General features: G+C 45.2%; 1 protein-coding gene across 2 annotated transcripts; it reads left to right on the top strand.

Moving 5' to 3' along the window:
- The first annotated feature begins 26,693 nt into the window (after positions 1-26,693).
- On the top strand, positions 26,694-61,525 carry LOC141114380 (uncharacterized). 2 transcript variants are annotated; one of them, XR_012236903.1, is made up of 2 exons: positions 26,694-26,823; positions 61,218-61,525. XR_012236903.1 is itself a non-coding variant. In XM_073608022.1 (2 exons), the coding sequence occupies exon 2, from the start codon at positions 31,004-31,006 to the stop codon at positions 31,937-31,939; it is 936 nt and encodes a 311-aa protein (XP_073464123.1). In that variant the 5' UTR covers positions 26,700-26,823; positions 30,896-31,003; the 3' UTR covers positions 31,940-31,986. The 2 variants fall into 2 exon arrangements, 1 of the variants encoding a protein (XP_073464123.1); XM_073608022.1 differs by lacking the exon at positions 61,218-61,525 and adding an exon at positions 30,896-31,986 and having other exon boundaries at positions 26,700-26,823.
- Positions 61,526-72,089: the final 10,564 nt, after the last annotated feature.

The following is a 72,089-nucleotide window of genomic DNA, read 5'->3' as shown; positions in this document are numbered from 1 at the left end:
GTGGGGTTTTGTGTTTCTGGCAGCTCGGCAAACACTGGCTAGAGTCTGGACTCTGGAGACAACCGTACCTCAACTTCACTGAGGTTTAGCAAAGGCTAATGGCGACCATGGCCCATGAGAAGCTCTCTTCTATCCTTGAAGACTACCATGCCAAATTCCTAAAGGTCTGTGATCCCTAGATATCCTATAATGCTCATCTGAATATAGACCAAACCTTGCTCTTAGTTTGACACACTTTGACACATCTATTACCCTCCCTTTCCCCTCCTCTCCCTCTTTTCTTTGCCCATCTCAGGCAAACATCTCCATTCCCTTTCTTCCTCCTTTCAGTTCTCTCCTGTCATCCCTCTCCAACTCATTTACGTCTTCTTGCTCCCCAGTCCTGCTCTAGCACTCCTTCATGAAGTATTTGATGCTTCCTCCTTCCAATATTGTAGCGGTGCCCACTATAGCTAACACAGAGCTCCTTTCCGGAACCCTTCTGTTTCCCACTCCCTTAGAATAAGCCTTGGAGATTCTGCCTACTAATGACTCATGATATTCATGTATGTTGTAGCAGGGCATCCCAGAGAGAGCCAGAAAAAGTCCTGTTCAGGGGTTTATACGTCTCCCAGGCTCCTCTCATACACGTTTAGGGATCTCTGATCCACGATCCAGTTCGGATCTTGGTCCTCTCCCCCAGGCCAATTTAAACTCACCTGTGACAGACAGCCTTCGCTCTCTGCCTGGGAAACACAGACAACACTGGTCTGTGAGAGCAAAAGGTGGGTAAAAGCTGTTAAGCTGTATCTGTGGAAGCTGACAAGCTGTAGGCTTGCTCAGCCTGGTAGTTAGGGCCTGTATATATTGTGTAGTTAGTGCCGAGACACGGCTAGGTTTTTGTTTGACTATTTTTGTTCTGTTTGTTTTTTGGAACACTGTACAGCACCTGTATATAGACTTGTATATATCACCAATAAACACCGCGCTTTTCGTCACTACCTCACTGGATTTGGTATCTGTGCCTGAAAGACTGCTTATCCCAGGGAGCTTTGTACCGCCTACCTATCCCCCAGGTTACAATGTATACCGTGGTCTAGTATTCTGGTGGACCCTTTTGCAGATTGCACCTCTGTACTCCCTGACGTTTCTTGTATTGTTCTGGAAAAAAAAAAAAAAAAACAATAAATTCTTAGTGAAACAAACTGATCAGAGCAAGAAGACTGGACCAAGGTGACTTGGATGTGTCTTGATGGTCACCTTGTAAGGGAGCTTGTGATTGGTCCGGTGTTGGCGCCAAACTGTACAAGTCCCCATCCTACTTTTTTGCTCTAGATTTGCAAGGTTTCTGTGACATCCAACCTCACATTGACATATTAACAGAATTATTTGGCGTAGAAGGCCACACACAGAAGTAGACATTCTGAAGTTGTCATTTAGGCTAAGAACGCCAGCAGATAATTTGTAAGCCATCTTCCCTTTGCACCTTCTGCCCTTGGGAGAAGCACAGAGTTGGGGCTACTTCCTCTATGTCCACAGTGTTTAGCCTTCAATTAAGGTGCCCTCATTTTTATGCCTGTCTCTCCCAATGTCCCATATATAGCTCTCCGAGATGGCACACCCACCCCCAAATTAGTACTCACATCAGGGGACTCTGGCCTGGCCTAAAAAAACCTTCTGTAACTCTCTTATGACCCACAGAAAACCGTAAAATTAGTCAGGGCGACTACACGTGTTCCTACTGAGCTCTGAACCACCTCACCTGTTAAGGCCCCTTAGAGAGTTGACTACACCTGGATAGCTCTGGGGTATTTGGCTTCCATGCCCCATCTCACTTGGTTCCTCCCATCCTGGTAATTATATGGGCACTACTCTACCCATTACATCACTAGAGGAAGGTGTTCTCTAAAATGGGCCCAACACCATATTACCACTTTCTCTATACCATAACGTATTGGGAACAGAGCCATCTACTGGTAAGCAAGATAACTGCACCTTCTAACAATCTTGAGCAATGGATGTTAATAGAATTACAATGAAATGCACTAGAAGACATAAATTAAGGCTTAAATAGGGACTACTATCTCCTAACGGCATTAAGAACCCGCTGGTTGGGGCAATTCCATTAGGAGACCAAGTCTCTATCAAGCTTTAATTTAGGTCCTTTTATTCTGATTCTATTAACATCCAAGATGAGCCTCAATAAACATCCAAGAGTTGATTGTCCATTGAATTAGTTGTTTATTGTCATCAGAGTAGGAACCTAGGACTAGGACAAGGCCCAAATACACTATACTTCCAGCTCACATATCTGCTTCTCTAAATGAGAATGCACTCCAAGGTAACGCTACAAGGCCTTCATATTGACCTCTTTGGTTTCTTGCTCATAAACAAATTTACCCTCCAAATGCCTTTGGAATTCTTCCTGTATATTTTCCTTGCCTTAGCAAATTAGCCTTTAAATGAAATCACCTTTCTGAGAAGTAATAATTCCTATCTTGCATTCTCTCTGCAGGCTCGTGATATCTTGACCCAATAAACCTACGTTTATCTTCAAGGTTAGTATGTAACAACACTTTAATGTGTACTTCAGGGGAAAGGGGAAGAAAAGCTATGCAAGAAATTCCTGCCTATCAATAATTAAATTTTTTATAGCTCTGGCCGGGAGCTAACCAAACAGAAAAAACAAGGTCTCCATGGAAAATGTAATCTCTAAACTGAAAGCCAAACAAGAAAAATTAATGCTAATTGCCTGACGTTTTACTGCAAAGCTCATTAGTTAGCTGATTGCATCTGACCATGCTTAAAACAAATCAATATGCTCTTACAGTAGATGTAAACCCTAATTGGATGACATTTCCTTTGCTCTATGAGCTGTGTAGCATAAACAGTTGTCATTTTTTTTTTTTTTATTCTAAATAAATGTTTCCACCTTTATTCCATCATTTGTTACACCTCTATGCAGTACTGGGACAGGGTTGTCCAGCACCCAGGGCAAGGATCCTGAATTGCGCTCCCCACCCCCACTATTAATACATGCCGTACCACCCTGTGCCAATTTCTGCCCATTTTGCTTCACTGTGCCTAGGGCAACTGTCCCTCCTGCCCACCCCTTGTCCCGGCCCCGTCTCTATGCTGCCGATCTCATACAGTCTCTTCGCAGCTACTTCCTGTCTACACTCCAGCAATGCCCGAGGCAACAGTGGACCATGCCCGTGTAATGTGTGGTAAAAGAGAAGTATGGGGTTTGTTAGTTTTTTATTTAATTAAGGACCAGCCTCGTTTTGAGATTTTGGTGTTTACAAGTTTAAAACAGTTTTTTTTTGCTCGAAAACTACTTAGAACCCCCAAACATTATATATTGTTTTTTTTTTTCTACCAAGAGAATAAAATGGCGGTCATTGCAATACTTTTTTTCACACCGTTTTTCGCAGCGGTCTTACAAGAGCACTTTTTTGGGGAAAAAAATCACTTTTTTGAATAAAAAAATAAGACAACAGTAAAGTTAGCCCAATTTTTTTTTTATACTGTGAAAGATAATGTTGTGCCAAGTAAATTGATACCCAACATGTCACGCTTCAAAATTGCGCCTGCTTGTGGAATGGTGTCAAAATTTTACCCTTAAAAATCTCCATAGGGGATGTTTAAAAAATTCTATAGGTTGCATGTTTTGAGTTACAGAGGAAGTCTGGGGCTAGAATTATTGCTCTCGCTGTAATGATTGCGGCGATACCTCACATGTGTGGTTTGACCACCGTTTTCATATGTGGGAGCTACTCACATATGCGTTCGCTTCTGCGCGCGAGCTCGTTGGTACGGGGCGCTTTAAAAAAAATTTTTTTCTTATTTATTTTACTTGATTTTATTTATTTTTTCACAGTTTTCATATGTGGGAGCTACTCACATATGCGTTCGCTTCTGCGCGCGAGCTCGTTGGTACGGGGCGCTTTAAAAAAAAATTTTTTTCTTATTTATTTTACTTGATTTTATTTATTTTTTCACAGTTTTTAAAGAAAAAAAAATTGGGTCACTTTTATTCCTATTACAAGGAATGTAAACATCCCTTGTAATAGAAAAAAGCATGACATGTCCTCTTAAATATGAGATCTGGGGGGTCAAAAAGTCCTCAGATCTCATATTTGGACTAAAATGCAATAAAAAATAAAAAATAAAAAAATTGTCATTTGAAAAAATTACTTTGAAAAAATGTGCCTTTAAGACGTATGGGCGGAAGTGACGTTATGACGTCGCTTCCGCCCTGCTATGGTATGGAGACGGGTGGGGGCCATCTTCCCCTCACTCCTCTCCATACCCGGCCACGGTCAGGTCCCGATCACCTCCGCCGCTGCCGACGGATCCGGTAAGCGGTGGAGGGCGCGGGAGAACGGTGGGAGAAGGGTGGCACCTCTCCCGCTGCCCATAACGGTGATCTCACGGCGAATCCGCCGCAGAGACCACCATTATCGTAAACACGACCGGCTCCTGAAGAAATGGATACCTTGGTTGTACCAGGAGCTGCTGCTGACCTGTGCACAACGAAAAACTGTTGATCTGTTCGTTAAGTTAATAATTTTGTTGCATCATATTCGTTATGTTAGGATGATTAGTTTTCAGAACTAATTTCGTATATGCAGAATCCGTTAGTATAATCAATTCGAATTTCGGAAGATGGTTATAGTTATCCTATCCTATTCTATTCTATGCTATTCTATTTTTTTCTATTCTTATTATCTTATTTCACGTTTATACCTTACTGTGTTCATTGCAATATGTTCCCTTTTATAATTCAAATTAATTTTAGAATTTGAATACATATTTTTCTTTTTCAATTTTTTTTTTAAAATTCAAATTCGTTTTCGAATGTTCCAAATTTGAATTTGTTATTTGATCTAATCGTGATAGATTATCCCATTTTGTTTTTCATTCAACCATTGGGATAAACTAAAAAAAACTGACCCGATTCCCTCATCCATATTTTCAAGGTGAATGGGGGAAATATTTTGCTCATAACCCCAGCCACTGATGCTCAATCCTACGAGCATATAAGTTACAAGTATGGCCAAAGCTTTTTTGTCCATATTTCTCTTCTGGGTCACAGGAGTACACTTACTTTGATCCTCGTGTGACGCAGATTCATCTTAAAGACTGCTGTCAGCTGACATCACAGAGCAGCCCCAGGCTCTGCAAGGATCCTGACTATATTGTCAGGATCCACCCAGGTGCCTGATTGACAACTGGCTCCAGCTCTCAGCACATGGCTAAGAGCCAAAGCCAGTTAACCCGAACCCTCTCCACTCTGGGGCTCCAATGAGTGCTGGAGGGGCAGATTGGAGAGCGGCGATTGACAGTCACTGCTCTCCGTTAAGGGAAGGCCAAGAACTGAGTGATCATCGGTCTTGTGATCACTCAGTTCTTGTGCTTAGTAACCTACAGGCGGGCCCGAACTGGGCGTAGGGCACACTGGGCACTTGCCTGGTGGGCCGGGGTCACCGGGGCGCATATCCTTGTGATGCTTAAGGCGGCTGGGCTGCGTGAGCCTGCGCCACTCACCTGGCATCTCCGTCTCTGGGGGTGAAAACTAGAGGTCAGCTAACCTGTGACCATTAAGAGGGAAGAGCTGGAGGAGACGTCGGACCGGAGGAAAAGTGGGTGCGGCTCCCCGTGCACCTGGATAGGAGGAGCGGTGGGGCGGCTGCATATAGAAGAATCAATCCCTGTATTTTCCTCCTGCAGTCTGTTAAAGCCCACATCTCCTCTTCTCCTTCTCGCAGGCATTCAAAGGCTACAGGAGGAAATTAAAGAGACTGATTCTTCTATATGCAGCAGCCCCCACCGCTTTTCCTATCCAGTTTCTTCCTGCTGCCCCCCCGTGCTCTCTAACCCACCCTGTGCTCTCCAGCCCCCCAGTGCTCTCTAACCCACCCTGTGCTCTTAGGCTCCCCAGTGCTCTCTGGCCTCCCCTGTGCTTTCCACCCCTCAGTGCTCTCCCCCCCCCCCCCGTGCTCTCCAGCCTCCCTGCTCTGCAGCCCCCCCCCCTGTGCTCTCTGACCCTCCCAGTGCTCTCCGCCTTCCCCCCTGTGCTCTCCACCCCCCAGTGCTCTCTGCCCCCCCCCCCCCCCCCCCGTGCTCTCCAGCCTCCCTGCTCTGCAGCCCCCCCCCCCCCCCCTGTGCTCTCTGACCCTCCCAGTGCTCTCCGCCTTCCCCCCTGTGCTCAACACCCCCCAGTGATCTCTGCCCCCCCCCCGTGCTCTCTGCCCCAACCGTGCTCTCCAGCCCCCCAGTGCTCTCATGCCCACCCACCCCCATGCCCCGTGCTCTCAGTGGGGAAGGGGCCCGTACATTAGTCATGGGCTGGCTGCTCAGTCTAAAATGCCCGGGACTATTTTTTGTCCCAGTCCGGGCCTGCCGATGGGGGAAAGCTGCAGCATCGGGCACAGAGGTGAGTGTAGATGTTTGTTTGTTATTTTTAGATACCCCAAACTCCTCCTTTAACAAATCAAGCCCTTTAGTATCATTAATAAATATAAGACCCTCACTGGTTCTCCAGTGCACACAGACTATGCAAATATCCACTATAAATTTTAGAGCAGGATCAACACCCTTTTCCTTCCCATGTCCCATGGGTCACTTCTCAGAATCCAGGCGTTGCATTGTGGACTATAGATCGCGGGTATGCTTGTGCTCCAACTTTTTTTTTTATTTTAAACTGTCTTGAAATAGAGAAGCAATTCTACTCTTTTATTATCGCGGCAATCTGCATGATTTATTGCACGCAGAAAATAAAATAATAAATCTGCTTCCCTTTGCAAAACGCTCGCAATTTGCCGAACCGCAATTTTAGCTTTCCTATATTAGTCATCATGGAAGCCCCCGTAATGTGTAGGTTAATCTGCACAAAAGTGATATTTCTCTTAAAGAGCCAACGATGACATTTATATGTACGAAATGCACTTTAACTAAAACCTGCAATTATGGCAAAAAGACGACTACAATTTTCCTGCTGGGACTTCTCCGAAATTGGAGGAAAATAACAATCCGGTTGTAGAAAATGTGCAATTACAGGAATGGTCCTGAAGGTTTAGATAAAAGGCAAATGTCTAAAAATGTTATTATGAGGCTCTTACAAGTCTCCTCTCATAAACTTCAGTTTATAAACATCAGATGTGTGCCAATCCAAAGCCTTCCTAACCTCAGATTGAGCCTGTCAGCAAGACCCTAAAGAAAAAAAAAAAAAACGTGGCATCGCCTCTCACACCCTTCTGCTAACAATTAAAGAGCAATAAAAGGCTGACAAGGGTGGAAATGGTCCCATAATTTGCATGGCTCTTTTCACTTTGAAACACTAGACTGCTGATGATAACATCACCAATTGCAGTTGGTATCTGTTACCTATTAGGAGCTGATCTCATAGGTAGGGAGCAGATAGTGGTGAAGGGAGGGAGGTGGTCATAAAAACAGACAGAGGAAGTGCTGAAGTTGCACAGAGGTCATAGAAGTACAAAAGTTTATTCAGCGCATGCCGTATGATTATTGTGCGGTTATGTCAAAATAGAGTCTTGACTGAAAAAAAAATGGGTAGCATTAAAGGGGAAACTATAGAATTGTTCATATTTTGAAATATTGTGGTAATCAGAAACCTGGCAAGCTGTCCCATACGGCCCCAAGAGGACCAGCACCTCCCAGCTCTTATCAAAACCATAGACATGCCCCCCCCCCCCCTCCTTGAAGCGCTTCCGGCTTCCCTCCTCTCCTCTCCTGCCAGCAGCTGTGAGCACACAGGGGGTTGTTCAGGATGGAGAGTGGGGAATGGAGCAGTAAATACGTAATTTACCAGCCCCTTCCTTTTCTGAATTAACACAGTGAGGGGTCAGTACCGATCCCTCAGTGTGTTCATTCATAACTAAAGCATGACTGTGTTTGGGTGACAGACCCAACCAGGACAGGGGCTTTTGGAGGGGTCTGCAGGGTAGCCTCTTGCCTACTGACTATGGGCCCTGGCTTTTGAGAGGGCTCTGTTCTTGAGAGGTGTGTGCCTGGGGGACTCATGGAGTGGTTTTGCTTCGTATATGGGTCCATGTCTCCCCAAAACACACAGACTCTGGGAACCTAGGACCTGGATACAGATTTGGGGCCTTTGTGCCCAAACCAGCAATGACTGCTTAAACTGTGAGACTCAGAGCATACAGTGCCTTGCAAAAGTATTCACCCCCTTGGCTTTTTACCTATTTTATTACATTACAGCCTTTTTAGTCCAATGGGTTTTTAATCTGAATTATATGTGATGGATCAGAACACAATAGTCTAAGTTTGTGACGTAAAAAATATATACATAAAACTATTTTTTAGAAATAAAAAAATGATAATTGGCATGTGCGTATGTATTCACCCCCTTTGTTATGAAGCCCATAAAAAGCTCTGGTGCAACCAATTACCTTCAGAAGTCACATAATTAGTGAAATGATGTCCACCTGTGTGCAATCTAAGTGTCACATGATCTGTCATTACATAGACACACCTTTTTGAAAGGTCCCAGAGGCGGCAACACCTAAGCAAGAGGCACCACTAACCAAACACTGCCATGAGGACCAAGGAACTCTCCAAACAAGTAAGAGATAATGTTGCTGAGAAGTACAAGTCAGGGCTAGGTTATAAAAAAAAATCCAAATCTTTGATGATTCCTAGGAGCCCCATCAAATCTATCATAACCAAATGGAAAGAACATGGCACAACAGCAAACCTGCCAAGAGATGAACGCACACTAAAACTCACAGACCGGGCAAGGAGGGGATTAATCAGAGAGGAGCACAGAGACCTAAGGTAACCCCGGAGGAGCTGCAGAGTTCCACAGCAGAGACTGAAGTATCTGTACATAGGACGACAATAAACCGTACGCTCCATAGAGTTGGGCTTTATGGCAGAGTGGCCAGAAGAAAGACATTACTTTCAGCAAAAAACAAAATGGCACATTTTGAGTTTGCGAAAAGGCATGTGGGAGACTCCCAAAATGTATGGAGGAAGGTGCTCTGGTCTGATGAGACTAAAATTGAACTTTTTGGCCATCAAAGAAAACGCTATGTCTGGCGCAAACCCATCACATCACATCACCCAAAGAACACCATCCCCACTGTGAAACATAGTGGTGGCAGCATCATGCTGTAGGGATGTTTTTTCAGGACAGCCAGTCGGGACTGGGAAACTGGTCAGAGTTGAGGGGAAGATGGATGGCGCTAAATACAGGGATATTCTTTAGCAAATCCTGTACCCCTCTGTGTGTTATTTGAGGCTAGGACGGAGGTTCACCTTCCAGCAGGACAATGACCCCAAACACACTACTAAAGCAACACTTGAGTGGTTTAAGGGGAAACATGTAAATGTGTTGGAATGGCCTAGTCAAAGCCCAGACCTCAATCCAATAGAAACTCTGTGGTCAGACTTAAATATAGCTGTTCACAACTGCAAACCATCCAACTTGAAGGAGCTGGAGCAGTTTTGCAAGGGGGAATGGGCAAAAATCCCAGTGGTAAGATGTGGCAAGATCATAGAGACTTATCCATAGTGACGTTGTTCAAACCACACAGTGGTGTAGTGGATAGCACTCTCACCTAGCAGTAAGAAGGGTCACTGGTTCGAATCCCAACCACAACACTACCTGCTTGGAGTTTGCATGTTCTCCCTGTGTCTGTGTGGGTTTCCTCCAGGTACTCCGGTTTCCTCCCACACTCCAAAGACATGCTGGTAGGTTAATTGGATCCTGTCTAAATTGACCCCAGTATGTATGAATGTGAGTTAGGGACCTTAGATTGTAAGCCCCTTGAGGGTAGGGACTGATGTGAATGTACAATGTATATGTAAAGCGCTGCGTAAATTGACGGCGCTATATAAGTACCTGAAATAAATAAAATAATAAATAAACCACACGTGTGAGGTATCACTGCGATCGTTAGAGCGAGAGCAATAATTCTAGCTCTAGACATCCTCTGTAACTCAAAACTGGTAACCTGTAGAAATTTTTAAATGTCGCCTATGGAGATTTTTAAGGGTAAAAGTTTGTCGCCGTTCCACAAGCGGGTGCAATTTTGAAGCGTGACATGTTGGGTATCAATTTACTCGGCATAACATTATCTTTCACAATATAAAAAAAAATTGGGCTAACTTTACTGTTGTCTTATTTTTTAATTAAAAAAGTGTATTTTTTCTAAAAAAAAAAGTGCGCTAGTAAAACCACTGTGCAAATACGGTGTGACAGAAAGTATTGCAACGACCGCCATTTTATTCTCTGGGGTGTTAGGAAAAAAAAATATATATATATATATATATATATATATATATATAAATTGTTTGTATATTTTATATATATATATATATATATATATATATATATATATATATATATATATATATATATATATATATATATATATATATATATATATATATATATATATATATATAAATTGTTTGGGGGCTGTAAGTAATTTTCTAGCAAAATAAAAATGATTTTAACTTGTAAACACCAAATCTCAAAACGAGGCTCGGTCCTTAAGTGGTTAATATATTTTAAAATGTTTGTTTATATTTATTTTAACGCAATTATGGCTGCACATACCTATGACCTATTACCAAAACCCAATTCAAACTAGCAACCTATGTATTGTTAGCCACAAAACAGACTATAGCAAAAGCCTGGAAACAGCAATTTATTTTACTACTTTACTTTACTTTACTTTGCTTTACTGAAATCTGTCAGTGAGTTGATGTGTTCTTCATTAACCAAAACTCACCAGTGTTCTTCTAGACACCAAGAGATTCCTTGCAGCATGGTCTCCTTTCATACAACATGCCCATCCCTTGTCCTCAGTAGCGAGCTCTTCCCTGTAGGTAAAGAGCCCAGGGAAACACGTGTGGCCCCGATGTCCAACCTCCACCCGTTTCCTATATCTGATTTTTCTACCCCTTTCCTCTCACTCCTTCTATTTATTACTACAACTTCCTCCTCTTATACTTTCCTTTAATCTTCTACAAAAGGGGCTTTTTTTATTTTCTAATCCCTTCTTGCTCTTCCAAAGATACTATACCCCCTACTGAATCCAAAATTACATTAACTTGGAAAAGCCAAAAGGAAAAATTCCTTTCCCAGTTTCTGTAGGCCCCTCCTGTCTTTATTGTATTTATTTATTACAGGTACTTATATAGTGCCATTAATTCATGCAGCGCTTTACATATATATATATTATACATTCACATCAGTCCCTGCCCTCAAGGAACTTACAATTTAAGGCCCCTAACTCACATTCATACACACACATACTTGGGGCATTTAACCTCCAAGCATGTCTTTGGAGTGTGGGAGGAAACAAGAGTGCCTGGAGGAAACCCACACAGGAACGGGAGAGAATATGCAAACTCCAGGCATGTAGTGCCGTGGTTCGGATTCAAACCGACAACCCCAGTGCTCCTAGGCAGAGGTGCTAACCACTTAGCCCTTTCCTCTCCTCTTACTTATTCCATCTATTATTACAACTTCCTCCTCTTATACTTACATAGTTACATAGTTACATAGTAGGTGAGGTTGAAAAAAGACACAATTCCATCAAGTCCAACCTATGTGTGTGATTATGTATCTATACTTTTTTCTAATCTTCTACAAAGGGGGTTTTTTTTATTTTCTAATCCCTTCTTCTTCTTTGAAATGGACTATGCCCCCCCACTGGTTCCAACATTTCACTTTGGTCAGTTTCTTACCAGCCAACAGGTTCCTTTCCCAATGTCTGTAGCCCACTCCTGTCTTACTGTCTCATTGGTCTGTAGAGGTGTAGGCCTTTGTTGAGCCTGAATGTGGCCTCATGGCACTGGTTGTTTCAGTCCTGGCAACTAATTATGCATCGCTCACACCTGTATACTCTTCTATACTATTATTTGTCTGTATTTTGACCATCTCTAATAAAAAAACAGATTGAAAGTTAAAATCAGCACCTCTTTATTGTAACTTCTTCCCCCCATTGGTGGGCATCTGTGGCTGTTAGGTAACAGCAGTGGCAGATATACCTGTACTGCAGAAGGACCCTGTGGGACTTAGGGACCTATTTATACTAGGTGTGGGTTGGTTGGGTGCTGGGATCTGACCACTGCTCACTTCTAGGAAAGGTGAGGAGCTGGAGGCACACTTTATTATGGCATAAATGTGCTTCGAGTCTTAACATCTGGCTGGTATTGAGCAGCTACTATTTCCGGCCTTGAGACATGAAGAAGGCTTTTCCCACATTTTCACCATTTGAACTGGAAGATCTATCTATCTATCTATCTATCTATCTATCTATCTATCTATCTATCTATCTATCTATCTATCTATCTATCTATCTATCTATCTATCTATCTATCTATCTATCTATCTATCTATCTATCTATCGTACTGTTTGTACTAAATATTAGAAATTTTGGACAAAAACTGGTCTTGCACATGGGCTCTTTGCTGACTATGTCCATTACTAGTAAACAGGTCTGGTGGCTTTGATACATCAAAGGGCAGGGCAGAATCACTCTCCTAGAGAGCTTTGCAGCATACACTTTGAGGTCATAGTTGGAAATGCTGCAGGGCAGTGTGCTTAAACTGTGTGCAGACCCCCACTAGGAGATGACATTTAAGTCCTTCCATACAGAGTTGCTGGATTGAGCCTTCTGGAATGGCTCTTGCTTTTAAGCAAAGGCCACATCCAAGTGAGGTGTTCTGGTGAGCCATTTGATAACTGACTTCTGCTGTGGCCTATATAAAATCTTCCACGCTCAATTGAAAAAGTGTTTAGCTGGAGATAAGCTATGTTCTTAAGTCATGGCGGGAGCACGCACAAAATCACCTGCTTTCCCGAAACACAGAAACGCGCAGCCCTTTAGCAGGCACGTTAGCAGTATCAGTAATTCTTAATAGCACCCCCACACCATAGCACCATACAGTTCGGTGCAGCATGATTTTGCAAAAGGGTCAGAGAACTCTTTTGCATGTTTTTCGGCCAACCCATTGAAATGAATAGGCTGTCCTACATGCAGAGAGCATGCTCCGTCGCACCTGCATGTTAGCGGGTGACAGCCTGCCTCATTTATGGCCATAGCGGCAGCCGGAGCACCCCTAACTTCTAAATAACTACTTACCTGTTTTATTTATTATTATTATTATACATGATTTTTTTAAGCACCAGCAGTTTTACGCAGCATTTTACAACTTGAGGGTAGACAATAGAAATACAATACACTTTAATACAGTAGGAATCAGAGGGCCCTGCTCATTAGAGCTTACAATATAAGAGGGAAGGTCAAGAGATACAAGAGGTAATAACCAATGGGGATGTGATGATGGACAAAATAAATGTACAGTTGTTAGATGGGGGCCAGGAAGGCTTCTCTGAAGAGATGAGTTTTCAGGGATCGTCGGAAAGTGGACAAAGTAGGAGAAAGTCTCCAGAGCCTCTCCCATTCCAGAAGGCGAGCATGGGATGAGGTGACAAGGGAGTTAGAGAGCAGGAGGTCTTGGGAGGAAGAGAACGAATAGGTTGGTATTTTGAGACTAGGTTAGTGATGTAGCTGGGGGCCAGGTTGTGGATGGCTTTGTAAGTTATTGTTAGTATCTTGAATTTAATTTGTGGGTTGAGTGGCAGCCAATGGAGTGATTGGCAGAGGGGTATAGCAGACGCTCATCAGTTGGTAAGGTGAATGAGCCTGGCAGCAGCGTTCATGATGGACTGAAGTGGGGATAGCTTATTTAGAAGTAAGCCAATGAGGAGGGAGTTGCAGTAGTCAAGGCGAGAGATGAACAGGGAGTGGATTAGAAGCTTTACTAGTGTTAGTCCCTTGCTAGCCATACTAGCCAAAAACTACTCAACAGCATTCCAGGCCAGAAAGGGAACAATTTCAAAGAGTAAAGTGGAAGCCTTTCCTGGATGATTCTGATACCGGTAACCTTCCAGGCATACCAGCCCTCGCTCTGTAACTCTCATTCTCTTCCTCTCGATGTGTGGGTGGAGGCAAGTGACTGGGTCCTCTACCCACCCTCCTGGTTGTGCTGTACACCCTCATTCCCAGGGTATCTAGACACTGGCCCAGGTTCTCCCAGGGCTCAACAGTCAGATGACATCACTGACAGTCTTGTTTGCTCCCCCCACATTTACTGCAATACCTGAATAACTGTATGCTGAGGCCGCATGTAGATCAACTTCTTTACTGATGAAACGTAAAGTAGAAATAGAGTCATTGCAGGTCTTTCACCCCAACACAATTCAACATGAGATTCTCTCTTTCCAAATACTGTCATCAGTCCCTTTAGGCTGGTGATGTATCTGTGCCTATCTCCAGGGGAGTAAAAGGTTAAAGCCTCTACTCCTCAAGTGGTGGTTTCCCTCATGGCTACTCTTCCAATGGCCAGCAACCCACTTTTCTCTCTAAACTCCTTCCACCATATTTAAGGGGTTTCTGCCAGGAAGGATGTGAACTCATCCTCCTTCCTAGAAGGATCCAAAAGGGTCACACTCGTAACGGGGCCATCTAGTGGGCCCAACTTTAACCCCCCTAAAAACCTTTTATGGAATTTCTATAATGCTTTTCTCTGATTTCACTCTTCTACACATCAAGGGGCAAATCGCATGAGTGATAATGTCACTAGCCGGCGTAACAAACTACCTACCTGTTTTGCTGGCGTTGCTCCCTTGCTAGCTATACCAGCAAAAAAGCTACTCAACAGCATTCCAGGCCAGAAAGGGAACAATTTCATAGAGTAAATCGGAAGCCTTTCCTGGATGATTCTGATGCCGGTACCAGCAGTGCAGAAAAATCATCCTTTGAAACAAAGGCCTAAAAATTCTGTACAAGTCACATCAGCTCTGTCGTTGTACAATATTGTTCCTATATAGTTTGTATAGCTTAATAATACTGTAATGTTTACATGAAAGTCATTTTGATGTGACGCCAGGTTCTCAGAATTTTGTTTGATGATAGGTGCTGCTGCAAAAAAGCCGTCATTTTTTGGCGCATTGGGGCTTTAATATCGGATGTTATTTCAGCCCTGTGATTTGCTCATGGAATGCTGACAACCACGTGCCAAATGAGAGATTATGGAAGCCGAAGAATTCAAATAAAAATGTTTAGGACTCCATTTCTACATCACATTGTTAGATCCTCATGAAAAGAATGAAGAAATAATTCTAGACTTAGAGATAGTGTTAGGATTAATGTTAGGATTAGAATTCAATTTGAATTAGGGTGAAATTAAATAGGCAGCATTGGCTTTCTTGGTAATGGGGGCTTGATAAGACTTCTAGCCATAACAACAGCTGGAGTTGATATCTGCAGCCAAAAGGATCGTTTCCATTCGAGGACAGAGCTTTTCATTCTTCATGTGTCTGTAAAGCAATACAGGATATTCTGCAGCCTTCCTGGATTTGAGTCACCCTTCACTCTTATATCTATCTATACCCAGTACAGACTCATCTCATAACACCAACAATCCAATGTTCTGGAATGGGTTGGGTCCCCGCTGTGTAAAGTTAATTGTACGAGTTACTGGCCCAGAGCTGAGATCAGGGGACAAGACAACATTATACGTTATAAATAGCAGGAGTGAGAGTCATTTGGCATCATAAAAACTAGTAAAGAATTAGATGCAGACATTGCCACTCTCATCCAAGTAGATTACTGTTGTTGTATCTTTACTACAGTTGGAAGAATGAAACAGGCATCGGACTGTGTACTGTAGACATGACAGCTGTTATTCCCTTCCATCGGCACCATCAAAGAAGTCCTAGTGACCATAATAAACAGATTGAAAACAGATTTTATGGAGACAACACGCAAAAACAAATGTAGAGATGACCTCCTAAGGAGCCACTTAGTTTAATGGGCACTCCTAGTTTTTATAATGGTGTTCTGACTTACTGCTGTTGCCCTAAAGCACCAATGGTGAGCAGTTTATTGACATCTACACTGTCATTGTTTACTTGCAGGTTTATTTGGCTCAAAGTCCAGTGGAGAGAGGGTGCCACAAACCTGGTTATAGAGCATGACATGTAGAGGGAGACAACTCTTACAGCTCAGGCTCAGGGACCACTGGTAGTGGGACAGTGCTTGCACAAGCACGGTGAGGTACGAGTGCCTGTAAAGTGTCCAGCATGCCAAATGGGTAAGTAGCTGGTGCTTCGCCAGGAACGGATCAGATGACCAACAGCAGCAGGAGTAGCAGACTCCGGACTTGGCAGACATTAGTCTGAGAGTTGATTGCCTGGCAGATGAATGGCCGCTGGTGCAGAGCAGGCTGGTGGGCACGTAGCTGGCAGATAACCAGCAAGAACCAGGTGAAAAGCAGGCTGGTTTGGAGTTGGTGAACAGACAGATAAGACAGGAATGCGTGCTCAGGCAAGCCAAGTCACTACTAGACGGTCAGAACAGATACAGACGGCAGGCAGGGGAATAGTCAGGGTACAGGCCAAGTCAGTATCACTGGAGCAGGCAAAAGAGCAGAAGGCAGAGTGGTATCCAAACACAAACCGAGGTCAGGGCAGGTAGCGTTCAAGCGTGGTCAAGACAAGATGGGTCAATCACAGGAGAAAGATACAGAAACTGGTGCAGGAACATGTTGAATGCTGTAGATCAGACAGCACTGACTAGTACAATTGCTGCACTTAAAGTGGTTGTTAACCCACATTTCATGGTTTATACAATCCTCCTTGTCTCCTAAGGATATATCCCCTTGTGTGTGTGTTTTATTAAAATAAGCCGTCCTTTAGCTTATCTCAGAGTGCTGATTGCCTCTAACATGACACGCCCGTTCTCTTTCCTCTCCCCATCTATCAGATGTAGCGGACGGGGCCAAGATTCCTCTGCTGAAGTCAGTCTGGAGGAGAGAGCCGGCAGGTCACGTGAACGCCGATCAGCGCTCTGAGATAGGGTAAAGGACAGCTTATTTTAATAAAACACACACAGGGGGATATATCTTTAGGAGACCAGGAGGATTGTATAAACTATGAAATATTATTTCAGCAGCAGGAGGGGGGGCAGTCCCTGACACAATAGCCAACAGGCAGGGAGGGAGGGAGGGAGGGTGAGGAGGACAGGAGAGACAGGAGAGCTGCGGATGAGGAAGGCACGTAAGCTGACCATGGTGTCAGGGCTCAGCAGCCATGATACATCGTGGTCAACTTACAGAGGGGAGGCTAGAAACAGGCAGAATCAGCCAGGTTTTTTAAGTGTTACAGGGGGCCAAATTACACAGCACATACACTGTGCTGTATACCATGCTTTAAGGGAACAGGATCTTTATTTCATTTCTTTGGGTTAACAAACGCTTTAAATATTCTATTTGGAGTCAGCGGCAGGTGCGTGCACGCCTGTACAGGAAAGAGAAAATTTTTTTACAGCGCACACATGCAAAATGACATTTATCTCCTGCAAGGCTTATTTAAAACTCCTAGACAAAAAGCATTATCAAAAAATATGGGGATTTGGTCACACCATATTGCTATATGGTGGTTAAGCCCACTTACTGCGACAAAGTACCCCATGATTAGTGGGTCCTACACTATCCATAGACTGGGAGGGAGATTCTGCTTCTCTGAACCATGGGAGCAATACACTCCTCTATATGGGAGAACTTGAGGTCTCCACCCATGACACAGGTGGACTCTAATGAGAGGCACTTGATGAGGGATTGGGGTGCTTCTCACCCAAAAGGAAAAACATGCCTGTACATGTGCACGGCTGTGCAGAGTAAAATGAGCACCTACAGGCCCGCACCTGTGCATCTGTATGCGCCTCAGAGCTTCATATGTACTATGACCAGCTCCCCCCTGACAGAGGGTTAGGGGGTTACAGCAGCCCTTCTGAAACATTTTACTATAGAGGAACCCTTGAAATAACGTTCTGGTCTCAGGGAACCCCTGCTAATAATAATTATCATATTTACAGTCCACGGTGCACTAGTGTGATGATCAGTGAGAAGAATGCTCCTGTTAGTGGTTTCTTATCTGAGCGGCCAAAATTGATCATTGCTTGAGGAACCCCTAGCAACCTCAGTAGGAACCCTGGTTGAGAAAGGCTGGGTTACAGGATACCCAAACAGCAACCAAAATCACCTTCACTCAATTAGAAGTAACTTCAGCCCCTTCCTAAGGGCCAAGGGTGTGCCTTTAAGCTGAGAGCCTGAGACTCAACAATTCTTCAATGTGTGCCTTTAAACTAAAACCAACAATTGACCGAGCTAGCTTTCTGAAAGTGCTCACCTTATTTAGCCACCTTCCTAACTTTCAGGCCCTAAGATAGGCCAATTTCCCGTTACTGGATTCTAAAGCTGATAAGGCTTCCCCCTGAGAAGCAAGTTCATCACAGTGAACCTCTTCCCCAGGCAAAGCCTGGGTTCTGGAATCATGTCCTCTCCAGACAAAGCCTGGGAAGCAAATTCAGTTCCAGAATATTTATCTCCTTCCTCAACCCACATCACTGGCAAAAAAAACTCCTAGTGATTGGCTAGGGTAAAAAAAATATTTAGAACCCATAACATTGTATCTTCTTGTTCTTTCTGCTGGAGAACACACCCCACATGCAGGCAGAAGTAAACAATGTCCTCAGCCTAGGGCAGGGGTCTCCAAACGTTTCAAACAAAGGGCCAGTTTACCGTCCTTCAGACTTTAGGGGGAGCGGGATGTTGGCCAGCTGGGGTAGAAAATGCCCTGGGCCCAGCATGGGAATAAACATGGCCGCAGGGTTGGCAGTCAGTAGGGGGAGTAGTGCCCCATGATTGGTATTAGTGGCAGGAACAATGCACCATCATTGGTATCAGAGGAAGAAATAGTGCCCCATTGTTCGTGTCAGTGGGAGGTTTAGTGCCTCACATAATTAAGGGGAATAGTGCCCAAAGGGCCGGGTAAAGGCTAGCAAAGGGCCACATCCAGCCCTCGGGCCACAGTTTGGAGACCCCTGGCCTAGGGGAAACCCAGAAAATGCAGGTAACAACAATCAGCCTAGCTGCCCACTAAATATGGACTAGTAGCAGTCCAACCTGACAGGCCCCCTACACAAATGTAAACATCTGTAGCACTCACCCCCTAAAGACCCCATTGTGCTGGCCCCGAGATTCATTCCCCAATAGGTGCATTAGCAGCCAGCCAGGCACAGTCTTAGTCACTCCTCCAGCTCAGTGATCCATTTGAGGGTATTATTTTTGATGTTTTATTGAAAAACGTTGAGCTTGGATGGGTGCAAATTACAAAGAAAGTCTGAGAACTGACCCCTAACATAAACCACCTCCATCCCTAATATCAGAAAAAGAAAAAAACGAACGTCGCCCACGGGACTTTAAATGAGGTGTAAATGGTGATCAAAGGGTAAACAGGTATAGAGGTACAAATATTTTATTGAAAACAGCAGCATAATCCATAATAGGACATGAGCATGGGTGAACAGGTTCATAAAACAGCAACATTGCATAGTAATCCTAAAACATAGCCATAATATAATAGTAATACATATAATACAGGTATGCATGGTACATCTCTAACCCGACGCGTTTCGCGAGCTTTCCTCGCTTCATCAGGGGCTGATGTGCATAACTGCTGTCTGTAAATACAGAATAAAGTAATTAGAGTATCGGTTATGATTGGGTGAAAGCAAAAAGCCAGAACCGATCATCCCATACTTGTAAGACCAAGGCTACAGACACAGAACCCAGGTAGGGGTCGGCGGAGGGCATCTCCCCCCGGGAGCTGAAGAGGCCGAGGACCCAACCAGAGGACCGAGGCCAGGCGTGGGGGGCAGCATGGCAAATGAGAGAAAGAAAGAGGAGAGCGTGAACCCAAATTGTTCCCAAATGTACTGCAGCGCAACTCACTGTATGGAAATATAAATATAAGGTAGTATAAGATTAAAGGGTTTGGAAGTATGAGATGTATATCATGGCATCAAATGCAAGGTATGCTAATGAGCAGGGTCTAAAATAATAACATTGGTATTGTCATAGAAATATAAAGTATGTGCTACTTGCATGGTATGCATAAGGTGTCCCGCAGAGCAGAGAGAAAAAGGAGGGTACAGGGTGAAGGAATGAATGAGAAGGGAAAGGAAAAGGGAAGGGGAGAAGGGGAGAACAAGGGGAGGTGAAGTGAATAGTGACAGAAAAAAGAAAAAGAAAAAGAAAAGAAAGGGGAGCAGGACCAGGGGGAAGGGAAAGAAAGAAAGTGGGAGAAGTGGAGGGAGATGAGGCACAGTGAAAGGAAGGACAAAATTATTAATAATGTGATGAGCTAGAAAAGTACTTCCATGTGAAAGGAAGAAGGGAGTGAAAAGAGTGTAATTATAGGAGTCAGTCAGAAACAGCAAGTGAGGATAGGTACGCTGTGGGGTGCAGGTATTCATATTAAAGTAAATTAAATAAGGTGCCTACCAATATAGTGAAGCGTCCCGACTAAGTGTTAGAGAGAGACAGTGAGGGAAAAATTGCCATACTGACACCCCCCGCCTTATACCCGGACATCCGCCGAGTTCTCCGCCCCTAGTGTTTACCTGTTTACCCTTTGATCACCATTTACACCTCAGCTTGGATGGGTGCAGGGTAACTATGGGATACTCTAGCAACATTAGGTAATAACTTGAGGACACCTATTTTTCTCCTATAGATTCTGAGCACAGTCCTTGAAGCAGCAAATAATGGACTGAGCTACACAGGGATATCCTGAACAATGTCCACTTTAAAAAAAATGCTGACTCTGATGCAAGAGGCATAGCAGCGGCACACAGTCACTGGGATCTCACACACCAGTCTGTACTCACTAATGCCCTTGTATAGTTGGATGGCTCCTTCAAATATCTTCCAGACACCTCTCTAGACCAGATCCTAGGAGAAAGTCCCTCAGTCAGCTCCAGCAAAGTTCAGCAGGATACCCCCACCTTCCCACCCAGCTAGCAAAGTTGGGACCTCAATGAGCAGTAAAAAAGTATAGCTGGACTGCCCAGAAGGGCAGTAGCCTTTCAGACTGGGACCCCCCCCCCTTATGAACAAAAATCTCTCTGTCCCAGGCCTCAAACTATTTATGCACACTCCTAGCCAGCTACTGGGCACCCTTCCCCAGGGATTGGCTGGAACAGCATAAATATTCAGGCTGCTGATTTGACTCTCCCAGCCCACTACTTTCCACAACCCTCCAGATGGCAGGGTGAAGTAGTCAAACCTGTAACCAGTGAGACACAGAACAGCCCACAACAATCAAAATTAGCTCAACTGATTACAGCAGAGCCAAAGAGCTAAATTTGCCTAGCCTGACTAGCAACCTAACTTGGAGGGCTACACATCTTAAATAGAGTTTAGTTGTAATTAATGAAAAGCCTGCTAAAAGTTATAGCATGGTTCATGTGGATATGTATCTTTTAGGAAAGGAATGGAAATAATGGTAGGTAAAAGTGAAAAACCCCTTTAACCACTTGCAGACCGCCCGCTGTATGTCGGCTGTTTGAAGTGGAATACCGTAGTTAAGGCAGCAGATAGCTGCCATAACCCTGATTTCCTCTTCAGCGGCGGACGGTCCTCTTTGAGATAAAAGTGGTTTCTACAGCGGATTTGCCGCAATATCACTTTTAACTAGGGAGGGAGAGGGCCCCCCCTCCCTTGGGGTCGTCTCCGCTTACCGAAGCTGTCGGTAGCGGCAGAGATGATCGCGTCCTTCCCCCTGGGACACTGGTGGTGAGCCTGCATTGCTGGGGACACTGGTGAGGCTGCATTGCTGGGGACACTGGTGATGAGGTTGCATTGCTGGGGACACTGGTAGTGAGGCTGCATTGCTGGGGACATTGGTGGTGAGGCTGCATTGCTGGGGACACTGTTGGTGAGGTTAAATTGCTGGGGACACTGGTGGTGAGGCTGCATTGCTGGGGACACTGGTGGTGAGGCTGCATTGCTGGGGAAATTGGTGGTGAGGCTGCATTGCTGGGGACACTGATGAGGCTGCATTGCTGGGGACACTGGTGGTGAAGCTGCATTGCTGGGGACACTGGTGGTGAGGCTGCATTGCTGGGAACATTGGTGGTGAGGCTGCACTGCTGGGGACATTGGTGGTGAGGCTGCATTGCTGGGGACACTGGTGGTGAGGCTGCATTGCTGGGGACACTGGTGGTGAAGCTGCATTGCTGGGGACACTGGTGGTGAGGCTGCATTGCTGGGAACATTGGTGGTGAGGCTGCACTGCTGGGGACATTGGTGGTGAGGCTGCATTGCTGGGGACACTGGTGGTGAAGCTGCATTGCTGGGGACACTGGTGGTGAGGCTGCATTGCTGGGAACATTAGTGGTGAGGCTGCATTGCTGGGGACATTGGTGGTGAGGCTGCATTGCTGGGCACTGATAAGTCTGCATTTGATGGGCACAGAGAAGTGAGCATCCCGGGGGCCTGGGCCCCACTTTGCACAATCAATACAGGCAGCCTGAGGACATTGTGTGTGCGTATATTTATATATATATATATATATATATATATATATATATATATATATATATATATATACACACACACATACACTATTTATTTTTGAGGTGGGGGGGTCTTGGGTGAGTTCCCACACTTTTTTTCCCAGGACTTGACCCCTGTATTTACTAAATTACCGCATGTTTTCATTACTAAAAGACCGCATGACTTCATAAAATAACATGCTGTATTTTAGTAGCATTCTTTTTTTAGTGAATGCCTAAAGAAAACTTTTTGAAAAATGCTTTGAGGTATTTTACAGAAAATGTAAAGAAGAAAATAGCACTTTGTGAGTGGAGCCCATCAGTAATCCTATAGGGAAGTCGTCCACATTAATAACTAGACTTGCACATCGTACTGTGTGTCATGAAGACATCTCGCTGTTTTGAGAAGCAATTGTTTCTTGCACCAAAGAAAGTTAATTACGTTAAAATGAGGATGTCTAGGTCTGGGCACGAGCACTAATGGTATTTAATAGCGGAAAGCATTTCCTCGGCTACACCTGTTTGCATTTTGGAACAGTTGTCTGGCGCTCTGTCCTCGGGGCAGATTAAATGAAATCTTCTCTCGTCTATCATTTCAGTGGCTGTTTCTTTTTTTTTTTTTTTTCTCCCCATCTTCTCCTTCTGCACATGATTTGCTTAAACTCTTTCGGAGATCCCATCTATGGGGCGGTGATAGAAGACAGATTACAAAGTATAAAGATGAAAGAATCATCATTTCCTTCACTGCAGAAAAGAGACAAATGACGGGAAATGTCCTGTTCTGATTGATTCGCCAATGGACTTATTAAAGTCATTATCAACATCAAGGATGTAAACACTTCCTCAATGGACCTTTTCTTAATGAAGATTAACCGAATTCTGTTCTTTTTGGATTTTTCGTTTTCATTTTTTTTTTTATTTGCAAGTTTCGGTTAGTGCAGATTTATATCATTGTGCTGATGTTCACTGTTTATTCAGACTCTTATGCCGCGTACACACGAGCGGAATTCCAAGATTTTTCCGACGGAATTCCGCTCAAGCTTGGCTTGCATACACACGGTCACACAAAAGTTCGCTGAACTTTCAACCGTCAAGAACGCGGTGACGTACAACACTACGACCAGATGTAAAAATGAAGTTCAATGCTTCCGAGCATGCGTCAAATTGTTTCCGAGCATGCGTAGGAATTTTGCGCGTCGGAATTGGTACAGACGATCAGAATTTCCGGTCGGAACTTTTTCCGTCCGAAAAATTGAGAACATGCTCTCAATCTTTTGCTGGCTGGGATTCCGCCAGCAAAAGTCCGATGGAGCATACACACGGTCGCATTTTCAGACCAATAGCTCTCATCGGACTTTTACTGGCTGAATTTCCGTTCATGTGTACGGGGCATTACAGTATCTCACAAAAGTAAGTACACCCCTTACATTTTTATAAATATTTTCTTCTATCTTTTCATGTGACAACACTGAAGAAATGGCACTTGTCTACAATGTAAAGTAGTGAGTGTACAGCTTGTATAACAGTGTAATTTTGCTGTCCCCTCAAAATAACTCAACACACAGCCATTAATGTCTAAACCGCTGGCAATAAAAGTGAGTACACGCCTAAGTGAAAATGTCCAAATTGGTCCCAATTAGCCATTTTCCCTCTCCGATGTCATGTGACTTGTTAGTGTTACAAGGTCTCAGGTGTGAATGGGGAGCAGGTGTGTTAAATTTGGTGTTATCGCTCTCACTCCCTCATACTGGTCACTGGAAATTCAACATGGCACCTCATGGCAAAGAACTCTCTGAGGATCTGAAGAAAAGAACTGTTGCTCCACATAAAAATGGCCTAGGCTATAAGAAGATTGCCATGACCCTCAAACTGAGCTGCAGCACGGTGGCCAAGACCATACAGCGGTATAACAGGACAGGTTCCACTCAGAACAGGCCTCGCCATGGTCAACCAAAGAAGCTGAGTGCACATGCTCAGCATCATAGCCAGAGGTTTTCTTTGGGGAAATAGACATATGAGTGCTGCCTGCATTGCTGCAGAGGTTGTAGGGGTGGGGGGTCAGCCTGTCAGTGCTCAGACCATACGCCGCACACTGCATCAAATTGATCTGCATGGCTGTTGTCCCAGAAGGAAGCCTCTTCTAAAGATGTTGAAAAAGAAGTCCGCAAACAGTTTGCTGAAGACAAGCAGACTAAGGACATGGATTACTGGAACCATGTCCTGTGGTCTGATGAGACCAAGATAAACTTATTTGGTTCAGATGGTGACAAGCGTGTGTGGCGGCAACCAGGTGAGGAGTACAAAGACAAGTGTGTCTTGTCTACAGTCAAGCATGGTGGTGGGGGTGTCATGGTCTGGGGCTGCATGAGTGCTGCCGGAACTGGGGAGCTACAGATCATTGAGGGAACCATGAATGCCAACATGTACTGTGATATACTGAAGCAGAGCATGAGCCCCTCCCTTCAGAGACTGGGCCGCAGGGCAGTATTCCAACATGATAATGACCCCAAACTCTCCTCCAAGATGACCACTGCCTTGCTAAAGAAGCTGAGGGTAAAGGTGATGGACTGGCCAAGCATGTCTCCAGACCTAAACCCTATTGAGCATCTGTGGGACATCCTCAAATGGAAGGTGGAGGAGCGCAAAGTCTCTAACATCCACCAGCTCTGTGATGTCGTCATGGAGGAGGGGAAGAGGACTCCAGTGGCAACCTGTGAAGCTCTGGTGACCTCAATGCTCAAGAGGGTTAATGCTGGAAAATAATGGTGGCCACACAAAATATTGACACTTTGGGCCCAATTTGGACATTTTCACTTAGGGGTATACTGACTTTTGTTGCCAGCGATTTAGACATTAATGGCTGTGTGTTGTGTTATTTTGAGGGGACAACAAATTTACACTGTTATACAAGCTGTACACTCACTACTTTACATTGTAGCAAAGTGTCATTTCTTCAGTGTTGTCACATGAAAAGATAGAATAAAAGATTTACAAAAATGTGAGGGGTGTACTCACTTTTGTGAGATACTGTATAATTGAAGTGCTGTGTAAGTGTTATGCCCCGTACACACGGTAGGATTTTCTGACGGAAAATGTGTGATAGGACCTTGTTGTCGGAAATTCCGACCGTGTGTGGGCTCCATCACACATTTTCCATCGGATTTTCCGACACACAAAGTTTGAGAGCAGGATATAAAATTTTCCGACAACAAAATCCGTTGTCGGAAATTCCGATCGTGTGTACACAAATCCGACGGACAAAGTGCCACGCATGCTCAGAATAAATAAAGAGATGAAAGCTATTGGCCACTGCCCCGTTTATAGTCCCGACGTACGTGTTTTACGTCACCACGGTCAGAGCGATCGGATTTTCCGACAACTTTGTGTGACCGTCTGTATGCAAGACAAGTTTGAGCCAACATCCGTCGGAAAAAATCCTAGGATTTTGTTGTCGGAATGTCTGAACAAAGTCCGACCGTGTGTACGGGGCATAGCAGTGCCAGGTATTTAATTTATTACCGCTCACTGAGATGACAGTACCGTCTGACTATGCCTTCACTGGCTATTCTCTACACAAGGCACCATTCAGGGTCACCCTTTACTTCCTGCAATGAGATACTACAGATGCTACAAAGTTACAATGTACAGTGTGATCACTGGGGGAGGGGGAGACTGAGGAAATGCTTCCTCCACCTTCTTTAAAGTTACAATGTACAGTCTGATCACTGGGGGAGAGGAGACTGAGGAAATGCTTCCTCCTCCTTCTACAAAGTTACAATGTACAGTCTGATCACTGGGGGAGAGGAGACTGCGGAAATGCCTCCTCCTCCTTCTGCAAAGTTACAATGTACTGTCTGCTCACTGAGGGAGGGGAGACTAAGGAAATGCTTCCTCCTCCTTCTCCTCCTCCTTCTACAAAGTTACAATGTACAGTCTGATCACTGGGGGAGGGGAGACTGAAGGATCGGACGGTGCTATGATTACAGCTGGCCATAAACTTCGGTAAATGATTGGGGTGTGCGTGCACCGGATTTATTGGGTCAGCTTCTGCACCAAATAGAAGCACTTTACCTGCTCCTGCTGTAGGCAATGGAAGAGGGAGAGTCATGGGCTGTGATGGTGCTGGGTAAACAAATAGCAAACATTCAAGATTCTTGTAACCTGTCTGATTGCTTTGTTTGGTATAATCGCTTGTTTAGTGCTGTCACGTGCTGCCCTACAGACATGGGATGAGCCAGAAATGCTTCATTCGATGCATTGTCTTTGGAGACCTTCATTGCTTGAGGGGTGAGAGGGTCAACAATGCAGAAAAATGACCAAAACCTGCTCTGTAAACCACTTAGGGGAATCTCATTAGTTGTGAAGATGACCTCACCACAGGTAAGTACAGCCTTGCTTTTTAGTTTTTCTTTATAAACCAATATTGGCTGGAATGTTAGCATCTAACGTTTCCCTCTTTCTCCGTAATATACACGTTGGCTTTCCAGAGTGATGAGGTGAGACAATCTTATTCCTGCAGGTCGGAATAAAACCTGGCAAAGCATTTTCACATCACAAGTCCGTTTGGTGGGTAATGGCTTTTCGTAGCTACCTCCACAAGCTAACGGAAAAGACGTGTGATAATGACCTTAGCAGATAAATTTGTCAGCCGGTGGAAAAGGAAGAAAACCATCTGTCATGGCTTAAAGGTTCCAACAAAGCCGGGATACGATGAAGAGGGAATATTTCATTTTCATGAAGTCTGCAGGACTATATGAGCACCGCCATGTCTTTCTGGAAAGGGGGATCCAGTGAGGTCTGATGGACCTGTTCCAAGACAGGTCTTTGGCCGGCCATGGACGGTTCAAATCTCGGCCGGTTCCTGCTGAGATTCGAACCACGTATGGGCATCTGAATGCATCCAAGTTGATCGATCGATGAACTTGGGTACGGCCAGCCTGCCAGATTTTACATACGATTATCGCTAGCAGCTGGTGTAGCCGCTACACCGAAAATAAGACCTACCCCGAAAATAAGCCCTACTGTGATTTTTGGGGAGGGCTGCAATATAAGCCCTACCCCGAAAATAAGCCCTAGTTTAAAAGGGTTGTAAAATCCTAAAATGCACTTTATTGCAGTGTTATATAGTGTGAACTGTGTACCGTATGTTCCTATGATCTATGTTGGATTAATGCCTCCTGTGCGGAGCCGCTCGGTGCTCAGCTTATCCCCCGCTGCTCTCCTCCTCTTCTCCCAGCTGTCAGCGGGGGATCTTGGCCTCCCCCTCTGCAGTGCTCAGAACATGGAAGGGAGCTCCGGCGGGCCAACGAAGCACCGAGCGACACTCAGCTGATCCCCGCTGATCTCTTCTTCGCCTCTTCTGCCAGTGGGGGATCTAGGGGCCCCCTCCCTCTGCAATGTTTGGAAAGTGCCCTGGACAGCACCAGAAAATGAAGGTCAGTGCGGGAAGAGAGGATCAGGGGTTTATCGCAGATAGATTGCAGAGAAATGCGCGGTTTGCATTGTGTAATACGGTGCATTTTGAGATTTTTTTACACCCACTTTTACTCAGTTCCATTTGCCTGACAGGCAAGGAGGGAGATGGGGAGAGAAGACGGCACATGTCAAGCCCTACCCCGAAAATAAGCCCTACTGGGTCTTTTGTTGCCAAAATTAATATAAGACCCGGGCTTATTTTCGGGGAAACACGGTAGCAATAATCACTGTCTTCTTCTGGCGGCTTCCCCCGCCCAACCCTCTGGGAGAATACAATCTGTTATGATATGGTCCAGGGGTAGCCAACCTTTTGAGCACAGTGTGCCGAAAAATGTTTTCAAAGAAATTGAGTGTGCCGATTTTATAACAAAAACAGTGGGACATAAACAGCTTGCCTACCAATGGCGGCCGCTCATGCATGGCCCCTCTAATCCATGCGCCCCTCCCCTAATCTACATGCAGGGTGCCGGACGCTTGGATTCCATTGTTTTTTTTTTAGAAGCACATGATTAGAGCCTGAGGCTCTAATTGGTTTCAAAAAGGATGGACTCAGGGTGCAGAGCACTGCACCCTGAGCCCACCCAGTTGTGTGACATTAGCAAATGTATAATCGCTAATGTCTTCAAGTTTCTCCTCCTGTCCAATCAGGAAGACCCGATTGGCTGCTGGGAGTCCTAAGACCCGATTTGCCACAAGTCCTGATTGGCCGGGAACCGACCGCTGGGACTCGAGAGGAGACACAGGGGAGAGGTCGCCAAAGCCACGACCTGGATGGGGTAAGTACGGAGCTGGCAGGGGGCCTGGCGGGTGACCAATGTGGGGATCCAGCACCGGGGGGTGGAGCGGCAATCAATCGATCGCAGGGGGGGTAGGGGTGGGTTGGCTGTTTGGCTGGGGGGGTGCCCCCCCCCAAGAAAATTATGCACCAGCTGCCACTGTTGCCTTCTGTTGTGATCTGTGATTGGCCCAAAGCAATCACATGGTACCTGGCTACCTGTACCATGTGATTAGCTTTGCCAATCACAGATCACAATTAAAAGCAAGCTGTTCATGAGTGGGAAACCCATTCATGACAACTACAGCTATTGCTTATATAGTGGTCATCAATTTATAAGGAATAGCAGTGTAAAAAAAAAAAGAACAAATCCACAATCACTTCCCCCCCCAGAGTAGCAGAGTGTCACTATGGTGACAATGAACTACTCTGAAGACATTAAAAAATGTTTAAAAAAAATTAAAAATGTTTAAAAAATTTAATAAAATTTTTTTTTCTTTTTTTTTTTCCACATACTGTCATTAGTCAGTATCCCTGAGCACCGCCGCACTAGTCATATGATGACGCTGTACTGCACTGGTGACAATATGTAGAAAAAAAATTGTGAAAAAATGTTATTGATTTTCTTCATTTTCAGAAAAATTGTGACCAAAAAATTACAACTTTAAGAAACTCACCATGCCTCTTACCAAATACCTTGGATTGTCTACTTTCCATAAAGGGGACATTTGTGGGGTACTTGTACTGTCCTGGCGTTTTAGGGCCTCAAGAAATGAGTACATCAGGACTGATCAATTTTCAAATACATATACCATAGTTTGTGGACACTATAAACTTCACACAAACCAGTTAATATAGGCTTATTGTGATTTTTTTTTTTTTTTTTACCAAAGACATGTACAGAATACATTTTGGCCTAAATTTATGAAGAAATTAGATTTTATTAGACATACACTATATTACCAAAAGTATTGGGACGCCTGCCTTTACACGCACATGAACTTTAATGGCATCCCGGTCTTAGTCCGTAGGGTTCAATATTGAGTTGGCCCACCCTTTGCAGCGATAACGGCTTTGCCTCTTCTGGGAAGGCCGTCCACAAGGTTTAGGAGTGTGTCTATGGGAATGTTTGACCATTCTTCCAGAACGCATTTGTGAGGTCAGGCACTGATGTTGGACGAGAAGGCCTGGCTCGCAGTCTGCTCTCTAATTCATCCCAAAGGTGTTCTATCGGGTTGAGGTCAGGACTCTGTGCAGGCCAGTCAAGTTCCTCCACTCCAAACTCACTCATCCATGTCTTTTATGGAGCTTTATGCCTCTGTATAAGGGATGATTTACTTCCTAGTACAGGTACCACCAGGCACTATGTAGTGCTTCCCATTAAGGAGTACTGTTGTTAGTTTGTTACCTTTATGGGCGCACAGATTTACTTTAAAGGGAACGGCGCTTATCTGCCAATCCGTTAAAAAAAATGAATTCCAGTGCAAAATGGCTCCTATGTCCTCTCAATATGGTTTGACAACAAATGTAAGCTTTTAATCTCCCAAGAAATGTACCACATCCAAGCTAACAATGTTGAATTAAGTGTTCTCTACGGGGCAGATCGGCTATAATAAATCTCACTGTTGAGTCACAGAATTCCTGACATTCCTCAGCTTCCCATTCTGTGTCAAATGTCAGATGTCTTTCTGAGGTAACCTAGGCAGCCGGCATCTCAACGGCTGTGTTTGGATTGGGGAGTGCATTAGTTGCTCTGGACCACCCTGTGTCTGATAAACAAGATGCAGTGCTCCAAATTAACAGATTTACAACCATTCCACCAGCCTAACATTCCTCAAGCTGGTGGGTTTCACGCAGTAAACGGAAAGTGTAGCCCACATGTCCAGATACATGAACCAACGTTTCCGATATTATCCACACCCTAAAACACACCTGTTGTGGCCATGTCCAGGAAGCGGACATGTTGTGAACTATTTTGACACAGCTCTCAACTCTCCCTTATTTGGAACCAAATCTCTCTGTTCCCTTTTCCCTCCTCAGATGTCTCTCTTTTAGCTCTGATATAGAGATCTGTACATATAAATGCACTATTTAACTGCTTAAGGTTTTTATACTGCACTAAAGCTTTATTGTACCCAACTGTTACTTATTATAAACAACTGTTCTTTATAGAGCCACATTTTTCTGTCCTTCTCTCCTCAGTTGACTCCCTATTGCAACTCCCTTCTCTTAGGCTAGTGTTTCTCAACCTTTTTTCAGTCAAGGCACCTTTTTAAATTTATATACAATCTCAAGACACCTTTTAAAATTATGGACAATCTCAAGGCACCCTCTAAAATTATGGTCAATCTCAAGGCACCCTCTAAAATGATGGACAATCTCAAGGCACCTTTTAAAATTATGGACAATCTCAAGGCAGCCTCTAAAATGATGGACAATCTCAAAGCACCCTCTAAAATGATGGACAATCTCAAGGCACCCTCTAAAATTATGGACAATCTCAAGGCACCCTCTAAAATTATGGACAATCTCAAAGCACCCTCTAAAATTATGCACAATCTCAAGGAACCCTCTAAAATTATGGACAATCTCAAAGCACACTCTAAAATTATGGACAATCTCAAGGCACCCTCTAAAATAATGGACAATCTCAAGGCACCCTCTAAAATGATGGACAATCTCAAAGAACCCTCTAAAATGATGGACAATCTCAAGGCACCCTCTAAAATTATAGACAATCTCAAGGCACCCTCTAAAATTATAGACAATCTCAAGACACCTTTTAAAATGATGGACAATCTCAAGGCACCCTCTAAAATTATGGACAATCTCAAGGCACCCTCTAAAATTATGGACAATCTCAAGGCACCCTCTAAAATTATGGACAATCTCAAGGCACCTTTTAAAATTATGGACAGTCTCAAGGCACCCTCTAAAATTATGGACAATCTCAAGGCACCCTCTAAAATTATGGACAATCTCAGGGCACCCTCTAAAATTATGGACAATCTCAAGGCACCCTCTAAAATTATGGACAATCTCAAGACACCTTTTAAAATTATGGACAATCTCAAGGCACCCTCTAAAATTATGGACAATCTCAAGGCACCCTCTAAAATTATGGACAATCTCAAGGCACCCTCTAAAATTATGAACAATCTCAAGGCACCCTCTAAAATTATGGACAATCTCAAGGCAGCTTCTAAAATGATGGACAATCTAGAAGCACCCTATTCTAAAATGTAAAAAAAACAATTCTAATAGTTTTTACAGAATACATCAACATCCACACACATAGGACATCCAACGTTAGAGGTGATTTATTCTTCCATATCCATTACACTTTTGCACACTGGTACTGAATAGTATTCCAATGTTTCTCTTCTCCCTCAGATTTTCTCCATCACTCAGCTAATATGATCCCCCCAACGCTGACAGAGAGGAGCAGGGGAGGGTCATAGGTTGTTAAGACGCTGGTGGCTAGAAGGTCGTAATGGTGCACAATGAAAACCTGTGGCTTTGTGTAACTAAAAGGCAAGCTTCATCCATCTGCTGGCTTGTATACAATTTTGGAGCAATTTTTTGGCATTTTGCCAAGGGCACCCCTGAAGAAACCTCAAGGCACCCCAGGGTGCCTGGGCACCCTGGTTGGAAAAGGCTGTCTTAGGCCTACCTCTACGCAGGCTATCCCCCCTTCAGTCTATCATGAATGCTGCTGCCAGACCCATCTACCTTACCAACCGCTCAGTGTCTGCCACCTCTCTCTGCCAATCCCTTCCACTGGCTTCTGATTTCCAGCAAATTAAATTAAAAATACTAACAACAACATACAAAAGCCTTTCACAACTCTGCCCCGAGCTACATCACCAATCTTGTCTCCAAATATCACCTGAATTGTTCTCTCTGTTCCTCCTGCTCTATAGCTCTCTTGTCTCCTCCTCGCAAGCTCATCTTCAGGACTTCTCCAGAGCCTCTCCTATCCTCTGGAACGCTCTACCTCAATCTGTTCAGCTATATCCTACTCTGGCCACCTTTATGTGATCCCTGAAAAACACATCTCCTCAGAGTAGCCTATCCCACCTCCACCTAACAACTGAACTTTTAATTCTTCCATCAGCTCACCTCCTACAGGTATTACCTTTTGTACCACTTGCACCACCCTTTCTTATGAGCATGTAGGAAAGTGCAGTCTTTTTTCACCACTGCAGGTGGCGCTCAACTGCAGGAGCAGTGCAGGGGGAGAGGAAGTCAAGAGGAACATGGTTTCTTGGGTCACTGGGGGAGCTATCTGGTTGGATGCTCCCACCCCATGTGACCCTGGTGGCCATCTTGGGTCAGGCAAAGTCTATTTAAGACCCTGGCTCACAGTTTTGGCATGCAGTTCACATGTGGGCAGTGTAGGGACAGGTCATCCATCTGACAGGAACTGTGATTAGCGGCAGGGAGAGGTTCCAGACGAGTAGAGAAAGGATAGGGACACACCATCCTTCCTGGGAATTTCCCCATTTGGGTATGGACCGGCCAGGCCACATTCCACTCCTTAAGACAGACGCTGTTGGCAAATCTGAGACCTGCTCTACTACACACTGCTGTTATATTCTGTGAGTGTTCCCAGTCGGGGGTGCCTTCCCACCGTTTTGTTGTGAATTGTTGGATCTGCAGTCAGAGTGTTTACTGCCGCCACCCCATGCTGCACCTCCCCACAAGCAGGGCCCTCTTAACCCTCTTGTATTTTATTGTATTGTAACTGCACTGTCTCCCTTTATATTGTAAAGTGTTGTGCAAAGTGTTGAAGATATATAAATATTGCATAATAATAATAATCATAATAGTTGGACATACATATGGAGCTCTTTGAAATGATACAGTAGTTAACTGCCAAAATTACAGTATATAAAAAGTGCATTACCAATCCAAACTCAATATTATATAATTTGTTATTTTAAATAGCCAGTATGAAGAAAAATGAGTGGTGAAAAAAAACACTCTTTGCATTTAAACTTTGTGGTTGGCATAACTGGGAGGGCCTGGGAAGGTTGTGTTCATTGCCTGCATACTTTGTCCTATAATGTATCCCTTTTTCTAATTTCAGAAAGTTGGAAGATGTAAACTTTATATCCATCCTTGACATATTTGTGTTGGTATTCTTTAAACACTAATATAAAGGAAAAGTAGAGGTCAAAATAAAGCTCTGTTGGGTTTAGGTGACCATTCTCGCTCTTTACTTTGTCTTGGTCTGCATGATTGCCTGAATATTCTGTACTTAGTGGTGTCCCTCTGTTCCCATCTATAGAGGTTGGGAGGTATATGTAAGGACAAATTGGGAATGTGCAGACTATTTTTTTCAGAGAAAAGGTCAAATCAGGAAAAAAAAGCATGTAAAAACTTCAAACCATCAAAAGTGGAACTGTGTTTTAAATTTGGTGAAACTTCCCGAATCTGTCTGTATGTCTTGTTGACTTCAGGCTACTGAAACCGCAATTCCATTTAAATGAGCATTCTGTGTTATTCACAAATTACTCAGGAAATCCAATTACTTTGCCAGGATTCAATCTGTAAAGCTGACATTAGTGTGGACTGCCTGGAAGAAGATGTACCGATGTTTTAAATGTGCAAAGCCCTGCAAGGACGAAACTCACAGATGTTGGTAATCTGTAAGGTAAATTGATACAAGACCACAAACTTTCAGCACACGCTGTTCATTCAGATTAGAATTAGCCTGGTTTATAGGGTTGAGTGGGAGGATACCCGTTTCCATTATGAAGGTGGTTCAATTGTATCTTTTTCAGTTCTCTTCATGGACTCACTGGCAAGATAGTTAGGGTCTGTGTCAATGAATTTTGGGCTTGTGTTGATAGGCAAATGCTGTGTACTTTCAGGTGCATTGTGCTTGCATTGAGTTTAGTTCCAAGTTCATTGATAAGTGCAGTTGACCTCCTTCTGATAGTCATTTGGCCCCACCCTGAGCTGCATAAACATGCTATAGGCCCCTTTCACACGGGCTTTCCTGTCAGTTTTTCAGGCGGACCTGATCGGACGCTCTATTCACTCCTATGGAGCGGTGGATGTCAGCGGTGACATGTCCACGGGCACCCGCTGCTCTCCGATCTGATTCTGTCCGTGAAATCCAGACAGATGGAGACCCTATTTTCCATCTGTCTGGCGAATTGGATCGGATAGGATCGAATGAAAACAGAAAGGTGGTACTCTGACAGGTCTGTCTCTGCACAGTGAGCGGAGACCGACCTGTCATTCGCCTGCTCAGCGGGGATCAGCGGATCGATTCCCCACTGAGCAAGCAGAGTCCACCGGGCAGACAAGCCCATGTGAAAGGACCCTTAGGCTGCTTTTTTATTACCATTGAATGGTATGGGGAGAAAAGTAGCTCAGTCATTAACAAAAGTCAACTGACATAGACCTTTAAGGTACCCAGACGTACACATTTGAGACCAACTGTTGAGGCCTGAACTGATGAGAGAGGTTTCTCTTGCACCTCCTGTCCTGTTTGTCCCTGGGGATTGATGACAGGGGAGGACAGGACAAAGAGTGGCATGGGGGGCCTGTAGTAAGTCCTGACCAGCAGATCTTACGATGATGTAAAGGCTGAAGAACAGGAACTTGTGTTGGATGTCATCACAGGATTTGCAGAATTAGGAGGCAGGAACGTGGCCAGACAGGCAGAGGTTGGCAACAGGCGGGCACTGGAGGTACAGATTCATAAGACGAAAGCGTAAACAGGAGCCAGACCGAGGTCAGTATCTTAGGGGCAGAAGATAAGCCAAAGGGATGACTAAGGTGCCAAGTCAAGAAGCAAGGCAGAGGTCAGATACCTGAGGGATCAAGATCAGGCATAGCCAGAAGACAAGTCAGGCAGGCTACAGGTGGGCAGCAGAGGTACAGATTCAGAAGACGAAAGCGTAAACAGGAGCCATGCTAAGGTCAGTATCATACAGGCAGAAGATGAGCCAAAGGGATAAGCAAGGTGCCGAGTCGAATAGCAAGCCAGAGGTCAGGTACCTGAGGGATCAAGACCAGGTGTAGTCAGAAGACTAGCCAGATATATGACAGGAACAAGCAGGGTATTTTTACGGGGCATAGGAGCTGACAACCACTCAAAAATGATCTTCCAGTGCTTTAAATAGGCCACTAGATGCCAAAGTCAATTCAAACATGCATGCTCATTTGCACACTCATAATTCTGTACATAGTTCTATGGACCGTTCTGTTGGTTTTCCCGACAACAGCAGCGTAATAAGTCAGCAGATGTCACAAGCTGCAGTGATGGCCGAATCTAACAAATTTCGGAAGCCTAGGAAGGTATTGACTGTCTATGTTGTTCGGGGAAGGGGGATAGAAACGGTACAAGATCAACATAGAGTAATTGATACACCCACCAGCAATGGACAAGAAGTCTCCTAATTCTGGTGTTCACCCCTACCATCAACTCTCATGTTGCTTCAGTGGAAAGATATGGACAAGCAAAAATGTGAATGGGTCATGTGACTCAACACTTTTGTTTGTGTATAAAAAAAAATGAAACTCAACCCTGTCTCCATGGAGCGTATATGTCTTTCCTTGTTTGCATTGGTTTTCCCCAGGTTCTCTGGGTCTCTTCCCACACCATCAGTATACGCTGGTATTGTATTTGGCCATCACCCAACATTAGCCCTACTGTGTGTGTACATGTGTATGTCTGTAGCAGGAACATTCGATTGTAAACATCTTCGGGGCTAGGAACTAGGATCTGTTAACCGATGAAGAATAAAAAGCTGTCTAGATAGATCATTTCACTTATCGGGTCCTCCATGATTCTGGCCTTCATACCACACAGATGGTCATGCACTGCAAAAGTGTTGATCCTCAAGATTAAATTTAGCAGAAACCCTCAGCAGTTTCTGTTTACAGACAGTTTTGTACAAACAAGATAGCCTCAACAGTAATGTGCTTTTATTTGGTTCCCTGTGCCTTGATATTTTTTCTTTTTTGTGGTTTTCTATTTTTCTGGAGGCAGAAAAAGCACAGTGGGAGCTCTTGTGTGTCCTGGAATTGCAGGGTTGAGGATGTGCTTTGATAACACCACACCCGGTGCAGTGCAGAGGCCGAGGTGTAACCACAGTACGCAACAACAGGTTCCTCAAGTCTTAACAGGAAGTTCTACGTCCCTGCTCTCAGCAAGAAGTTTAATAATAGTTAACACTGCAGACACTCCAGGTTGGTGGGCTGTCTGCGGCGAGCCAGCACAAAACTCTGTTGTTTTTCAAGAATAATACAAATATTTTGGTGCAGATGTTTCTGCGTGTTCTTAGAAATGGTTGCGTTAAGGAAAAGGAAGACTGGACTGAAGAACTTTCCAATAAGGTCAAACAGAAGTTTTATCATGCTGCTCTTTTTCTTTTAACTTTTATGTTGTAACAAGTTCTTCAGTTGCATTTGTTCATAAGTAAAAATGGCCTGCCTCAGTGAACACTTATCACCCACATTATTATGGCAATAAAACAATCACAAGGGCATGGAAGTCATTGACACTTAAGCCATAGACGGTTCAAATCTAGGCTGGTTCAGCAGGAAACAGTCAAGATTCGAACTATGTATGGGCAGGCTGAATGTGGGTACAACCAGTCTGATGCATTTTACATGCAATTATTCCTAGCAGCTGGCATAGCCACTAGAAATAATCACTGTCTTCTCCCCACGGGGACAGCTTCCTCCGCCCCAATGACGGGCACTGATAAGGTGGCACTGATAGGCACTTATGGGGGTGGCACTAATGAGGTGGCACTGATGAGCACTGATGATAAGGCACTAATGTGCAGCATTGATGGGCACTGATAGGTGGCACTGATATGCAGCACTGATGGGCATTGATAGGCGGCACTGTTGGGCACTCATAGGTGGCACTGATAGGTGACACTGATGGGCACTTATAGGTGAAACTGATGGGCACTTATATGCAGCATTGATGGACACTGATAGGTGGCACTGATGGGCACTGATAGGTGGCACTGATAGATAGCTCTGATAGGCAGCACTGATGAGGAGGCACTGGCAGGCATTACTGATGTGCACTGATTGGCATCTCTAATGGGCACCTCAAATGGGCACTGATTGGCAACCCTGGTGGTCATGTGTGAGCATACCTGGTGGTCCTGGTTGGGTATCCCTGGTGGGCATCCCTGGTGGGCACGAGTGAGCATCCTGGGGGGTCTGTGCTGATAATCAATCAGCGCAGACCCCCCTGTCAGGAGAGCAGCCGATCGTCTCTCCTCTACTCGTGTCTATCAGTGCGAGGGGAGGAAAAGCCGATAAACGGCTCTTCCTGTTTACGCTGTGAGGAGCTGTGATTGGACACAGCTGATTACATGGTAAAGAGCCTACGTCAGAGGCCCTTTACCATGACCCAGTGCCAGCTTCCAAACACCTGCATTAACAAAGCAGCTTATTCCAATGTTGAGAGGACAAGGGTCTCTTCCCCACAAGCGTGTGGTGGTAGGTAACGTGATCTGTGGACGGGGGCTTATTGAAATATGAAAAGAGAGGGGACTTGAGGCCACAAAGAGGCCAAAGGACTTTAACGGTGCTCGATAAGCTAAATGAAAATTTATAAAGTAAAGAAATATATTTTATTAATAAATCTTTAAAAAAGACAGACATGAGACAAAACACTGATAAATGTTTACAGAACAATTTTGATAAAAATATGATACAGAGCTTGATACCACTTTCTCGACATGTTTCGCTTTCTTAAGCTTCTTCAGGAGATATAATGTGGCATCTGATCAAATATGGAGTGAGGGATAAACCATAAATATTCATGTCCAAAGATATATATAACAACCATATTAAATTCAATTGGTATACTAGTATACATCAATACAATACATGTTTTAGGATCATTGCAAGGTATAAATATCGCTACATAATTTGTCAGCGGAATTATAACAAAGAATAATAATGAAAATAATAATAATAGTAATGATATTGTAATTGAAAAAAAAAAAAAAACACCACAAGCCATCCACCTTACCAGTATCGTAAAAACTGGAGGTAACTGTAGATGTGTATTTGAAACTCGAAATAGTGCACAAATAGGTTATGCCCTCCAGCCCAGACTCCCTGGCAAGGTATGCAGAGAGGGGTCATGAAGATCTCAATATGTAGAGTAGATGAAACTCTCTGTGAAAAGAGAAGGAATCAAATGCATAAAATGTCAAAAAGTAAGCATCAAGGAGTGGGTATTGCAAAAATACTCGTAGTGAACCACCCTGGAATAGTAAAGGATAAAAATAATTGGTTGCAAATACCTCTTCAGGTGAGTAGAATCATGGTTAAAAGCAAATAGCCTCTTGGTAAAGGGTTCCTTAAACACAGCGGGAAGCAAGCGCAACTTAGCAAGATGTGATTATGACCCCATATGGATCCTGCGGGTCAAATAGCATAAGGAGTCGCTATATTTCCTATAGCTGGGGACCTATAGAATTAAAAAGTGAACAAATATATTTTCTTCAGTAGAAGTAGTAATAATGATGAGCAGAAGCAAAGCTGATAGCTAATCCATGAACAGAGCGGAGTAGGAAACTTACTTGTAAGAAACATAGTTTGCAGAGAAGGACACTGAGGTGGTCCACCAGAGGGACCGCAGCGTTGTCTGCCTGGCGTCAGAGGGGAATGACAGAGGGTGGCGGGGGAAACCCCACTTTATATCCCTCTCCAACGTGACGGCGTCTGACTCACCGTCACGCTGCGGACCAGACGAGCATGCACACGCATCCAGACCGGCAAAATGGCGGCCACGTCAGTGACGCTCGAGCGTTCATTGACCAGCGGCCATTTTGGAAAGTCCGGTGCCCGAAGTCAGGCACAAAAAAAGGCGCCCTCGGAGATACACAAAGGGAGGACAGTGATGCCCACCCAATCCTCGAGGGAAAATGAAAAAAGACTGGAAAATAGTGGAGCTGGGGAGCCTGAGCCATACGGCGGTCCTCATGAGGAGGACACAAAGCAGTTGGAATATTGATTAGAGACCATACCGCTGAGTGCCCCGGGTGTCCGTACATACCACAAGCAGTGGAGAGAGGGCTGGAAAGGCAAAGGGGACAAAAGTTAGGTAGTGACTGTCATAAAAAAAATATATAATAGATATATAATCAATGTCGAATAATAATATTTAATCACAGCATGTTTAGGTGTAGGGTAAATGGTGGTAAAAAAAAAAAAAAAAATTAAATTGATTTAATAATTAAAGAAAAGGCTTAAAGCTTAGGACATCATTTAACCCAGGGTATTTGAGGGCATTTAAGACAAAGATCCACCTGGTCTCTCGTTGCAGCAGGATCCTATCGTAGTCTCCACCTCTTTCATTTGGGGGCAGGGGCGGACTGACCATCGGGCAGTTCGGACGCTGACCGAGGGCCCGTGGCCAGTAGGGGGCCCCATGGCAGCTTCCACTTTGGGAGTCGGGACCCGATCTACCCGTAAGCTAGCTGTGATTGACGGGCTGATCGGGTCCCTGCTCACTGCTGAGACTGCAGTGTATACAGAACACCTCGTGATGCGCTCCTCCTCCTCCCCGCCGGCCCCTCCTTCCCTCCCGTCCACCCCAGGTGCTTGTATCTGTCATCACCTCGGACGGACAGAAAAGAGGAGGGGCCGGCGAGGAGGAGGAGGAGCGCATCACGAGAGGTCTGTATACAGCCGCTTCCCGCGCTACTCTGCATCTAGGAAGGAAAGTGCAGCAGCTTGTACCACGTGCTGCTATTAGAAAGTTGCTGCACAGCTTCCCACCCACAGTGTCCCCCTGTGCCCCCACCTCCCCACAGTGTCCCCCTGTGCCCCCCACCTCCCCACAGTGTGCCCCCACCTCCCCACAGTGTCCCCCTGTGCCCCTCACCTCCCCACAGTGCCCCCCTGTGTGCCCTCCACCCCCACAGTGACCCCCTGTGCCCCCCACCTCCCCACAGTGCCCCCCACCTCCCCACAGTGTCCCCCTGTGCCCCCCACCTCCCCACAGTGTCCCCCTGTGCCCCCCACCTCCCCACAGTGTCCCCCCGTGCCCCCCACCTCCCCACAGTGTCCCCCTGTGCCCCTCACCTCCCCACAGTGCCCCCCTGTGTACCCTCCACCCCCACAGTGACCCCCTGTGCCCCCCACCTCCCCACAGTGACCCCCACCTCCCCACAGTGACCCCCACCTCCCCACAGTGTCCCCCTGTGCCCCCCACCTCCCCACAGTGTCCTCCTGTGCCCCTCACCTCCCCACAGTGCCCCCCTGTGTGCCCTCCACCCCCACAGTGACCCCCTGTGCTCCCCACAGTGACCCCCACCTCCCCACAGTGTCCCCCTGTGCCCCCCACCTCCCCACAGTGTCCCCCTGTGCCCCCACCTCCCCACAGTGTCCCCCTGTGCCCCCCACCTCCCCACAGTGTCCCCCTGTGCCCCCCACCTCCCCACAGTGCCCCCCTGTGTGCCCTCCACCCCCACAGTGACCCCCTGTTCCCCACAGTGTCCCCCTGTGCCCCCACCTCCCCACAGTGTCCCCCTGTGCCCCCCACCTCCCCACAGTGCCCCCCTGTGTGCCCTCCACCCCCACAGTGACCCCCTGTGCCCCCCACCTCCCCACAGTGACCCCCACCTCCCCACAGTGTCCCCCTGTGGCCCCCACCTCCCCACAGTGTCCCCTTGTGCCCCACACCTCCCCACAGTGTCCCCCTGTGGCCCCCACCTCCCCACAGTGCCCCCCTGTGTGCCCTCCACCCCCACAGTGACCCCCTGTGCCCCCCACCTCCCCACAGTGACCCCCACCTCCCCACAGTGTCCCCCTGTGCCCCCCACCTCCCCACAGTGATCCCCACAGTGTCCCCCTGTGCCCCCCACCTCCCCACAGTGTCCCCCTGTGCCCCCCACCTCTCCACAGTGCCCCCCTGTGCCCTCCACCCCCCACAGTGACCCCCTGTGCCCCCCACCTCCCCACAGTGTCCCCCTGTGCCCCCCACCTCCCCACAGTGACCCCCACCTCCCACAGTGTCCCCCTGTGCCCCCCACCTCCCCACAGTGACCCCCTGTGCCCCCACCTCCCCACAGTGCCCCCCTGTGCTCCCCACAGTTCCCTCCACCTCCCCACAGTGTCCCCCTGTACCCCCCACCTCCCTACAGTGTCCCCCTGTGCCCCCCACCTCCCCACAGTGTCCCCCTGTGCCCCCCACAGTGTCCCCCTGTGCCCCCCACAGTGTCCCCCTGTGCTCCCCACAGTGTCCCCCTGTGCTCCCCACAGTGTCCCCCTGTGCCCCCCACCTCCCCACAGTGACCCCAACCTCCCCACAGTGACCCCCTGTGCCCCCCACCTCCCCACAGTGATCCCCTATGCCCCCCCACCTCCCCACAGTGTCCCCCTGTGCCCCCCACCTCCCCACAGTGCCCCACCTCCCCACAGTGTCCCCATGTGCCCCCCCACCTCCCCACAGTGCCCCCCCTCCCCCCTCCCCACAGTGCCCCCCTGTGCCCTCCACCTCCCCACAGTGTCCCCCTGTGCCCTCACCTCCCCACAGTGCCCCCCCACCTCCCCACAGTGTCCCCATGTGCCCCCCACCTCCCCACAGTGCCCCCCACTTCCCCCCTCCCCACAGTGCCCCCCTGTGCCCTCACCTCCCCACAGTGTCCCCCTGTGCCCCCCCACCTCCCCACAGTGTCCCCCTGTGCCCTCCACCTCCCCACAGTGCCCCCCTGTGCACTCCACCTCCCCACAGTGCCCCCCTGTGCCCTCCACCCCCCCACAGTGTCCCCCTGTGCCCTCCACCCCCCCACAGTGCTCCCTGTGCTCTCCACCCCCCCACAGTGTCTCCCTGTGCCCCCACCTCCCCACAGTGTCCCCCTGTGCCCCCCACAGTGCCCCCCTGTGCCCTCCACCTCCCCCCTCCCCACAGTGCCCCCCTGTGCCCTCCACCCCCCCCCACAGTGTCCCCCTGTGCCCCCCACCTCCCCACAGTGCCCTCCACCCCCCCCCCCAGTGTCCCCCTGTGCCCTCCACCTCCCCACAGTGTCCCCCTGTGCCCTCCACCTCCCCACAGTGTCCCCCTGTGCCCCCCACCTCCCCACAGTGCCCCCCTGTGCCCTCCACCTCCCCCCCCACAGTGCCCTCCACCCCCCCACAGTGTCCCCCTGTGCCCCCCACCTCCCCACAGTGTCCCCCTGTGCCCTCCACCTCCCCACAGTATCCCCCTTTGCCCTTCACCCCGCACAGTGTCCCCCTGTGTCTTCTATCCCCCCCATGGTGTCTCCCTGTGCCACTCACACAGTGTCCCCCTGTGCCCTCCACCCACCTACAGTGTCCCCCTGTGCCCTCCAACCCCCCCCCCCCCATGGTGTCTCCCTGTGTCCTCCACCCCCACTGTGTCGCCTTCCCCCTGATGGCTACCCTGAAAGACACTGTGTTAAGTCTGGAGGATCCCAGTGCTGTACTGTGTGCCCTGTGTTTTGGTTTGTGCCCTGCTATTTGCCCTACTGCGTGCCCCATGGCCTGTGATGTGCCCTGCTAGTGTACCCCCTTATGTGCCCTACTCTGTGCCCCTTGCCCTGTGATGTGCCTTGTGATGTGCCCTGCTGTGTACCGCCTGTTGTGCTCTACTGTGTGCCCTGTAATGTGCTCTACTGTGTGCCCCATGCCCTGGGATGTGTGCCCTGATGTGTACCGCCTGTGTCCTGTTCCCAAGGATGTGCCCTACTGTGTGCCCTGCTGTGTGCCCTACTATTTGCCACATGCCCTGTGATGTGCGGCACGCTCCCTGCTGTGTATCTCCTGATGTGCTCTGTGATGTGCCCCGCTGTGTACCCACTGATGTGCCCTGTACCCTCTGTGATGCACCATGCTGTGCTCAATAATGTGCCCTGATGTGTACAGCATAATAAACCCTGCTGGGTGCCCCATTATGTGTCCTGTGATGTGCCCTACTGTATGCCCTGTGCCCCATGATGTGCCCCGTGCTCTGCTGTGTGCCATGTGATGTGCCTTACTGTGTGCCCCATGTAAGTGGGGCTTTGTGTAGGTGCGGCTTGCATGTGGGCGGAGACACAGGGGGCCCCATGATCTTCTATTGCCCGGGGGCCCCATGAGTTGTCAGTCCGCCCCTGTTTGGGGGGACATATTCAAGAGCAAAAAAATGCATTTTTTTATCATCAAATTGATGGCAAAGACCTATATGGCGGCTAATGGGGGTCTCCATCTTTTTCTTAGTGACCAAAGAGACGTGGTCTCTAATTCGATGGAAAAAAGGACGTTTAGTTTTCCCCACGTAAAAAGCATTGCACTCACATATCATTAGATAGACCACGTCAATGGATTGGCAGGTGGCCAGAAAATTGGGATTATAGACTTGTCCATTAGGGAGAGCGATGTTACGTGATGCGTGGATATACCTACAAAAGTCACACTTATGACAGGGTCTGGTCCCCTTGACGTTGGTGTTGTTTTTGGAGGGGAGGGCGTAATGACTATGGACAATTTGGTCCCTAATTGAGCGAGAGCGTCTGTATGTGATTTCTGGGTGATCTTTTATGTGTTTAGATACATTGGGATCCCTCATCAGTAGATACCAATGTTTCTGTAAAAGATCCCGTACCTGCTGGTGTTGTCCAGAAAATCTAGTAATTAAACTCAGACCGGAATCCGGTCTGAGGGTGGTTCGACCATTGATTCTCATCCATGGGTACGGTCCTGATACTTATTGAAATATATGCCACCCCAGGTGAATGATTAAACTGTTAACGCTGCACATTTTCACTGGCAACTTGTACACTTGCAGAGCACTTTAAGCACAAGTTCTAGTTGACACTTTTCCAATTTATAGCAAATTTGCATGGCAAGTCTCCAGCAAGAGCAAAATTGCAGTGGTGAGCCTACAGCAAGAGCTCTACAAGTCTACAGCATGACAATTCGGCCACAGTGGCCCCCTGCGGTGGGAGGACTATCGCACAACATAACTGAACAAAAAACCTGCAGCAGACTTGCAGAATGTTTGCAAAGAAAGTTGATCTGGAGGCATGCAATCAGGGCCGTCTTTAATATTGATAGGACCCTGGTCAAACATCTTCTTGTGCCCTCCCAAATCCACTTATCAACTTATTTGTGGGCAGTGCGGGCTCAAGGGGCAGCTGCTTTGGGCCCCACAACAATGACTGGGCCCAGGACAGCTGCCCCTTTTGCCCTGTGTGAAAGACGGCCCTGCATGCAATGCGGACTTGCTGCAATTGTGCAACAAACTTGTGAAGCCTGGCGAGTCTAGCAATAGCTTAGCAAGTCATTTTCAAACTTGCAGCGCAATTGCTTGCTATCTGGGCTACTGCTTTAGGGACTATCTCTCTACCACTCGTTGATTGATGTACCACTCTTACCATATTTTGGAGATAGCCTACAGTATATTGTTGATGCTCCTGTTATCCCTTTTTGTACCGAGGGTTGAGCCTCTGTATAGGCGTTATTTATACTCACTTTATTATATTATGTATGTGTGATATCCTTCTGCTCCTTACCAATAAAAAATGGCCTGCCCCCTGCCCAAAGTTAACACAGTGGAACTGCTTAAATCTCTTGGCAAGCAGAGCGGATGACGGCACACAAATTTAGCGTGTTTATTTAGCTTATTTCATTATTCTAGGGTCATTGTTCGAGTGATAATTTTACAACAATTACTCCTTTGCCTGTCTGAACCTATTACTTCATGTGAATTAAACCAGTTATTACCAAGTGAGTCAGCACGCACCTTCCATGCACCTGTGCTCACTGCCCCACCTCGTGCACTAATAATATCCACAGGATGTACAAGAGGACCTCACAGACTCTAAATAGACCGTGAATACTCACTCAGATGTTAATGCGTTCTGTCATGTTATTGTTGTCTTTATTGTACGAGAAAAAAAAAACACCTGCGTCATATGAAAAAATAAAGGAGCTCCTAAGAATTATGACATCACAACAGGTAAAGTGGTCAAATAACCTTTCAGATAAAAAGAAAAGATGCTTGTATTGGATTTCTTTTCTGAATTTTGCTTGGCTCTGATAAAGAATTTTTTTTTTCAAAGATAGTATCCACGCCATGCCAGTTTCTAATCCTGGTGCCATTTTGCCAGAATGACAAGTCCACAGCGTTAAAAAAAAAGTTAGGCATGAGAAGTGCACCTCTATTTTGGGGTTGCACACACACACTAAATTTTTGAAGGTATGGAACCGTGGATGCCATATAAATGACAATCTGAACCCGGACCGCTCTCTGCTTTTTGACTTGATGAGTCTCATGCAGCTTCCAGCTGCCGACATGTGGTTGTATCATGCGGGACCCCCTCTTCTTCCCCCCCCCTCCTTTCTTCTCTTCTCTTTTTTCCACTGCTTCCTTTTTTATTTTTGGGCCTCGTTTGGCCCTTTGCCTGCCGGTTTGCATGAGGTGCTTGGGCCTCCTTCTCCTCCAGGTTGTGGGTGGTACTAGTTACACATGAGGTGCAGACCCAGTAAAAGTTGGGCTGGACCCCCTCTTCTTTCCCCACCCACCTCCTTCCTTCTCTTCTCTTTTTTCCACTGCTTCCTTTTTTATTTTTGGGCCTCGTTTGGCCCTTTGCCTGCTGGTTTGCATGAGGTGCTTGGGCCTCCTTCTCCTCCAGGCTGTGGGTGGTACTAGTTACACATGAGGAGCAGACCCAGTAAAAGTTGGGCTGGTTCCTGAGCACTCGCACTCTCATGATCTGGTTGTATCTACTTTATAAGCTGCTGCGATGGTATTGACTACCAAGTTTAGCACTGTCTTCGATATATTTGGCCTGTTGGTCCACCTTTTCTTTTCTCCACTTCTTCATTTGCACGTACACTTTTTTTCCTGTTGTCTTCTTGTTCTGTATGAAATACTATGCATGGTTGACCACTGCCAGCTTCTATATTGACTACTTTATCCTATTTGGCAGATCTGCCCTCCTTGCTGAAGACCAGGCGTAATTTTACGCAGGGTTGTCCCCCGTCCCCCTATAGGTGGTTATCCTTGGGCTCCTGTACCCCTATCTGCTGGACCTCTGGCAGCATGCAGTAGCAAAGTTCTCTTCCTTTGGATTTTATATGATGCGGTCTTGTGTCTAATATCTGTTGCCCATACGGGTCAGTAAACAATACATACTGTGATTAGAATGCATTTTGATTATTGATAAGATATCTAATTGTACCTCTTTTGTTAAGGTAACATCCCTATGATCAACTTGCTGATAGAAGTATATGGTTATCTTTTCATATTCACCAACACTAATTGTGCTGTAACCGCATCAACTTTTTTAGTCTTGTATATTCATCATCCTAATGTGTAATAATAAAGCGTATTGTGAATTTTATACATGTAGTTGTTCATGCCCTTTCAAGTCCAATTAAGAGGTTGTGTTGTTTTATTGTACATTTAAAGATATGGGGATGTTGGTATTCATAAGCATAGTGTGACCATTTGGTTATTGTTCCTATTGATCTAACAATTGACTTCTGTTGAACGGAATTGTTGGAAAATTCTCGATCATTGGCTGCAGCCGCTGATCAGTGTATTTTAACAGTGGAAGAGTCCCAATAGCCTGAATACAGTGGCTCAGCTGGTTGAAAAAAAAAAAAAAAAAAAAAACATCTATGGCCAGCCTTACAGCAAGGGGAAAGGATTTGGGCAGAAGAGAACTTTACCTTTTTAACCAGTTGCCGACCAGCTGCCGCAATTATACTGTGGCAAGTTGGCTCAGGAGCGCGAATCGACGCACTGGTATATCGGTTCCTGCACTGGCTTTTGCAGGTGCGCACCCGCCGCCGCAGGCACGATCCCAGTGAAAGATCCCAGTTTTGACAGGAGAGAGAGATCTGCTGTTCCTAGTGATCAGAAACATCTCTCTCTTCTCCCAGGCAGCCCATCCCCCATACATTTAGAAACACCTACCAGGGAACACAGTTAACCCCTTGATCAACCCCTAGTGTTAACCCCTTGCCTGCCAGTGCCATTTATATATTGATCAGTGCATTTTTATAGCACTTTTCACTGATTCGGTGTCACTTGTCTCCAAATAGTGTCACTTAGGGTCAGATTTGCCTGCCGCAATGTTGCAGTCCCGATAAAAATAAGCAGATCGCCACCATTACCAATAAAAACAATAAAAAAACGAAAAAGTCCCTAAATCTTTCCCATAGTTTGTACGCGTTATAACTTTTCCGCAAACCAATCAATATACGCTTATTGCATATTTTTTTTATCAACAATATGTAGCAAAATACATATTGGCCTAAACTGATGAATACATTTTTTTTTATATATATATATTTTTTGGGGATATGTATTATAGCAGAATGTAAAAAATATTGTTTTTTTTTTTCAAACTTGTCTCTCCTTTTGTTTATAGCGCAAAAAATAAAAACCACAGGGGTGATCAAATACCACCAAAAAAAAGCTCTATTTGTGGGAAAAAAAGGACATCAATTTTATTTGGGTACAACGTCGCATGACCGTGCAATTGTCAGTTAAAGCGACGCAGTGCCGTATTGCAAAAAATGGCCTGGTTGGGAAGGGGGGTTACATAGTACCATACACTGCACTTAGTTACATAGTTAGGTTGAAAAAAGACACAAGTCCATCCAGTTCTACCATAAAAAAAAAAATAAATAAATAAAAATCGTACAAAAAAATTAAAAAAAAATAAAAATCGTACAAAATCCTTCCGGGGGCTGAAGTGGTTAAAGTAAAGTTCCACTTTAATGCTGTAGACATTTTAGACAATTCTGCGCTTCCAAATTTGTGACAACACTTGGGGAAGTTCATTTTCTGTTCCAGCATGAGTATTCCCAAAGCCGGCTCCATAGACATTATTTTGATGAGTTCAATATGGAAGAGCTTGTGTTCCTGCACAGAGCCATCAACTCAACTCTACTGAAAAATCTTTGGAAGGAATTAAAATGCCAATTTGCAAAAGCCATGTCTTCTCGTCCATACAACATGAATACTTGACCTCACCAATTGGTACAAATTCCCACAGACACACTCCAAAACCTTGCTTCTCCAGAAAAGTGGAGGTTGTTTTAGTCGTAAAGGAGGAGCAACTCCTAAGAAATGGCCATGGTTCTGGAATGGGATCTCTAACACGTTCATATGGGTGTGGTGGACTGTTGTTAGCCATGTAGTGTACTATTTATACTGCCTTGAGATCTCTCAGATAAATGTAAGAAGTGATATCCATCACTGTCACAGGACAAATGTCAAACGACATGCCCAGTAAAACCACAATATGAATTCTTAGATATCCACAGGTACCCGGGACGCCCAATCCAGATTGCCTTCTCTGACTTTTACAGAAGCCAGCCCGTTCTCTGCCAAGCTGGCTGTTTTCCATCTGCTGTTAAACTGAGATGTGAGAAATCTCAGACCCAGAAAAAAACTTTAATGCAGGTCAAGAAAAATAAACACATTTAAACTCAAAAAAATAAATAAATAAAAAAGCAGCGCTGATGCTGTTCCATATGATTCAACACTTTTGCAGCTGAGCTCAACACATTTGTGAATTCATCTGCAGCATAAATCAGCAAAAGACTCTCATCTGCAAAAAAGAACTTACAGAGACGGCCAGATGGAATCATTGCACAATGTTTTTTGGGGAAAGGCTGATATGTCTATTCCAGGAAACAATTTACGGTCTAGTTTACGTTGCATCTGTGATTTAAACCAATCGCGCACTCTGGTCTGCTGAATTGTTTAAAAAAAAAACAGTTTTTGGTGAATGCATCAACAGTTGAGGGTCTCTTTGACTAACTGGATAATTAGTGGTGAGAGATGAAGGTCGGCAGTGAAAGAAGGATTGGTTGTCTGATTGATCCTCAAATTAGAGCTAATGATTTAAAAATGTTAAGCAATTGCTAGTCCAAATAGCAAATTAAAATTGGCTGTGTATTTTAGCCCTAAAACCTTTAATGTTGGCAAGCTGAACTCCTACTTAAAACGGTTCAGTATTGCAACTTAATTTTCTTATTCCTTCTCAAATTAAAGCAGACCTTCCGCTTAAGTGGCAGGGTCTGCTTATTCAAGGTGCCCCTCTATTCCCTCCTTAAAATTCTCAGTAAAAATCTGTTTCCCCAACTTTTGTAATACAGGAGGGGGCAACCTCAACCTCCTGTCAACAAGGTCTCCAGGAGTGCTGAGCAGCCCAAATCTTGCTAAGTAGCACAAAAAACGCTTCAGTACATTGCAGGATTGTCTTCCAGTGAAATCTGGGCTACTCAACATTCTCTGAGATCTTGCTAGAAGGAGGATGACGTCACCTCTTGCCAACAAGGTCCCCGTGAATGCTGAGTAGCTCAAATCTTGCTAAGTAGCCCAAAAAAAGCTTCAGCACATCGTAGGATTGTCTTCCAGTGAATTCTGGGCTACTCAACATTCTCTAAGATCTGGCCAGAAGGAGAATGATGCCACCCCTTGCCAACAAGGTCCCCGGGAATGCTGAGCAGCACAAATCTTGCTGAGTAGCCCAAAAAACTCTTCAGCACATTGCAGGATTGTCTTCTAGTTAAATCTGGGCTACTCAACATTCCCTGAGATCTTGTCAGAAGGAGGATGACGTCACCTCTTGCCCATCAAGGTCCCCGGGAATGCTGAGTAGCTCAAAACTTGCTAAGTAGCCCAAAAAAAGCTTCAGCACATCATAGGCTTGTCTTCCAGTGAACTCTGGGCTACTCAACATTCTCTAAGATCTGGCCAGAAGGAGGATGACGCCATCCCTTGCCAACAAGGTCCCCGGGAATGCTGAGCAGCCCAAATCTTGCTGAGTAGCCCAAAAAAACTCTTCAGCACATTGCAGGGTTGTCTTCTAGTGAAATCTTTGCTACTTAACATTCTGTGAGTTCTGGCCAGAAGGAGGATGATGTCACCTCTTGCCAACAGGGTCCCCGGAAATGCTGAGTAGCCTAAATCTCACTGAGTAGTCCAAAATGCTTCAGAACATTGCAGGATTGTCTTCTAGTGAAATCTGGGCTACTCAACTAGCCCAAATCTTCCTGAGTAGCCCCCAAAAAAACCAACAACACCCCCACGGCTCTGAAACAGCACCCCCCCCGGCTGTGGTGTCCTCTCCTGCTCTCCTGGAGTGCGGGCAGCAGCCGCGGCGGCTCCAGTGTCCGCTCCTCCAGCTTCCTCCGCCGTGTCTCCTCTTCCACCCAAATCGCTAGGTATCCAATAGGATTGCCTGATGCTTTGGCCAATAGGTAAAACAGGTCTCTCAGACCTTCCCTTCTGATTGGCAGGGAGGAACTTGTGTTAGTGTGATAATAATGAAAATTCGTTCGCTATGGTCACACAACTGGGTGGCCTCTGAGTGCAATGCTTTGCGCTCCGAGGCCACCCCTTTTCTGAAGCCTATTAGAGCCTCTGGCTCTAATCAGGTGCTTCAAAAAAAAAACACCCACCCCGCATTGGAATCCATGGTCCGGCGCCACTGATATGTAGGTCAGCGGGCCGAACGCATGGATAGGGGAGGCAGCGCCCGTGCGCCCTCTATGGACGGGCTGCCACTGCTAGGTGCTGTGGGAGGAAGCAAAGGAAAGGTAAGTATATGTATATTGTATAAGCAGATAAGCATCGAAGATGGAAGGTTGGCTTTAATGCTTTGTTCATGCTGGAGTACTAAAGGTGTTCCATGTATCCGCATGCAGGTAATCCTATTCATTTCAATTGGGATGCAGCGGCTGCATGGATACAGCCGTTGCTCCCAATTTGACATCCGTGTGTGGGTGCGGTCCTTGAACTTATACTGTATGCAATCAGGGACACGCACCCACAAGGATGTCAAATTATGAGCAGCGGCTGTGTCCCAATAGATATGAATGGGATTGCCTGCACGCCAGCCCTCGCATAGCTGTACTGTATGGTTACGTACACCCATGTATACAAAGCCTTACGTTGTGCATACAGCTACACTTCTATAGGAGGAGACTTGAAAAAATATTTTGGGTGACCTGTTGTTATGACAGTTCACTCCCATCTGGCAATATCCCAGCTACACAAGGAGCAGGAGAAAATACATATCTTACAAATGATTAGAACTGGCAGCCTATGGAGCAGCGTCAGCGGTATGCCTTGAAATAATTATTATTTGGGTTTCATCTGGAACTTTGCCTTCCTCTCCTCCTTCAAAATATGCAGACAGCCACAAATATCTGCTGAAGCCTCTTACATCTTACTTTTAAGTGGTAGTAAACTCTTGTTTTATTATTCTTACCTACAGGTAAGCTTATAATAAAGCTTACCTTTAGGTAAAGGGAACATCTCAGAAACATGCAACGTTTGGGAGATATTCTAGGGAGTAGCAGCCGGTGACGTCACTGGCGTATGTCCTCTGAAGGAACAGCAAGGGTATGCTTGTGCACGCGGGAGGGAGGTCATTGCGGCTCGGCCAGTCAGACAGCCTGGAAGGAAGACCGGGTGAAGGTGGAAGCCTCTGCAGCAGTGACAGCGCCTCAATGGAGGGCTTCTTTTTATGGTAAGTCTTCCATATTGGACTAGTATGCGGTGCTATCCCAATATGGAAGACTTTTTTTTTTTAGTTTTGTATAGAATAGAGGATGGTTAAAACCCCATTTGAGCGATCTCCTTCCACTTTTTGTCCAGTAGACACATCAGGAAGTTGGGAAAATATGTCACTAGAATAGGTGTCCCTTTTTGGAAGATTTCCCCATACTCCTATTATGTTGACCACCATAAATGATTCCATCGCGTTCTATCCTGGCAACAATAGTAACCAGGACAAATACAGAGGATGAATCTCCCAAGCAACTTTAAAAACTTGAGTATAAAGACACAGAAGAGTTAAGGAGGACAAGGCATGACCCAGTAAAATCCAAAACTGGCCATTTACAGTAAAAGGCAGTTGTACATGCAAGCAGAGCCTGTCCGTCCTTAGGCATCTGTACTAGCTGTTCGGTCCCTTGTGTTCAGACTTGCAGAGCAGGAAAGGTGTGAACACTACTGGAGCCACCTTATCAGACAGAATCCATGGTCACATGGTCAGCGAATTAAATTCAAAATATTAACCACAACATACAAAGCCATTCACAATTGTGCCCCGAGCTACATCACCAATCTTGTCTCCAAATATCACCCAAATCTTCCTCTCCGCTCTTCTCAAGACTTCCTACTCTCAAGCTTTCTCATCTCTCCCTCTCATGCTCGTCTCCAGGATTTCTCCAGAGCCTCTCCCATCCTCTGGAACTCGCTACCTCCACCTGTCCAGCTATCCCCTACTCTTGCTACCTTCGGGCGATCCCTGAAAACCATCTCTTCAGAGAAGCCTATCACGTCTCCAACTAATCTTCTACCACTTCCATCAGCTCATTCCCCACAGTTTTGTACCACCTGCCCCATCCTATTAGATTGTAAGCTCTTCTGAGCAGGGCCCTCTTAAACCTCTTGTATTTTATTGTATTATAACTGTATTGTCTCCTTTTTATATTGTAAAGTGCTACGTAAAGTGGCGCTATATAAATCCTGTATAATAATAATAATAATAATAACATGGATGCACAAGGTCATGAGGGGGAGGGTCCATCTTCAGATGCCTACATCCCTGCCTGGATGATGTTGGCACTGTCAATACCCCAACAAAAAAAAAATAGGAATATTATGGGAAGTTTAAAAGTGACATGTGCATACACAACCCCTACAATTCATATGTGAAAAAGTTTATATATATATATACAACACACTGTAAAAATGAAAAAATATGCTGGAGAAGTCCATATATAAACAATATGTTCAAAATCTTCATAAAGTGCAGTCCGTGTTGTTATTATCTTGGTAAAGGTGAAAAAAAGGCAAATTTATGCTCCCCTTTCCTTATGTGCCCCCACTCACCGGCTCCTGGTGGGTTATACGCTTGTGGTATATATTTAAGGGTCCTCCAGGTGTCTGACCAATCAACTGTGATGTCTTTAATAAGGGTTGGCGGCACCTTAATGTCTCAGGTAGGTTTTGCATGGAGGAGATGAGAAAGTATTCCTAGTGTAAATCCGTTTATTGAAAAAATTATAAAATCATTAAGTATTACGCTCACATTTAAAATGGTTAAACATGCATAGAAATTGAATCAATGGTTTGTATCTTGCGGTTTGCGTTCCATCGAGCTGATATGAAGTCACCGGAAGTTCCACCTAATGCATTTAGCTCCTCCACAGAAGCGTCATCAGAGGTCCTCTGGTGACCACGCTGGACTGACTCAGTTAGTCACTGGTGGTGATGGACTGGGCAAGGGAGAAGGTTTCGCTTCCAATGGTTTGTGCTTAACTTGATAGAAGGTGATAGTCAGCCCTTTTTTTTTATGGGGCATGGGCTGCTACCTCTACATGTGAACTAGGAAGAGTAGGTAGAAAGGAGGAGTAAATAGAATCTAGAAGGTGAGTCTGAAGGAGATTGTAACAAGTATAACATGTAACTCCCCGTTCTTCAGGGCTGGAGGTGGATATTTGTTCGAAGGTTGTTGGCTCCAACTTGTCTTGCATACACACGGTCACACAAATGTTGGCCAACAATTACGAACGTGGTGACGTACAAGACGTACGGTGAGCCGAGAAAAAGGAATTTCAATAGTCATGTGATATATCCATTACGAACGCTAGTTTTACAAGACTGAGCGCTTCCAGCTCGTACTTGATTCCAAGCATGCGTGAACTTTTGTGCGATGGACATGTGTACACGCAAACGGAAAGTCTGACAACAAAGTTTTGTTGGCGGAAAATTTGAGAACCTCCTAGCCAACATTTGTTGGCGGAAAGTCCGACAACAAATGTTCGATGGAGCATACACACGGTCGGACTTTCAGCCAACAAGCTCACATCCAACATTTCCTGTCGGAAAATCCGATCGTGTGTACGTGGCATGAGTGTTGGCTTTGCTCACAGAGGCAGAGTTGTTCTCTGCCTCTGCGCAGAGCTTTACATATGCATTGTACATTCACATCAGTCCCTGCCCTCGGGGAGCTTACGATCTAAGGTTCCTAACTCACACACTGGGGACAATTTGGACAGGATCCAATTAACCTACCGGCAGAAGGTCTACTCAATAAGGTGAGTGGCCTAGACTTCTGGTGGTGGAACACATTGGTGTGGATACACGATCGCTACTATAATTCTATCACAGCACCTTTTTTCACCATCTAAGGAGTTTCCTCTTTGCTTGTGGGTGTGTCATCCATTGACTATTCATTCCTTCGGATCAAGACATATTTTGGGACTTGGCTTTACATTTAGGCTTATTTCTTCTAAGCGCTGCACTGCTTTGTTTTGAGAGTTGTTCTCCTGAAAAGCGTTGACTTTTCATACATGTTACAATCTCCAATAAACACCTTCAAACTCACCTTCCAACTTGTATTTGCTGGACACCGGGCGCTCCCTTATACCTACTCTTCGTAGTCTTGAAAAGAGGGGCAAAAAAAACAGCCTTAACTACAGTGTGGAATGCTTCACTAGGTGCTGTAGATGGTCACATGACAACAAATTCAGCAAGTAGAAACTTGTGTTAGAGGGTTTATTTAAAATAAAGTAGAGAATTGACAGTAAGGGAGGGCCCGGGAGTTGGTTTGCAGGATTTGGTTTGCCCACAATGGGTTTTAAGAGCGGAGAGGCACTAGACACAATAGACATGGGATATGGAGGTGTCTGAAGATCACTGGAGTTGCTTACACTTTAATGACTGATTAGCGTAGTCAGGTAGATGGATAGGCCATTCAAATAGGTGGGACAAGATAATAAGACAGAGAAGAGAATTCCAGATAATAGAGATGGCTAAGGAAACATCTTGCTGCCTTTGTTGAAGAAGAAGGAAACTAAAAGAAGGTCTGAGAAGGGACATTGAGGTGAGAGGGTATTTGTGGATAAGGTCAGAAAGTAGGGTATAGGCAGGCCATAGGCGAGTCGAAAAAACAAACGAAAATTCTTGGTCTCTTGTTTTTCACATCATTAGTGTACCAGCTACGACATGCCATTTTTGTGTCACAATTGAAGGTGCCTGATCCAACATGCTGGATTTTGTTTCGAAAAACGAAACAAATGATGGCACAATCGTAAGCGCCATTTACATTTTTCTACAGAATGTTTGGATTTAGACTCGTTATGGCCTGCTTTAGGCAGGAGTTGTACCATGTTTTGAAGTCTATCTCCCTTCATTTAAATTTTAAGGGACCAAAAAGCAAAATGGGGTTTTTTGGAACAGTTTAACAAACTCTAGTGGTATATAATGACCCCCTTACTACCCTGCACAATCCACTTTCTTATTCAAAGCCTTTAGCCTGTGGATCCAACAGAAGTTAGGCATGACCAAATGCCTTTTTTTGCACCAGGGACGATCATTAGGCATGTGCAATTCTTTTCGTTCCGAATTAGTTTTTTAATGAATTTCGACAAATTCTTTAATTAGGGAATATCCGAATTAACGAAAACCCGTTTAACGAATTTTTTCCGAATATTCGTAAATTCGATAAAATTGGACATTCGTAAAGTCGGGCATTCGTACATTTGTAAATTCGAAAATTCGAAATCTGAAATAATAGTTAACTAATAATAACTTAACTATTAGTAATTACTAGTAACTTTTAAATTATAGGTATTGTAATTTCCTTTCAAATTTGGCTGTTAGTGAACGTAACACATACAAATTTATCCGAAGTTATGAATGATCCGAAAAAACGGAATGGAATGTAATATTATTATTATTTATTATTAATTTGTTCCGTTCCATTTGTTTAGATGCAGCATTCGTTTTGGATAATTCGTAACTTCGGATAAATTCGTATTTGTTACGTTCACTGACAGTCAAATTTGAAAGGAAATTACAATACCTATAATTTAATAGTTAGTTACTATTTCAGATTTTTGAATTTTCGGGTTTTTGGATTTCCAAACTTCGAATTTACAAATTTCCGAATTTTCTAATTTACAAATGTACGATTTTACGAATTTATGAATTTACGAATGTACAAATGTAAAAATGTACGAGTGAACGAAAGTACGAATGAACGAATGTACGTATGAACGAATGTACGAATGAACGAATGTACGAATGAACGAATGGTCGAATTTACGAATGTACGAATTTACGAATCGCGATCATAACAAATGACCCGAAAAACGAAAAAAATAATAAACGAATGAAACGAAAATGAACAAATTTTTTGGCTGTGCACATGTCTAACAATCATGCAATATGTTCTGTGATCTTTCTCACATGCAAAGGTTACACGACTAAGTGCTTAAATGTTTGGCTACATGAAAGGCTGTTGAAGGACTCTTTGAGCAGCTGTTTTCTGCAGCAAAGGTGTGCAGTTTATGGCTCTTGTTAAAGTTTATGAGTTTAGGGAGCAGAGTGGCAAAGGGTTATTGTTTGACTAGTTTTGCTTTAAAACAAACCCAACGTGGACGCTCTCTGAAAAACATTTCAGATCAATGTCGCGGTCTTCTAATATTGGATTGTCTTTGTTTGCTGGCCCCTTTAAGTCCTTGAAATCACCTTATTTATGACCAGACAGAGTCTCCATTCTTTTACCAGGCGAAATATTCATCCTTCATCGCGGTTTAATATCTGGACATTCTGTTGCTGCCAGGTTACCGGCATCTGCCGTTCAGATCGTGCTCCTTCAACAAGTTCCAATTAGAATTCAGGGGTTAGACAAGAATTATCCTTGTTAAGATAATGAAGAGACAAGGAGAGGTGGGTGACAGGGCTGGTTAATAGGTTTCCTAGGGCTTCAATCAGTAACCAGTGCGTGCCTTCTCCTTCAGCCCAAACATGCGACTCTGGTTTCAGTTCACCACACATGCCGGCACTTGCTGCTAAAAAAAAATTCAAGCAGAAGTCTCTGGCACACCTCTAAGGCGGGGGTCTCCAAACTATGGCCCTCTAGTTGTTCAGGAACTACAATTCCCATCATGTCTCGTTATGAATGTCAGAGTTTTGCAATGCCTCATGGGATGTATAGTTCCTCAACAGCTGTAGGGCCATAGTTTGGAGATCCCTGCTCTAAGGTGATGTCCAATAAGGCATTCATCTAGCACTGCTGCCCTGGCTCTTTTTTCTCCGGACTGTCTGATGAGAAATAATTCCATGTAGGTTAAATTGTCAAAGCTGGACCAGCAATATACATTACTTTTTGCATGTGAGATTTACAGTACCTTTATTTCGGTCCATCTCAACAAGCACAAAAGCAAATACAGCCGTATGTAGGCAGGTGCAGTCTGCACTCCCCACTGAAGGTGGTGCTGATGGAAGCGGTAATGCAGAAGAAGAAGGAAGTTTTGGAGGAACTTGGCTCCTCTATGACTTCCTGCAATCTCAGGAGACAGCTGTCCCATTGGACGCTGGCCCCCCCATGTGACTCCAGTGGCCATCTTGGGTCAGGCAGAGTCTATTTTAGATTTAGCACGCTTTATGCAAGCGGCTAGCGTAGGGACAGGTTAGAAACAGCGGTCTGCAGACTTGGAAGGTGTCGACAGCATCTCCAACAAGGTGTGGAATGTGGCCTGGCCTGTCCACACCCAAAAAAGAGGGGGCTTCCTGAAGCAAGGTAGGCATAGTCCCTGCACAGTCCCTACTCCTCCGGAACCTCTCCCTATCCCTAAGCACTGCCCCTGACAGACGGGGAATCTGTCCCTATGCTATTAAATAGGTTAAGAGGGTCTGCGCTTAGGACATGTATGAAGCTTGCAGCCTCCCCAAATAGCCCCCCGTAGGAGGGCTCTAAATTATAAAAGAAAGAGGATGAGAGGGGTGAGTGGTGCTACCTGTGTGCCACATAGTGATCTACCAGATCACTCTTTAGTGGCTAAGTAGTTAAAAAATACAGTGATATTGTGATAATAATTACAACAAAACAGTTAACAGAAAAGTGGTAGTGTGATAATTATGATAGCTCGCCTACACCAGTAGGTAAATACTAAAGCCCTCTGAGTGTGGGTACCAATCCTACACAGGAAAACTTATCACCAAAACTGTAATTAGCCTTTATAAATTAGTGGATCCCATAATACTTTGTACAAATGATAATGAATCCTCTCCTTATATCAATGCATATAAAATCCAAACATAAGTTGCATGACAGTAGAGTGATCCTCTGCTTATAACAGTACATATAGTGTCCAAACCCTAAATTCAAAATGTATGTAGACCCAGAAAACAAAAACCATAAAACAGAAAAAAATACAAAAAAATCGCACCAAAATTAAAAATCGCACCAAAATGCTATTTATCGCACCGTATACAAAAAACACATAGGTGCATTCATATAGTGTCCAAACCCTGAATTCAAGATGTATGTAAACCCAGAAAGCAAAAAAAAACAAAAAAAAAAAAGCAAGAAATCGCAACAAAAAACAGAAAAAATGCAAAAAAATCGCACCAAAATTTAAAAAATCGCACCAAAATGCAATTTATCGCACCGTATATAAAAAAAAACACATAAGTGCATTCATCCCAATGAAAGTGACTGTTCGCACTTGAAAGAATTGTAGCAGGTGACTTTACTCAGTTTCCTGGAAGTCACGTGATGTGCGTAGCGACGCCATACGTGTTTCGCCGTAGACGCCTTCAGCAGCGGTCTCGCATAAAGCGAACGACACTCAAAATTTTACTGGCACAGCCATGTTTTTACTGGCATTTCCACAAGTTACAAAGTTACAATTTTAAGTGCAAATTTTTTACTGGCAACCTTTTCCCATCACTAGCATTTACTGGCAGGAGAAAAGTGACTGATGGTTGGCAACACTGCTTGCAACTATTTTTAGGGAAAACTTTGAATTTTATACCGCCATCCTGAGACTGGAAGAGAAGGTTGTGTAATCCTTCATGTGTTAAAGGAAAGAAAATGTCTTCATTCCTCCGTCAACACAGTCAGTGTTGATGGGGGAATCCCTCCCACTGCGGTATTGTATTCTGACCCAGCCGTCAGAATACAATGATCACTGCTATAGCCGCCGGCAGTGATCGAACTAAAAGAAAAAATACACAGGCTGGTTGTACTGAAGTCAATTGATAGATTGGTTTCAGTACAACCAGCCTGCCCATAGATCAGTGGTTCTCAACTCCTGTCCTCAGGACCCACCAGCAGGTCAGATTTTAAGTATTATCTTGGGGCAGATGCAGACTAGAATACTGCAATCACTGAGCAGCAAATGATATCGCCTGTGATGTATTTCAGTTATCTTGCAAACCTGGCCTGTTATAGGGCTGCCGCCTGTCCGGGATTCACCCGGACAGTTCGGGTTTGGAATCATGCATCCGGGTTTCAGACTGCCTGAAACCAGGACACATTATTCAGACCGGACTATGGCTTCCCAGAAGGGTTGCTGGCTGCAGTTGTCTAAGCTGAGAGAGTCTGCTACGCTCACTTTCTCACTGCCCAAAGCCAACACTAACGATCCCCCCAAACACACACACAGATGGGAGAGGGTTGATCTGCTCCTTTTTCCTCTACCCGTCTGCCCACACTCCAATCCCCGGCGCTGTGCCTCAGAAAAAGAAAGTGGGGGCCAGAAATTTGAAGTCCAGCAGCCTCAGATCCATCTGGATGAGAGGTGCTGACTGCCAAGGGGTGAGTGAGCTCACCATCCATCCCTGTCTATGACTGAAGTCTCCCCCCTTCTCTCTTCTGCCTCTGAGTGAGTACACTAAGGTAAATCAGGGTTCTCAGAGCACCCCTTACATCAGTGTTCCCCCTTACATCAGAGTCCGCTCCGTACATCAGAGTTCTCAGGGTTTCCCCTTAATTCAGGGTTCCCAGAGCATCCCTTATGTCAGAGTCCTCAGAGTTCTCCCTTACATCAGAGTCTGCAGAGTCCCCCCTTACAGTGAAAGGGAACTTAGCCAGTTCAGATGTAAAAGTGGAACACTGTGGACTCTGATGTAAAGAGGGACTCTTGTTATTAACTTCATATGATTAGAAATGTTATTTAATATCAAAATATATATATTTATACTATAAAAAAAATTGCTGGGCGCCGCTAAAATGTTCGGGTTTGACTTGAAGAAAAGGTGGCAACCCTGGCCTGTTAGTGGGTCCTGAGGACAGGAGTTGAGAACCACTGCCATTGATGGATCGAAAATCGGTTCCTGCTGAACCAGTCAAATTTCGATCCATCTATGGCCGGGTTTAATATATGGCCAGGGTTGCTAGTTCGAACTCCAACCACGACACTATCTGCCTGGAGTTTGCATGTTCTCCCTGGGCCTGTGTGGGTTTCCTCCGGGTACTCCGGTTTCCTCCCACACTCCAAAGACATGATGGAAGGTTAATTGGCTTCTGTCTAAATTGTCCCTAATATATGAATTTGAGTTAGGGACCTTAGAGTGTAAGCTCCTTGAGGGTAGGGACTGATATGAATGTACAATATATATGTAAAGCACTGCGTAAATTGATGGCGCTATAAGTACCTGAAATAAATATATAAATGGCCAGCTTTACACTTGTTTGCTACCTGTATTTTGTTATCACCTTTATACTCTGCTTTGTTTTCTTTGCAGGATAAAAAAAAATGTCAATTTAAACAATGACAAAAGGGTCACAAGAGTGCATTGGAGATGAAGTGTGATATCCAGAACAAAAAACAGTGATAACTGCAGAGGATTTGAGAGAAATGCAGATAAGAAGGGAGGAGCAGGACACAGGACACTCTTCAGGTATTAAGGGTTTAGGAGGTGGGGGGGAGAACAAGTAGACAAAAAACAGCGGGAGATCGAAGATAACATTCACTTTACTTGACTGACAGGAAAATGTCAATTTGTAGCCTGCAGAACAGAGCTTCTGCCTGAGCCAACAGAGTGCTGACTGTGCTGCCTTTTTATTTTTCTTTATTGCCCATCATCAATGTATATATTATTTGCCATATAATATTATATATATGTGCAAGGGGGTCCTTAACCAGGCCAATTCCAACATTTCTCTTGTACATGAAAAATTCTGTATTTTTTTGCTAGAAAATTACTTAGAACCTCAAAACAGTATATATATATTTTTTAGCAGAGACTCTGGGGAATAAAATGGGGGGGGGGGGGGGGGGGGCTGCAATTTTTTTTATATCACACAGTATTTGAGCAGCAGGTTTTCAAACGCAATTGTTTTGAGAAAAAATGCACTTTAATTCATTGTTTTTTGTTTTGTTTTTTGCACACAAACACTATATAATACCCATTTTGTTGTTAAAATATTAACTACTTCAGCCCCGGAAGATTTGGCTGCTGAATGACCAGGCCATTTTTTGCTAATTCGGCACTGCGCCGTTTTAACTGACAATTGCGAGTGCCGTGCAACGTGGCTCCCAAACAAAATTGACGTCCTTTTTTTTCCCACAAATAGAGCTTTCTTTTGGTGGTATTTGATCGCCTCTGCGGTTTTTATTTTTTGCGCTATAATCAAAAAAATAGCGACAATTTTGAAAAAAAAAAACCAATATTTTGTAATTTTTGCTATAATAAATATGGCATTTTTTTTTTTGAAAAAGCAAATTTTTTCCTCAGTTTAGGACGATACGTATTCTTCTACATATTTTTGGTAAAAAAAAAAAAAATCACGTATAAGCGTATATTGATTGGTTTGCGCAAAAGTTATAGCGTCTACAAAATAGGGGATAGATTTATAGCATTTTTATTATTATTATTATTTTTTTTACTAGTAATGGCAGCGATCTGCGGTTTTTATTGGGACTGCAACATTATGGCGGACACATCGGACACTTTTGACACATTTTTGGGACCACTGGCATTTATACAGCGATCAGTGTTATACTATATATGTATATATATATATATATATATATATATATATATATATATATATATATACATATATATATATATATATATATATATATATATATATATATATATATAGTGTAAAAATGTCACTGGCAGGGAAGGGGTTAACACTAGGGGGCAATCAAGGGGTTAACTGTGTTCCCTGGGAGGTGACTCCAACTGAAGGGGGAGGGGACTGACTAGAGGAAATGACAGGTCACTGTTCCTAGCTATTAGGAACACACGATCTGTCTCTCCTCACAGAACAGAACAGGGATTTGTGTGTTTACACACACACGTCCCTGTTCTGTCTCTCGTACCTGCGATCGCTCGTGGCCGGCGGTCATCGCGACCGTCGGCCACCAGCATCAGCACCCCCGCAGTGTAGCGGGCGCGTGCGCCTGCTATCCCGATCCCGCGAGCCGACGTATAGCTACGACGGTTCGCGGGATCATGCCGACCTGCCGCCGTAGAATGACGGCGGCTGGTCGGCAAGCTGTTAAAGTTGATGTTACACCGAGTAAATAGATACCTAACATGTTAAAATTGTGTACACCTGTGGTATGGTGCCAAACTAGTGTACCTAAAAAAATTTCTATTAGCAACGCTTTAAAAGACTTTACAGGTTATCCCTTTAGAGCAGTGGTTCTCAACCTTTCTAGTGCCGTGACCCCTTGATAAAATTTCCCAAGTTCTGGGGACCCCTAACAGTAAAATTATTTTCATTGGTCGCGTTTGATGGCACAGTGGCGACAATTCATGGGCACAGTGGCTGCACAGTGGCGACGTTTGCTGGCACAGTGGCTACAATTAAAGGGCACAGTGGCTGCGTTTGATGGCACAGTGGCGGCGTTTTAATGTTTTTTTTTTTTCATTTTTTTTCAGTTTGTTTGCGCCCCCACCACTGATTTATATATAAACGTCTCGGTTGGTTCCTCAAAAGTGGTTATTCCGTGCCAGTGCTAGATACAAAGTGTATAGCACCCAAACATGTATCACTGGCACGGAATAACCACTTTTGAGGAACCAACTGGGACGTTTATATAGTAATGATATGTATTGTTCCATAATAAAAAAAAATTTTGTCATGTCAGAATTTACTTCTAAAAAATCTATGTCTTGATTGCCCTGGTGACACACAGTGCAAAGTGCTTTTATAATTGCTGTGTCTGACTTACCAAAAATCACAGGTGTTCCTTAGCTTCCCTCTTGGTACACTCGTCCGCAGCAAGCGGACTTCGGTGGGTGTAAAGAGATGTCCGCTTGCCGACTTCTAAGTGTAGCCTTACTGCGGACGAGAGTACCAAGATGGCGGCGACGGACCTTCACTTCCGTGCGGTCTCTCCTCTCCAGGAAGTGACATCTCGCTGGCCGAGACGGACAGACTCCGGCAGTACCCTCGGGTCCGTCTCGGCCAGCATTTGCGACCCCCTGGTAAATCGGCAATAGACCCCCCCAGGGGGTCGCGACCCCCAGGTTGAGAACCGCTGCTTTAGATCTGGGGGCTATAATTATTGCTCCTACTTTGACATTTGTAATGATACCTCACATGTGTGGTGTGGTCACAGACTTACGTATGTGTTCACGTTTACATGAAAGCACGGGGGGGGGGCACTTTACATTTTTTTAAATTATTTTTGTTATTCATTTTGTTCAAAACTTTTTTTTTACACTGTCTCTTTAATTTGTTTTATCAACGTTATTGCTTGGACCGTGACAGGCCCTCTGTATGGAGAGATCTGGGGTCTATTAGACCCCAAATCTCTCCTCTGGGTTCCAATGCAGCCGATCAGACACAGATCGTTCTGATCTGCTGCTTCCCTGGCACGGGCAGGCACACAAGGACAGAAACCGGAAGTGTCAAAATCTGGGGTCACAGAGAGGCAGGAACAACAACGTCAGTGGCATCGCTCCTGGGCTCCACGATCAGATGCACCGCTCCACCGACTGCAGGAGCACTCAAGTGGCTGTTCTGCCATTCAAATCACTTCTGGTAAAGAGCGAATCATCCCGCCGTATAACCACTTCGACCCCGAGGACGTCATATGACGTCATACAGGTGGGAAGTGTTTTTTTTCTTAATTTCATGTTCCATAGAGTAGGGGAGGGTTATAACCCCATCAGATTTATTTTTGCATGCAATTTCCTCTGTTGGGCAGATTTCTCCTTGCTTCCTGTCCCATAGCCTAACAGGAAGTGAGAGGAAATCCTTCCGAGGTGAAGGTTCCATGGATGTCACCAGAACTAGTGTCCCCATTGGAGGATATCCCCTCTATTCCCTTTCTGGGGAAACCCCAAACTAGAGAGGGTGTTTGATAAGTGCAAAATTACCTGAGTTTTTTTTGCCAGAAATCCTGTGAGAGGTGATAACTTTGTCACTTTAACTGACAATTGCGCGGTTGTGCGACGCCGTACCCAAAAAAAAATTGATCCTGTTTTCCCCACAAATAGAGCTTTCTTTTGGTGGTATTTGATCACCTCTGCGGTTTTTATTTTTTTGCGCTTTAAACATAAAAAGAGCGACAATTTTGAAAAAAAAAAAAACAATATTTTTTACTTTCTGCTATAAAATATATCCAATAAAAAAAAATGTAAAAAAATCTAATTTTTTGAGTTTAGGCCAATATGTATTCTGCTACATATTTTTGGTAAAAAAAAAAAAATCCCAATAAGTGAACAATACATATCATTACTATTGATTGGTTTGTGCAAAAGTTATAGTGTCTACAAACTATGGGATAGATTTATGGACTTTTTATGAATAACCACAGTGAGTGTGTTCACTGTGTTAATTTAGAAAAGGAAGGGACCGGTAAATGACATACTTACTAGCCCCTTCCCCCACTCGCCATCCTGAAACATCCCCCCCAGCAGCCAGGGGAAAGGAGAGGAGAAAAGCAAGCAGCACTGCCGGGGGGGGGCGCAACCTGGGGGGGAAGCCCAGGCAATAGGGGGAATCGGCACTGCACACAGTGATTAGGGTGTACCCAGGCACACCTGGCACACACCCCCCCTACGCACGCCTATGGCAGCAATCAGTGATTTTTAGCGGGACTGCGAGAAATCTAACCCTAAGTGACACTTTTCGGGGACCAGTGACACCAATACAGTGATCAGTGCTAAAAACAAAATGCACTGTCACTATATAAATGACACTGGCAGGGAAGGGGTTAACATCAGGGGCGCTCAAAGGGGTTAACTGTGTTCCCTGGGAGTGTTTTCTAAAGGCCCGTACACACGGTCAGAAAATCTGAAGATAAACTTCGCCCGATGAACGATCTGCCGATTTTCCGATCGTTAGTATGCTGCTTTTGACAGCCGATTACGAATTTTCGACAGACATCAACTGGATGTGAAGTGCTTGAAAATTTTTGTCTGATGTGACCACAACGTCTGATTTTCTTTTCATTAGTACGGTTTTCTGAACAAAAAAAAAATCTGAAGAGCAAGACTAGGCATGCTCAGAAATGAAAGAAAACCTACAAAACAATTCAACACATTACATCACTTCTGACGTTGAATTCTGTTGTCAGAAACATTTTTGATGGTGAGTACCCTCTTCACTTTCGATTTGAGGCTGGCATCGAACAAAAAACTGACGAAAATTCATCCAATAATCTGACTGTGTTGTACGAGGCCTTAAGCCTCGTATACACGATTGGATTGTTGGCCAACAAAACCGCGGAATTTTGTTCGAAGGACGTTGGCCCAAACTTGTCTTGCATACACACGGCCACACAATTGTTGGCCAACAATTACAGCGTACTACATGTTTTTTTCAGCTCTTTAGCGCCACCCTTTGGGCTCCTTCTGCTAATTTTGTGTTAGTAGAAGTTACGTGAGTGTTGATTCGCGCTTTTCATTTCGCACTTTTCAGTTCGTTTCTGAACGGCCGTTCGTCAACCAGCCATGTTGCGGAATCGGAGGAGATAACATGTTATTTATTATTGGAGTTATTGCTTTGACCCAAGTCCAGTCCAGAAACAGGAGGAGGAGGATTTCTTGGACCAAAAATTGGTTGCTTTATTAATGGTAAGCCAATTATGTCATATGCCTTTGCTGTGGGAGCTCCAGGAGAAAAATCCGGATGATTTTCGGAATTATCTCCGGATGACGGACCCCTGCTTTCACCAAACTCTTGGCATTGCTGACCCCCTATATTAAGAAGCAGGACACATGTATGAGGCTTTTATTTTATTTTTTGGTTGAATAATGATTTGATTTGTTATATTTTCTATATTTTTGGATGCATTGAATGCACTTTTTGGTTAAGTTCTATTGGCAGATATCATGTCTAATTTTATTTGTTTTCTTTTTTTAATGCACAATAAAAAAATTATGTAGAATAATACTTGGCTGTGTGTTTTACTTCAAATGAGAGTTTGGGAGTCGGCAGTTACATTTTAAAAAATACAATGTAATATTAACAAGGGACACCAACATAGTTGTATCTTTGATATAAAAAACTACGGGATAATGGTGTTGTGGTAACCTGCCCAAATAATAAAAAAAAGCATAATAATAATATTATTCTTGATATCACTATAAAAAAAAAGCCTTTGAAAATTCATTTGCAACAACTCCATCAGTATCACCAGCAAAGCAGCTTCATTATTATCCCATTAAAGAAGAAGAGAATTGTGCGCTGCATTTGGAAATTTCATAATTTGCCACGTCACGAATGTTAATTCTCCATTACAAACGCTAGTTTTACAACACCGACCGCTTCCGGCTCGTCCTTGCTTCCCAGCATGCGTGTTTGTACTTTGGACTTTTGTCCGACGGACTTGTGTACACACGCTCGGAAATTCCGACAACACACATTTGTCCGCAGAAAATTTGAAAACCTGCCAGCCAACATTTGTCCACGGAAAGTCCGACAACAATTGTCCGATGGAGCGCACAAAGGTTCGGATTTACCGCCAACAGCCCGACAGCGAACATTTCCCATCGGAAAGTCCGATCGTGTGTACGCGGCTTTACTGTGGGGGGGAATGTGCTTAAAGATGACGTAAACCCTGATGGGTTTTACTTCCTCTTTCTTTCCCTGCAAAGGTAAAGCATAATGGGCTACTATGCATCGCATCGCATCGCATAGTAGCCCATTATGTGTCACTTACCTGACACAGGAGCTTGCGATGTCACCGCTGTCCCCTCTGCTACAGAGCATCCATCTTCTTTCCGTGTATCCTGGCTTCCGGCGCTGTGATTGGCCGGAGCCGCGATGACGTCACTCCTGCGCATGCGCACGGGAGCTGCCACTAACGGCATATCGCCGTTAGCAGTGGTAGGTTTAGGAGATATTTCTTGGACCTACAGGTAAGCATTAATCTAGGCTTACCTGTAGGTCAAAGTGGTCTGTAAGGGTTTACAACCACTTTAAGTGAAGAAAGACAGAGATCCGTGTTCCTGCTTAGCAGAAACACAAGATCTCTGTCTTTCTTACTAGCAGAACTGTGGTCTGCCATGTTTACATAGGCAGACCGCCATTCTGCCTCTCTGCGAATGATCGCCAGGTTCCTGGCAGAGATCGCGTGCGCCGGATCTGCTAATTGGCTCCCGTTGTGTACAATCACAGCGGGAGTGGGCCTCCAGCGGCGCGCAGTGCCCCAAGGCAGGAGTCACGTACAGGTACGTGATTTTGCGCTGAAGGGCCGCCCTGCCACAGTAAGGGGGGCGATCCTTAAAGTGGAGTTCAACCCCAAAAAAAAAAAAAAATAGTAATGTGCTTAGAAAAAATGTAAAAAAAAACATTTGGAGAAAAATATATTTTGTACTCACCTCTAAATGCCTGTTGCTAGGGGGTCCCTCGTAGTCTGCCTCCTTCGGTGCCTGGGCTCCTGACGTCACTTCCCTCGGCGCAGGAAGGGAGATCACCTCTCCACCCTCCCTCTTGTCAATCATCTGGGACACGTGACCGTTCCCAGATGATTGCGGGGCCAGTGACGGCGCGCGGCTCATGCATGCGCAGTGGATGCCCGGCTGTGAAGCCACAGCCAGGGGTCCGCAGTTAAAATGCAGGCGCCGCGGAGGGGGGGACGAGCGGGGCTTCGATCCCCCACATCACTGGACCCTGGGACAGGTAAGTGTCCGATTAAAAGTCAGCAGCTGCTGTATTTGTAGCTGCTGACTTTTAATTTTTTTTTTGTAAATGGGAACCCCTCTTTAAGCGGTTAACATATTACCTCTTATAAGAGATTTTAGCGACTGAGTTTCCTTTGACTTTATACTTTCTGTTCAAAATGATAGGTGACTAAAAACTCTGCTAGATTACCTTTATTTTTCAGAGAGAAAAACCATCGTGCAAAAAGGAACAGTAGCCAAGCGGTGCCTATTAATAAATGGAAACATTCGACCAACACAAGTCCATCTGTGTCACACTCAATAAAACCAAAACAGAAGTGGCAGCCAGGCCTGGAATATGTCCTAGACCAAACATTTAGAAACCAGAAAACATTATGAGGGGTTATGGATTTTTATTAGTGGAAGAAGAAGAAGGGGTGAATTTCTGGCTTCTATTTCAATTCTGTAACGGTAAAAGCAAAAAAATACATAAATAAAAAGGACGGGGTTTTTGACTCATAGCACTTATAAATTGATGATGAACAACAAAGAGAAGTCCTATGTCAGGAATTTTAACTTTAGGCTCTCACAGCACTCAGTTGGCATGGTTTAAGTCCCGGTTCACACTGGGGCGACTTGTCAGGCGACCTAGTCGCCTGACAAGTCGCCTCCCGTTCTGTGCTATGGAACCGTTCTAATCGGAGCGACGCAAGTCGCTCCGACTTAGAAAAAGGTTCCTGTATTACTTTGGGGGCGACTTGGGGCGACTTGCATAGACTTCTATGAGGCTGAGGCGACCTGCAAGTCGTGCCGCCCATGTGTGAACCGAGCCGTCATTGCAACACCTGGTCAAGTGGTCACCCAGCATGGAGGAAACTCCACAAGAGAGCCATACGGGGTAATTAAACCTCCTTTAGTTGTCTACCTACAGGGGTTAAAAAATGGAAGCGCACCCCCGGTACTTTGGGACTTTAAAGGCAGACACGGAATGTTCAGTTAATTAGATACAAAAATATAAAGTTTATTCATACATTATAAAAACATTGGTGCATAAATTACCATATAAAACAAGATATGCAGTGGCTGGTTGATGATGCAGAGGTCTCTTCTCGTTAAGCCCAACTTTTTCAATACCTACAGGGGTTGGACAAAAATGATCCACTGCGGCTCTCACACCTGTTCACCTCTTATGGACCAGAGCAATTTTCACATTTCTGCTATGCGTCCGTTTATTCAGCGACAAATAAATCTATCCCCTATTTTGTAGACGCGGTAACTTTTGCGCAAACCAATCAATATACGCTTATTGGTGATTTTTTTTTTGGTGATTTTTTTTACCAAAAATATGTAGCAGAATACGTATTGGCCTAAACTGATGAAGAAATTCGATGTTTTACATTTTTTTTATTGGATATGATTTATAACAGAAAATAAATTTTTTTTCAAAATTGTCTGTCTTTTTTTGGGGGGAACTCTGATGTAAGAGGTGCTCTGAGAACCCTGATTTACTTTAGTGTACTCACTCAGAGGCAAGAGAGAGAAGGGGGGAGACTTCAGTCACAGACAGGGATGGATGGTGAGCCCACTCACCCCTTGGCAGTCAGCACTTCTCATCCAGATGGATCTGAGGCTGCTGGACTTCAAATTTCTGGCTCCCACTTTCCTTTTCTGAGGCACAGCCGCCGGGAATTGGAGTGTGGGCAGACACAGAGGGGTGGGGGGGGAAGAGGTGCAGATCGAGCCCTCTCTCTTCTCTCATCTGTATGTGTTTGGGGGGGGGGGGGGGGGGGGTTGTCAGTGCTGGCTTTGGGCAGTGTGAAAGAGAGTGTGATGCCCCGTACACACGGTCGGACATTGATCAGACATTCCGACACAAAATCCATGGATTTTTTCCGACGGATGTTGGCTCAAACTTGTCTTGTATACACACGGTCACACAAAGTTGTCGGAAAATCCAATCATTCTGAACGCGGTGACGTAAAACACGTACGTCGAGACTATAAACGGGGCAGTGGCCAATAGCTTTCATCTCTTTATTTATTCTGAGCATGCGTGGAACTTTGTGCGTCGGATTTGTGTACACACGATCGGAATTTCCGACAACGGATTTTGTTGTCGGAAAATTTTATAGCCTGCTCCCAAACTTTGTGTGTCGGAAAATCTGATGGAAAATGTCCAATGGAGCCCACACACGGTCGGAATGTCCGACAACACGCTCCGATCGGACATTTTCCATCGGAAAATCCGACCGTGTGTACGGGGCATAACAGACGCTCTCAGCTGAGACAACCGCTGACAGCAACCCTGCTGGAAAGCCATAGTCCGGTCTGAATAATGTGTCCGGGTTTCAGACAGTCTAAAACCCGGACACATGAATCCAAACCCGAACTGTCCGGGTGAATCCTGGACAGGTGGCAACCCTACGGCCCTGACGAGCATGGTCCATCAATGTCACTATCAGGAGACCCGCCTTGAAAAACTCCATGCAGCCATCGGGAGAGTGCATGCAGGCATGAAGTGGCTGCAGGAGATCAGCAACACTCAGATGGAATGAAAGATGAAAAGAGCTAAAAATGATATTTAATTAAAAAGGCAACTACCGTATTTATCGGCATATAACACGCACTTTTTTCCCCTTAAAATCAGGGGAAAATCGTGGGTGCGTGTTATAGGCCGATCCCCGCCAATTTTGTTCTGATCGGAGCGATCGCGGCTTTTGCCGCAATCGCCGCCGACATACACAGCCGTGTGTAAATTCAAATATGGCTCCGAGACTGCAGAGACTCGTCGGAGCCGAGATACACATACCCGAGTATCTTCGGCTTTTCTCGGCGCCGCTCACAGTCGCGCCCAGTCCCGCCATTGGACCTGTGTTATGTCCATCATAGGGCGGGACTGGGCGTGACTGTGAGCGGCGCCGAGAAAAGCCGAGGACACTCGGGTATGTGTATCTCGGCTCCGACGAGTCCCTGCGGTCTCGGCGCCATATTTGAATTTACACACGGCTGTGTATGTCGGCGGCGATTGCGGCAATCACAAAAGGCTGCACTGGGGCAAAGCTGCACTGACAAGGCTGCACTGACAAGGCTGCACTGGGGCAAAGCTGCACTGACAAGGCTGCACTGGCAAGGCTGCACTGGGGCAAAGCTGCACTGACAAGGCTGCACTGGGGCAAGGCTGCACTGACAAGGCTGCACTGGGGCAAGGCTGCACTGACAAGGCTGCACTGGGGCAAGGCTGCACTGACAAGGCTGCACTGGGGCAAAGCTGCACTGACAAGGCTGCACTGACAAGGCTGCACTGGGGCAAAAGGCAAAGCTGCACTGACAAGGCTGCACTGGGGCAAGGCTGCACTGACAAGGCTGCACTGGGGCAAAGCTGCACTGACAAGGCTGTACTGGGGCAAAGCTGCACTGACATGGCTGCACTGGGGCAAAGCTGCACTGACATGGCTGCACTGACATGGCTGCACTGGGGCAAAGCTGCACTGACATGGCTGCACTGACAAGGCTGCAGATGGACACCGATAACGCTGCATTG

The sequence above is a fragment of the Aquarana catesbeiana genome, linkage group LG12 (genome assembly GCF_042186555.1).
Source record: "Aquarana catesbeiana isolate 2022-GZ linkage group LG12, ASM4218655v1, whole genome shotgun sequence".
NCBI lineage: Eukaryota > Metazoa > Chordata > Amphibia > Anura > Ranidae > Aquarana > Aquarana catesbeiana.
Note: the sequence above shows the minus strand (reverse complement) of the source record. Positions and strands in the feature narration are given on the sequence as shown.

Excerpts from the sequence above, each read along its gene's own strand:
- LOC141114380 (XM_073608022.1), top strand. The coding sequence starts at position 31,004 with ATGGACAATCTCAAGGCACCCTCTAAAATTATGGTCAATCTCAAGGCA.